Source organism: Nicotiana tomentosiformis, chromosome 9, assembly GCF_000390325.3.
Source record: "Nicotiana tomentosiformis chromosome 9, ASM39032v3, whole genome shotgun sequence".
In the NCBI taxonomy this organism is placed as follows: domain Eukaryota; kingdom Viridiplantae; phylum Streptophyta; class Magnoliopsida; order Solanales; family Solanaceae; genus Nicotiana; species Nicotiana tomentosiformis.
The window spans coordinates 102069604-102141692 of NC_090820.1; the positions used below are offsets into that span (position 1 = coordinate 102069604).

Here is a 72089-nt window from a genome sequence, read left to right on the forward strand (position 1 = left end):
TCAATGATTCAGGAAAGATCCATGTCCAGGAAAAATCCATCCCTCCATATCAATGCTTCGGGCAAGATCCATCGCTCAATATATATATATATATATCAACTGCGCTCATTGTGGGAGTGTAGACTCCAGAGGGGCTCCTTCATCCCAAGCGCTATAATAGCCAGATCCAGCATAAATAAATAAACATGCTGCGGCGTGCATCCCGATCCCATAAATATCACTCAAAATCTCCAGTCTCTCGGGCTCTCAATGACATAAAGAATCACCCCGGGATGATGATATGTATCAGTAAATGACAATAGAGATTGAGATATGATATGCAAGACAGATGTGACTCGGTACAAAATTATAAATTTAAACAAATAGTTTCACAGCAATACGACCCATGTGGGTCCCAAAATATATCGGCGTATAGCCTGAACATGATCTTTAATATGAGACTTGTGTCACGGAACCGTTTTTCTGAGGGTTCGGTGAGGGCAGCAAAGTTAGCTTGACTGCTACTTAGCTTCAGCCCTTAGATAATAAATAGCACAATCGTGCTAAGCAATGGCAATCACACGAAACAAGCAAGAAAACTATGAAAGAAAGACCAAGATTTGGGAGATAAGTGCCCTTTTCTGTTGTATTATCAAATATCTAATGCTTACAAAGAATGTGTATAAATCCTATTTATAGAAATTAAAATGGCTATACAAAGGGGGTGGTTGGCAGGGCTGTCCAGCAGCCTGGTGCATTCCAGCTTGGAAAGCTGCCTAGTGCATTCCAGCATGGAAAAGCTAGAAAGGCAGACTTAGAGGGATCCTGATATCAACCATGGCCCAGAATGTCAAAGATGCCTTTTCACTTTCGGCTGTTTGTCCCTTGGTCTGTTGACTTTCTGCCAAAGGTGCTTTTTGATGGCATCTTATGATTTTTGTATGTCCCCAAGTGTTTTCCCACTGATGGCTTTCCGAGATTTGGTCTCGGGCAAGCTACATCGTCGCTGGAATTACGAAAAATTAATAGGTGTGACGGCGGGGCGGTGCACTCTCCCCCACTTGAAATGGCGACGACCCCAGCGCCGCACAACTAAATATAATTGTGGACTTATTCCCTGAACTGCCACAAATCTTCGTACTTCTCCCATGATGCCTCCTCTAGCGAAGTTCCTTTCCAATGAACAAGGAACTGTGCGCTTGAATTGCCCCATCCTTTCCCACGGACCAACTGATGATCTATGATGACCTCCACTTGCTTGTCTGTTGCTGGTGGAGTAGTAGAAATTTGGCTTCGGTTGGACTGTGCCTGATCCTTGTCTTTCATGTCTTCGAAATATGGTTTCAATTGGCTAGCATAGAAGACAGGATAGATTTTCAGATGACGCGGCATGTCCAGTCGGTAAGAGATTATATCCACTTTGGCAATAATCTTGAATGGGCCCTTATATCGGCGAATCAGACTGTGATGTACGCCTCACAGGGATTTGAACTTCTGTGGATTCAATTTGACCACGACCTTGTCTCCACTCCTGTAATTGACTAGACGACACTTCCGGTCAGCAAATTTCTTCATTTTGCGGGCAGCCTTGTCAAGATACGACCTGGCTAGATCGGCTTGTTCCTCCCAAAATTTGGCCATGTGATAAGCATCCAGATTCTTCAATCCGACATTGACAGGAAATGATTGAGGAGTGTTGGGCTGTTGCCCAATTGCAAGCTCAAAGGGACTCTTCCCGGTCGCCTCGCTGCGTTGCAAATTGTAAGAGAATTGGGCTATATCCAGTAGCTTAGCCCAATCTCTTTGATTAGTGCTGACATAATGCCTCAGATAGCATTCGAGTAAGGCATTAATCCTTTCCGTCTATCCATTGGTTTGCGGATGGAAACTTGTTGAGAAGTGTAGTTCAGTTCCCAACAAGCTGAATAATTCCTTCCAGAATGCGCCGGTAAATCGAGGGTCTCGATCGCTTATTATGTGCTTAGGCACACCCCAATATTATACGATGTCCCTCAAGAATATACGTGTTGGCTCTTTAGATTTGCAACCAGTAGTGGTGGCCGAAAAGGTTACATATTTGGTGAATCTGTCGACGACCACCATAATGGTGCTGAATCTTTCTGAATTTGGCAGACACGTAATGAAGTCCATGGTTATGCTATCCCATGGCTTCTCCGCAACTGGAAGCGGCTCAAGTAACCCCCCCTGGGAGTTTGGATTCCACCTTGTCTTGTTGACAAACTAGACAAGTGCGCACGTATACCTCGATGTCGTCCCGCATCCGAGGCCAGTAATAAGAATACTCAATCAGGGCCAAAGGGCATTTTTTGCCCTGGATGACCTACCTAGGCAGTGTCATGACCTTCTTTCAGCAGAGTACGCCTGAGATTTGCCCATTTGGGCACATATACTCTTTTGCCAGTGGTGTACAAGAGACCATCTTCTTCCCAAAGTCTCTGAGTTTTGCCTTGACTGGCCAAGGCAAGAAGTTGTTTCGCCACGGGGTCATGTTGCATGCCCTCTTTGATGGTCTTGATGATGCCACTGTTTGCTGAGCTAACAATGGTTGCCAGTACTATCTTGCGACTCAAAGCATTGGCAACTACGTTAGCTTTCCCTTGTTTGTATTCCAAGGTGTAGTCGAATTCGGCCAAGAAATCTTGCCAACGGGCCTGCTTGGCAGATAGCTTCTTCTGGGTCTAGAAGTAGCTTGTTGCAACATTGTCAGTCTTGACAACAAAATGAGCCCCCAACAATTAGTGACGCCAAGTCCTTAGGCAATGGACTACGATCGTCATTTCCTTCTCCTGAATAGTGTAACGCCTCTCGGCGTCATTCAGCTTTCGACTCTCAAACACTATAGGATGGCCCTCTTGCATCAGTACGCCTCCTATAGCAAAGTCAGACGCATTAGTCTGGACCTCAAAAACTTTGGAGAAATCAGGCAGGGCCAATACGGGTTCCTTGGTGATTGCTGCCTTGAGTTTATCAAATGCCTCCTAGCAGATGTCACTCCATTCCCACTCCCTGTCTTTCTTCAGCAAGTCGGTGAGTGGGGATGCAATAACCGAGTAACCAAAGATAAATCTCCGATAATAGTTGGCTAAGCCTAGGAAGGATCGAAGTTCCCATACCTTCGTTGGAGCTTCCCAGTCCTGGATAGCTTCCACCTTGTCCCTATCCATCCGGATTTCCCCATGGCTGATTGTATGCCCAAGGAATTGTATTGGGCTGTGCGAAGCCGGATTTTTCACGTTTTACGCACAAATCATTTTCCCTTAGTACCTTGAATACCTTGCGAAGGTGTTCCGCATGGATGACAAAGAACTGATCCAAGAAATGATGGAACAATTTGTTCATCAAAGTGCAGAATGTTGTAGGAGCGTTGGTCAAACCGAATGGCATTACTAACCATTAAAAAGCCCCATAACGTGTAACACAAGTTGTTTTGGGCTCATCTCCGTCGGCAATCCACACTTGATAGTAGACTTTCCTGAAGTCCATCTTGGTAAATACCTTAGCCTGCCCCAAGCGGTCAAATAAATTAGCAATGAGAGGGATATGGTACTTGTTCTTCACAGTGACCTTGTTAAGGGCCCGATAATTAATACATAAGCGCATGGTACCCTCCTTCTTCTTCTAAAATAAGACAGGTGCTCCGTAAGGTGCCTTGGATGGACGTATGTGTCCAGCCTCTAACAACTCCTTGAGTTGCTTCCTCAATTCCTCTAATTTCGGGGGCGCCATGCGATAAGGCGACATGGCAGGTGGCTTCACCCCTGGAACAAGCTCGATCTGATGATCAGTTTCCCTTCGTGGTGGCAATTGTTTGGGAAGTTCTTCCGGCATCACGTCCTTATTATCTTCAAGGACCTGCTCAATGCAGGAAGGCATTGTTACTGCCTCAAGGGAATTCTCAACGATTCCCGTCAAGGTTGCAAGAAATGTTAGTTCCCCTTTCTTGAAACCTTTCACAAGTTGCATCGCAGATAGATGCATTCCATTTTGTGGTACCCGAACAAAGGGCATATTACACGAGCCTTCGGGATCGCTTATGTGAAGCTGGTTGATATGCTGCGCGATTAGTGCGTTGATCTCGAACCAAAAATCCAATCCCAGTAAGATGTCAAAGACGTCTATGGGGGCAACATTGAAGTCCGTCAATCCCTGCCAGCTTCCTAAAACAATGTGCACGTTAGGAGCAAAGCCATGAACAGTAGTGGTAAGGGCATTGACGGTCTTCATCAACATGTCACTGGATACAAAGACAAGTCCAAGCTCCCCGGCTCGTTCCTCCGTCACAAAATTATGTGTCGCAGCTGTGTCCACCATGATGCGCACGTCTTTGCCGTTTAACTTGGCATCGACAAACAATGATTCACGAGGCCTCACACGAGGTGGTTGGGCAGCAACATCGGCAAGGGTCATGTGGTTTATCAAGGGCATATGATTGAAAAAGCCTACAACCTTGTTCTTCCCTTGTCCTGCACTATCAACTGGTGCTCCACGCTCCTTGGGTTGCTTGCCGGTAGGCGCAACAGTTTGTCCTTGCTGCTGGTGGGCTGCAACAATTGCTCCTAGTTTGTTCAAGGTAGGGAAAAATCGAGCAACATGAGAAGGGTCTCCACAAAGATAGCATACATCCCGTTGAGCAGCCTTTTGTGCGCCTCCTTTCCTCTTCTCATCATAATTCTTGCGATAATTAGAAGAGTGATTGTGGTTGCCCCTGTTATCGTTGTTCCGGTTGGGAACAAATTTACCTTTGCCTCGGTGGGTGTCCGTCTTTGGAGCAGCAACATCTTGGCTCCGATTTTTATTTCCCTTAGACTCTCCAGTCCGAAAATCTGACAATGATTCGGCTATTATAATAGCGTCATCGACGTTGTCGATCTGTCGCCTTTGTAATTCTTTTTTGGCCCAATACAGCAAGCCATCCAAGAAATGGAATAATGGATCCTCACTGGTCAAGTTGGGGATCTGAATGGTGACTTTTGTGAAATCCCTCACGTATTCACGGATGAAGGATGTTTGCCTAAGCTCCCTCAACTGTCGGCGAGCCTCGTGCACAACGTTTCGAGGGTAAAACTGTCATTTTAGCTCCTCTTTGAACTGCTTCCATGTGTCAATGGAGCACGTTCCTTTATCCATATCTGACTTCTTCCTGCGCCACCAAAGTATGGCAATTTCTGCTAGGTACATGACTGCCGTTCAGATTTTGGCAGCATCGTTGGATATGCTCATATGTTCAAAATAAGCATCCAGTTGCCACAAGAAATTTTTCACGTTTTGAGCGCTTCTTTCACCCCGAAATTCTTTAGGTTTAGGAGCCTCAATACGTATTTCTCGGACAGTGATGGGACCTCGCCCGCTGGTTCCTGCTGTCTCCTCTAGACGCAGTTTTAAAGTTTCAACTTCTGCCTGTAAGGTAGACAAAGCCTCAGTGAGCTTGAGTTCAAGGTTGGTTAGCCCTTCGTCTTGCTCCTGAACGTTCCCTTTGACTTCGCCAAGTCCATCAAGGGCAACTAACTCAAGGAAACATATATTGTTTTCGGCAGCGGCAATATGACAGTGAAAGGCCGTCAGACCCTTTTCTACCATGTCAACCCTCTCATCGAGAGTTCTGGTTTCAGAAATTTCGGGTTCTACGTAGGGTAGCAACTCGCTATCAGGTGGAGATACGTCTCTGGCCCTACTTTTGTCCCGTTTTAGGCCCATACCTCTCTGTGGTTCTGGGTTCTCTTCAATGTGGGTTTCTTCTATGTTGCGATGTGAGTTCTTAGCCATGCAAGAACCTAGGCTCTGATACCAATTGTCACGGAACCGTTTTTTTGAGGGTTCGGTGAGGGCAGTGAAGTTAGCTTGACTGCTACTTAGCTTCAACCCTTAGACAATAAATAGCACAATCGTGCTAAGCAATGGCAATCACACGAAACAAGCAAGAAAGCTATGAAAGAAAGACCAAGATTTGAGAGGTAAGTGCCCTTTTATGTTGTATTATCAGCAGCCTGGTGCATTCCAGCTTGGAAAGCTGCTTGGTGCATTCCAACATGGAAAAGCTGGAAAGGCAGACTTAGAGGGATCCTGCTGTCAACCATGGCCCATAATGTCAAAGATGCCTTCCCACTTTCGGTTGTTTGTCCCTTGGTCTGCTAACTTTCTGCCAAAGGTGCTTTCTGATGGCATCTCATGATTTCTGTGTAGCCCCAAGTATTTTTCCACTGATGTCTGTTCGAGATTTGGGCTCGGGCAAGCCACGCCGTCGCTGGAATTGCGAAAAATTAATAGGTGTGACGGCGGGGCGGTGCACTCTCCCCCACTTGAAATGGCGACGACCCCGGCGCCGCACAACTGAAGATAATTATGGAATTATTCCCTGAACTGCCACAAATCTTTGTACTTCTCCCATGATACCTCCTTTGGCGAAGTTCCTTTCCAGTGAACAAGGAACTGTGCGCTTGAATTTCCCCATCATTTCCCACGGACCAACTGATAATCTATGATGGCCTCCACTTGCTTGTCTGTTGCTGGTGGAGTAGTAAAAATTTGGCTTCGACTGGACTGCGCCCGATCCTTGTCTTCCAAACGACCCCTTACTTTGATCATACTAGGTATATTGTTGTTGTTATTGTAACTATAATTACCTAGGTTTGTTATACAAACTAATCCACAAAAAGATCTTTTTTTTTCTTCGCTTATATGTGTAATCCTCTGACTTGGCTCCCTTATATTTTTTTTTTATAAATATGAGTTATATTTTATCTCTTCAACAAGTTTAATAATGATCAAGAATAAAATTATGAACGTTTATTTATTTTATTTATATTTTATTTTCAAAATCTACATAACATGTGGCACAAGAGATTCATGACACGTTACCCGTGACATCTCTTACTCCGAAATATGAGTAGTAAAATTAGCTCATAAAAACATGTGACACCTAACCAGCACAAGTTTAGATAAAAAAATAAGTGGGTTGGATACTTTTGATCGTAAAAATTGCATGGGGCACCCTATTTGGTCGCCCCCTTTTAACTTATACCCGTTTTATTTTTCCGTTTGCATCCGTACCCATTTTTTTTAAAAGCGTTCTAAAAAAATAATTTTGCCCTTCAGGACTATTGACAAAACTGTAGACTGCAGGACAATACTTCAACATGTTTTGGCATGAAGTTTTAGCAAATGAACTAAATAACTTAAGCATATTTAGTCTGAAATTTTAGCAAATGAACTAAATAACTTCAGCATGCATTAGCAAAAACTCATTAAAAAATTACATATTGCAAGACAAAAACTGAAGCATGTTTAGTCTGAAGTTTTCGCAAATGAACTAAATAACTTCAGCATGTTTAAACTGAAGTTTTAACAAATGAACTAAATAACTTCAGTATGTTTAGTCTGAAGTTTTTGCAAATGAATTAAATAACTTCAACATGTTTAGACTGAAGTTTTGGATAAAACTCATGACAAAACTGTTAACTGCAGGATAAATAACTTCAGCATGCATTAGCATGAAGTTTTAGTTTCAATGTAAAACAACTTCAGATGTTACTGTAATTGGCTGAAATTTTATACCATCTCGCATGCTAATGAATAACTCCTGGTACTGTAAAACAACGTCATCTCCAAACGTTAGCATGCTGCTATGTTTATCAGTGTTGGTTTTACAATATGCTAATGCGAATGAGGTCATCTCCAAAGTAGCATGCTAATGCTAATACTATCAGGGGTGTAATTGTCATATTATTACGGATTTTTTATCAACTGGCTACCAAATCAATATTTTTTTTAAATAAGGTACATGTTAAAAGGTGACACAAATATAGGGTACGACTGCAAATCCCCTTTTAATCGCTTGTTAAAATGTAGTTGTCTTTTGAAATATAATTGAGCAATAGCTGCTTTTTAATACGAAAAAAATTAAGAGCAAAATACGCCTAGTTGAAATATGAAAAAACTTTAGTACAATGTGCTGAACATCGAAACTTTACAAGTGAAATTCCAAATACAGTGTACTAGAGTTGAGTTTGGAATGTGCAGTTCAAACTCGAGGAATAATTCATAAAGTTTGAACTATATCCTTCTCGAACTCCAAGACATATCACGGAGTTGCACTTGTTTAAGTTCTAACTCTAGAATATTGTTCTCTAGTTTCACCTTTATAGGTTTGAGCTTTAGAACAATGTGTTGGAGTTTGAATTGTATTATTGTAATTTTTAAGACATTGACTTCTGTTGTTTGTTTTTCCTTTTGAGTTTAGTTTCAAAGATTGGTACATTCGTTTTCTCCCTTCCAATTTCTAATTTGCCTCTTTCGTATTCATAAAAAAATCAATTGATCCATCTCAAAATGATTCTTTCTTTCGTTGTTCTCATTGGCATGTGTACATTCTATTTTTATATCTTTCTCTATTCCAAAGAAAATGAATCATTAAAATCTCTAGTTTTCATTTTTTTGAATCAGTCAATCAATTTGTTTAAGTACTCAATAACATGAATATGCATCATACGTCTGCGCGACAACAGTTAAAAGAACATTGTCTGATCGTTCTAAGATCTTTAATACTACAATAAACTCAATATATACGTATGCGCGATAACAGTTAAAAATGTACTCATTTGATCCCATCATACCTACATGAAACTTTCTTCAAGCCACTTGCGAGCATCCATCTTATTTATAACAAAAAAAACTTTTATACTTCCAAATTCACTACGAGTTTTAAATGTTTACATATTTATTCGTAGTTATATTAAAATTCACCTGGTATAACAGCTATGATCACCAACCCAATATCAGTGTGGGATCATTCTCAGATCAATTTAGAAACATAGTAACTCTTGAGAAAATAAGTATAAGAATAATCAATATCTTCCATCTCATGTGAATATAATACAAAATTCATGATTTATTATATTTATTAAATAACAAAAAGATATGTAAAACTGTATACGGTCGGAATCGAGTTTGGCTACGACATGAAAGGACAGGCTCGGAACATGACAATGCAAGATTAAGATCGGCTACAAGTCACACCGGGCTAGAACCCGGGGTCAGAACACCCGCTTTCGAGAACATTGAGTCCGAGACCCCGGAGTGGACCCTAGCCCCGAACGAGCTCAGAGAAATATTGTTAGCATAATCAATGGAAGACCGAAATATCCGTAACGGGAAGATGTTGCGGCGGGAATCTCGGCGTGTATCACTAAGGAACATGCAATCAGCAAATCAAGGGATTTTTTTACCTTTTATAGAATTGTACCTAAAATAGGACTCCTCAATTATATAAAGGGTGGTCTCATAATTCATTAAACACATTATAACACGCATTCCAAAATAATATATTATTATTATTTTTCTTTAAGCTCTTGTTCTTCTGTATCCTGACACTGATTGAAGGGTGATTAACCTCCCAAGGCTAAGATCGTCCAATTCGTGTGGTTTGCATTTACTTCATCACTATTTATTTCAATTGCAATCTAATTTATTATTTTGTGTCAAGTTAGTCCACACATCCTTAAAACCACTTACAAATTCAATTGTTATCTGATTTTGAGGGTAAACAGTTTGGCGTCCACCGTAGGGCTAAGAATAAGAGTGATTATTTGATACAAGTCTCCATAACGCACACTACTTTACACTTGTTCTTTGAAGTGTCTCTAATTTCAGGTTAAAATTCAAGATGTCGAACTCCTAATCAGCACCCCTACATGTTGACAATGAGTCCGGTCATCATGATAAAAATAACAACATAGCGCCCGGTGGCGAGGTATCGCCCCTTGATCCCATCGGAATTTCGATCGCAGACCCAATCGACGCTAATTCACATGCGGCCATCGACATAAACCTACCTACCGACCCCGATAATAGCGTCCGTGGTGGAGACCGATCGACAGCTCAAAATACACAAAACATTTGAGGAGACGGGATCAGTTTACGGGTGATCTTCAAAATGTTGCAGGTTCAACAAGCGGCGATAGCTGAGTTACAGAACCAAAGCCGTATACCAAGCAGAGTTGAACCCGATCCACCTCGGGAAGTTACCCCTAGGGACGAACATGTCGCAAAAAGGTCAAATGAAAATGAATCAGGGGCTAACCCTGAGATCATAAAGCTGCTCGAAGAACTGACAAAACTGGTAGAATCGGGGGAGAAGAAAATCGAAGCTAATGACAAAAAGGTGGAAACCTACAATTCCAGGGTAAACCAAATCACTGGAGCACATCCGATATTGAAAGGCCTGGATTCAAGAAGTTCATGGAATAACCTTTTCCTCCGAACGCGGATCCAAAGCCGATCTCTAAGAAATTTTGCATGCCCGAGATTGCTAAGTATAATGGAATGACCGACCCAAATAAACATGTAACCTCTTACATGTAACACATGTGCCATCAAAGGGAACGACTTGGAGGATGATGAGATAGAGCCTGTCCTATTGAAGAATTTCGGAGAGACCCTGTCAAAATGAGCTATGATATGGTATCACAACTTAGCTCCTAATTCTATTGACTCATTTGCTATGTTTGCGGATTCTTTCGTGAAAGCACATGCCGGGGCCATCAAGGTCGAGACCAGGAAATCGGACCTTTTCAAAGTGAAACAGAAGTATAACGAGATTCTCAAAGAGTTCGTGTCCCAGTTTCAAATGGAACGAATGGACCTGCCACCGGTCGCTGATGATTGGGATATTCAAGCTTTCACCCAAGGGCTCAATGTTCGAAGCTCGGGGGCTTCACGGCAGTTGAAAAAACCCTAGTAGAATATCCAACCTTACTTGGGCCGATGTGCATAACCGATATCAATCAAAAATCATAGTCGAAGATGATCAACTCGGGGCCCCTTCGGGATCCGTTTATCCCATCAGAACCATTGACAGAGTCAATAGAGACACTGATCGTGAACCGAGATCAAACAGGGATCAATATCAGCCGTATAATAGAGACCGAAGAAGTTGTGGGCCCGGGAGGAACACTATGAGAAATGAAAGGAGAAGTGATCGAGGTCAGAGCAACCAGGACTCATGAGCAAAAACAGCTTCGACAGGCCCAATGGGCCTAAAGAAGCATTGAGGTTATTGGAATACAACTTTAACATCGATGTCGCCGCCATTGTATCAGCTATCGGACGCATCAAAGATACCAAATGGCCTCGACCTCTACAATCTGATCCAACCCAAAGGGATCCTAACCAGATGTAAAAATATCACGGCACTCACGACCACAGAACGGAGGACTGCCGACAGTTGAGAGAGGAAGTAGCCCGACTATTCAACAACGGGCATTTTTGAGAATTTCGGAGCGACCGAGCCAAGAATCATTTCAGGAATTAGGATTCTAACAAACAGACCGAACAAGAAGAACCTCAGCATATCATTAACATGATCATGGTGAGGTCGATGTCCCTTAGGGGCTGATGTTGAAGCGCACCAAAATGTCCATCACGAGGGAGAAACGAACTCGAGATTGCATACCGTAAGGAACCTTGTCTTTCAATGACGAGGACGCGGAAGGGATCGTGTAGCCACACAATGATGCACTAGTAATATCTGTACTCGAAAATAAAATTCGAGTTAAGCGTGTGTTAATTGATCTAGGTAGCTCGGACAACATCATCCGATCGAGGGTCGTGGAGCAGCTCCGTCTACGAGATCAAATCGTGCCTGCAGTCCGAGTTCTAAACGAATTCAACATGGCATGTGAAACCACTAAGGGTAAGATAACATTACCGGTGAACACCAACATGACCATCTAGGAAGCTAAGTTTTATGTGATCGAAGGAGACATGAGGTGCAACGCTTTGGTCGGGAGGCCATGGATCCACAACATGAGAGCAGTGTTGTAACGACCCGGCCAATTATTTTAAAAGTTGTAGCCCTGTTTCCCTAATTACTGCTCATTTTATACTTTATAACTGATATATAATTTGCCGGAGTAATTGGTTTAGGTCCAGAGAGATTTTAGAATGAATTGGAACACTTAGTTCCAAAGTTTAAAACTTAAGTTGAAAAGGTTGGTTGGATGTCGACCTATGTGTAAATGACCCCGGAATAGAATTTTGATGATTCCAATAGCTCCGTATAGTGATTTTGGACTTAAGAGCGTGTCTGAAATTTTATTTGGAATTTCGTAGTTAAATTAGGCTTGAAATGGCTAAAATAAGAAATTTAAGTTTGGAAGTTTGACCGGGGAGTTGACTTTTTGATATCCGGATCGGAATCCAGTTCTAAAATTTTTTATAGCTCCGTTATATCATTTATGACTTGTGTGCAAAATTTGAGGCCAATCGGACTTGATTTGATAGGTTTCGGCATCGAATATAGAAGTTGAAAATTCTTAAGTTTCATTAAGCTTGAATTGGGGTGTAAATTGCAATTTTAGCGTTGTTTGATGTGATTTGAGGTTTCAAATAAGTTGGTATGATGTTTTAGGACTTATTGGTGTATTTGGTTGAGGTCCCGAGGGCCTCGGGTGAGTTTCAGATGGTTAACGGATCAAAAGTTTGACTTAAAGGGATGCTGCAATTTTCTTTTGCTCGAAATGCAGAAATCGAGACCATGATCGAAGCCCGAAAATCGAGCCCAGGATCGAAGCCCAAAAATCGAGCCCTGGGTCGAAGGCCAAGGCTGAGGGCCAGGATCGAAGCCAGGGTCGAGGCTCAGAATCGAGGGCCAGGATCGAAGGCTCATGATCGAGGGCCATGATCGAGGCTCAGGATCGAGGGCCATGATCGAAGGCTCAAGATCGAGGGCCATGATCGAAGTCCATAATCGAGGGCCATGATCGAGGGCCATGGTAGAGGCAGGACCGAGGGCTACCTAGACAGAATTATAAAATGGGGGACTTCATCCATTTGCCATTTTTGACGAATTGGAGCTTGATGAGAGGCGATTTTTGATAGATTTTTAAGGAAAAATATTTGGGTAAGTGATTCTAACTAGGATTTGGTCAATATACACAAATATATCATTGTTTTCACCATTTAATTAGTGTATTGAGATGGAAATTTGGGAAAATTTTAGAAATCTCATAGAAACGATTTTTTGAGATTTCTGTGCCGATTCGGAGTCAGATTTGAGTGAAACTGGTATGGTTGGACTCGTAATTGAATGGGTTATCGGATTTTGCGAGTTTCTCCGGATTTCGAGACGTGGGCCTCACATGCAATTTTTGAGTTAATTTCGGATTTTTATTGAAAAATGTAGCATTTTCTTATGAAATTAATTCCTATAATTTATGTTGACTGTATCAAATTATTATGACTAGATTCGAGTCGATCGGAGTCGGAAAATTGAGGAAAAGGTATACTACTTGATTAAATGGGAGCAAATCGAGGTAAGTGACTTGTCTAACCTTGTGTGAGGGAAATTTTTCCTAGGATTGGTATTGATGTGATAATTGTAATGTGATGAAAGTCGTGTACACGAGGTGACGAATGTGTACACGGGCCAAATGTGAAGGATTATATTTTTAAATTGTGTAGACCACTGTTGCATATTAATTAAATTATTTTATCTTGTTATATTCTTCATCATTAATCTGATTTATATACTTTAAATTTGCTTGACCTTCTCCTGCTAATTGTTTTTACCTGTTTAGTTGAAATCTGATTTCTTTTATTCTGTGCATTATTTGAAGGTGGAATTTTTTTAATTTAAATATTATTAATATGAAGTATTTGATATTTTAAATTTGGAACTGAGGCAACTTATTAAAAAAATTTAAAATATTATTTTTGCTAAGTTATTTATTCCCGAATATTTTGTGAGATTTTGTACTCATTGTGATTGAGTCGTGAGCTCTCTGTTGCGGAAAATATTGTAGATGTTGTTTATTTTGGCAAATTGAATTATTTGGGCACTTGAGATGCAAATTGTGATATTGATACGCATGCGGTGGTATAAGGTCTGGGTGTTGAAACGCATGCGGTGAGATAAGGGTGGCTTGATACGCGTGGCTAGTAGGGGAACTACTAGAAGTCATGAGGTGTAATAAGGATGGCTAAAACGCGAGATGCTATTTCGGAAAAATATTTTTCTTTAAAATTAAATGTGAAGGCTCCCGCGGTGATATAAGAAAATGAGATATTGTGAATTTATTTACGATTTGGGACTACGAGGCGGTACCTCGGGAGTGCCCTTGTTGATATTGATTTATGACCGCAGTTGCCTTTAATTATTGTTGTGATTTTCTTAAAATTGAAAAGAATTATGTTTTGTTTCCACGCGTTATTATTTGCCCTTATTTTGTGTAAATAAATGGTGACATACTACTTGATTTATTTTCATTGTCGTTTCATTTTTATTATATTGTTAAACATTTCACCTTGTCTTTTATTATTCTAGTAGGGCCTGACCTGAACTCGTCACTACTCTACCGAGGTTAGGCTTGGCACTTACTGGGTACCACTGTGGTGTACTCATACTACGCTTCTGCACATCTTTTTGTATAGATCCAGGTACATCCAACCAGTCCAGACATCAGTGAGCTACCTGTGTACGGAGACTTCGAGGTATATCTGTCAGCGTCCGCAGACTCCGGAATCCCCTTATATCATTATTATGTCATTTTCTTATTTTTCCTTAGACTATGATATATAGATACATTGAGGATAAATTCTTAGAAGCTTGTGACTTATTTCTACCGGGTTTTGAGAGTTATAATTATGTGAATTTGAAGATTATTTATTTTAGATTTCTATTGTTATTCCGCATTTATAGGCCTACCTAGTCTTAGAGACTAGGTGCCATCACGACATCCTACGGAGGGAATTTGGGATCGTGATAAATGCCCTCGACACTGCACCAGGTGCTAAAATTCCCAACACCCAGCAGAGTCAAAACAATTTATGGGGAATAACCGGCCGCCAAGGAAATGTTCGCGATAAATGAAGTAATCCCAGTATCCACAATCTAAACATCAGAGGATCCGAACCAGATGGTCAAAAACTGGGCCAAATAGCAATCACTGATACCAGCCTCGACAAAATCGGAGGAATGAGGGACAGACGAGGACGATGACTACGGGGTCCCCAGATCTTTCAAAGCCCCTGATGACTCCGACGCTACAAAATCAACGGTCGAGGAACTGGAACAAGTCGTATTGAGTGAACACTTGCCCGAGCGAAAGGTATACCTGGGCACGGGGTTAAGCCCCGAGCTCAGGAAAAAACTCATTCAATTTCTTATAGCTAATGGACATTGTTTCGCTTGCTCCCACCTTGATATGACAGGGATCCCGCCGGAGATAACCAATCACAAACTAAGCATGGACCCGAAGTTCCATCCGGTCAAGCAGAAGAGGAGATCCCAGTCCGAGGTCAAACATGCTTTCATCAAGGACGGGGTATCTAAACTCCTTAAAATAGGGTCCATTTGGGAGATTAAATTCCCGGATTGGTTAGCAAATGTAGTAGTAGTTCCCTAAAATGGGGAACAAATTAAGAATGTGTGTAGACTATAAGAAATTGAATAAGGCATGTCCCAATGACTCTTTCCCTTTGCCCAACATCGATCGCATGATCGACGCCATGGCCGGCCACGAGATCCTTAGTTTTCTTAATGCCTACTCCGGGTACAACCAAATACGGATGAACTCGAGTGATCAGGAAAAAACCTCATTCATCACTAAATACGGCACATACTGCTATAACGTGATGCCATTCGGGTTTAAAAACGCCGGTTCCACTTACCAACGCCTAGTAAACCGGATGTTTGAGGAACAAATAGGAAAATCAATTGAGGTTTACATTGACAATATGCTGGTTAAGTCTCTGCGAGCAGATGACCATTTAAAACATTTGCAGGAAACCTTCAGCATGTTGAAGAAATACAATATGAAGCTGAACCCGGAGAAATGTGCGTTTGGAGTTGGGTCAGGTAAATTCCTCGGATTCATGGTATCCAACCGGGAATAGAGATCAACCTCGACAATATCAAAGCCATCGAGATATCACGGTTGTGGACAACGTGAAGGCCGTGCAAAGATTAAACGGGTGCATAGCCGCCTTGGGGCGATTCATCTCGAGGTCCTCCGACAAAAGCCACCGGTTCTTCACACTATTGAATAAGAAGAATAACTTCTCATGGACCCCGTAGTGCCAATGGGCCTTGGAGGAACTCAAGCGGTATCTATCGAGCCCACCACTGCTTCACACACCGAAGACAAACGAACAACTATACTTGTAATTGGCAGTATCAGAGATAGCGGTAAATGGAGTCCTGGTTCGGGAAGAGCAAGGTACGCAATTTCTAATTTACTATGTTAACAGGACCCTAGGTGTGACCGAAACTAGGTACCCTCACCTAGAAAAATGGGGGCTCGCTTTGCTAAGCACCTTTAGAAAGCTAAAACCATACTTCCAGTGTCACCCTATATGTGTCGTGACTACTTACTAGTTGAGGAATGTTAACTCTCAGGCTGGTTAGCCAAATGGGTTGTGGAAATTAGCGGGTACGTTATTGAATATCGACCCCGAACCGCCATTAAATCTCAAATTTTGGCAGACTTTACGGCCGACTTTACACCGGCCCTAATATCCGAGGTTGAAAGAGAGTTATTAATCAACTCAGGGACCTCCCCGGGGATCTGGACCCTCTTTACGGACGACGCCTCGAACGCAAAAGGGTCCGGACTTGGCATCGTATTGAAGCCACCAACATGCAATATAGTTAGACAATCTATTAGGACTGTGAAATTGACTAACAACGAGGCCGAATATGAAGCCATGATTGTCTCGAACTAGACAAAATCTTGGGGGCAAAGGTGATCGAAGCCAAGTACGACTCCCTCCTCATGGTGAACCAAGTTAATGGGATGTTCGAGGTCAGAGAAGAATAAATGCAAAGGTACATGGATAAGTTGCAGGTAACATTACATCGATTCAAAGAATGGAATTTGCAACACATACCTCAAGATCAAAATAGTGAGGCAGATGCCCTTGCTAACTTAGGATCATCGGTCGAGGACGACGACTTTAACTCGGGGGCAGTCATACAAGTTATGAGGTCGGTAGTGGAAGAAGGCCATGCCGAGATTAACTCAACGAGCCTAACTTGGGACTGGAGAAATAAATATATAGAATATCTGAAGACCAGAAAACTGCCCTCAGATATAAAAGAGTCGAGGGCCTTGCGCACAAAGTCAACCCGGTTTAGCCTGTCCGAAAACGAAACACTATTCAGAAGAACATTCGATGTCCTACTCGTGATATGTCTAGGACTAGGGGATACCGAGTACGTTTTGAGGGAAATCCACGAAGGCACCTGTGAAAATCATTCAGGCGCCGAATCATTGGTTCGAAAAGTGATCAGAGCCGGCTACTATAGGATCGATATGGAGAAAGACGCGAAGGAGTTTGTACGAAAATGTGATGAATGTCAAAGACACGCTCCGATGATTCATCAGCCCGGGGAGCTGCTGCATTCGGTTTTGTCACCATGGTGGTTCATCAAGTGGGGAATGGATATCGTTGACCGCCTTCCATGGGCACCCAGTAAGGCTCAATCTATATTGTTTATGATTGTTTATTTTTCTAAGTGGGTGAAAGCCCAGGCATGCGAAAAGATCAGGGAGAAAGAAGTCATCAGTTTTATTTGGGACCACATCATATGCCGGTTTGGAATGTCGGCTTCATCGGCAGCAAAGTAAGCAAATTTCTCGAAGATCATAAGATCAAAAGGATCTATCAACACCCTACCACTCTAGTGGGAATGGATAAGCAGAATCTACCAACAAAACCGTACTCCAAAACCTTAAAAAAAAGGTTGACCGACACCAAAGAAAAATGGAAGGAAATCCTACCCGAAGTCCTATGGGCATACCGTACGACCTCGGAGTCCAGTACAGGAGCCACCCTGTTCTCACTGGTTTACGGTGCCGAAACTCTAATACCGGTCAAAGCCGGAGTACCGAGTCTCGGGTTCCGATATACAACCAAGGAATCAAATGACGAGGCTATGAACACGAGCCTAGATCTATTAGACGAAAGGCACAAAGCATCCCTTGTCCAGTTGGCCGCCCAAAAATAGCGGATCGAGAGATATTACAATCGAAGGGCCAACCTTCGGCATTTCAATATCGCGGACTTGGTGCTAAGGAAGGTCCTAAATACCCGGAACCTGAACGAAGGGAAGTTGGGACCAAACTGGGAAGGCCCTTATCAAATTATCGAGATCAACGATAAAGGATCGTACAAACTCGGAACAATGAATGGTGAGCAACTATTGAACAACTGGAACATAGTTCACTTGAAGCGATATTACTGCTAAGGTAAGACCTCATTTATTTCCTTACATTTATTTGCACTCCGAACTAACACTTGTAGAAAATCATCAAAGAATGACACAATCTTTAGGCCTAAAAGCCCGCATTGTACTCTTTCTCCCTTGAACCGGTTTTGTCCCAAATGGGTTTTCCGACAAGGTTTTTAACGAGGCAACAATAAATCGTGCTAACTTAGAATTGAAGGCTGGTTATGAACTGGTATCAAAGATCACAACATCAGTATTCGAGACCTCTCTACGATCAGCCCAGAACACTAAGGGCATTTTCCTCGGATAACGGCTTTAGCAAGGAAAGAAATTTTATGATTGAATGGTGTAGTGTCGATCGATAGGATTTACTGTAAGAGCCAAACGGTCAAATAAACCATACCCGCATAGAATGCTCGAGCCCTGGCACAAAATTTGTGCACATGTGTAACTATTACGCATAAGAATAAAAAGAAGTTTCTACCTTGCGGATAAAGATCTTGTCCCTTAAGAATTTCTCTTTTTTCTTTCCTCTTAAGGAATTTCCTACATTCGATCCCCTAAAGGTATCGAGCCCAAGGGCCACCTTTATCCGTGTTCAAACGACCACTCCCAATCAGGGACTGCCGTCCAAAAACAAACTCGGACGGCTCGGGCTATCGGCCATCCCCATTCGGGGACTGTTATCTTAGGCAAGCCTGGATAACTCGAGGTGACAAGCCCACCGGGAAACATCGTTATGGCCATATTAAAATGGCTCGGAGACATCCGTGACCCGTAATAAAAAACAAGGCCTTAAATTTTTTTCTAAACCGGTTCTAAAGGCTACCCTCAGCAAACTATAATCTAAAAAGTTATAAGTACCTTGGGAAAAACTTCTGGTCATACTGAACCCCCACGATGCCTTAGACAAAATAATGTCAAAAGTAAGGCCTGTTCGAACCTCCGAACATGGCCGAACTAGTTCGTGCTAAGGCATTTCAATCTTTGCAAATATAAATAATAAATCAAAGTACACAGCAAAACTCAGAGATTTTCGAAGGGAAAAACAAGCCTTATATTATATATACAGTCTTTAAAAAGGTCAAATGGTCTTGACAAAAAGTACAAAAGTACACAAGTACAAAAATACAAAAAAAATGTACAAGGCACTTAAACGGCCTGGTCTTTGCCGGAGCCCGCCTCGTCGCCAGGGCCTTCAGAGTTTCTTTCACCCTCGGATCCGCTCGAACCCTCGGAGTCCTCCTCGGGATAATCCAATCTATTGGCCTCAACTTTGAGCCCCTTAGCACTCTCGATTTAGGCCATCAAGTCGAAACCCCGAGCGTGACTCTCCTAGAGGGCCTCCCTTCGGGATTGCTGCTTTGCATGCTTGACAATATCTCTCATTCGGACCTGGTCCGCTTCGGCATCGGCCTTATATTGGACCACCATTTCGTCGGCATCGGCTTTAACAATAATGACCACTGACTTGGTCGTTTCCATCTCCTTAGCAAGATTTCTTCGATCAGAAACGACTGCACTTAACTGAGACTGGAGCTTTTCAACCCTTTTGGCCTGCACCTCGGCCTTTTCTTTTGTCGCTCGAAGCTGGACTCAGCTGAAGTCAAACTACGCCCGAGCAGTCTCCTTTTCCGAAGCCAATCGGTCCATCTTGCCCCTAAATTCGTCGGTCTCACCCTTGACATTGTCCTTCTCAGTTCGCAGTTGATCGATCCGATTGATTTTTTGTTAGACCTGCGGATTCTGACTGTTAGTCACCGAGCCCAACTCATCGTCACTAACCTCAAATATTTTTACCTGCTTGACCAAATCGGCATGCTCCTTTCGAGCCATCTCCAGCTCGGCTTAAAGGCTCTTAGTCTCCCCCTCACGCTGCTCGCTGAGAAGTTTGTAAGAATCTCTATTCTCAGTGAGCCCTCGGACCTCGGCCTCAAGCTGGTTTAGCTCGTCCCGATATCAAAAAAAGGTCTCATGATAAAGCATCGAGGCCTCCAGACACAAAGAAAAATGTTAAGATTATCTACAAATTAGTCTAAGTATGAATTGAAATCATCAAAAGATATTTGAAATTACCTGGTTTAGCGCATGTTGTGCTTCATTAAACAAGCAGGGTGTGTCTACCTCATTTATCTTAGCTTGTTCCTCCTCGGTCACCAAGCGTCAAAGATAGATGGCCACCCCTACGGGAACGGAAAGATCCGGGCATCCTCCGAAACAGAGATGACGATCGACCGCTCCCGGTCGGGATCCACACTCGGAGATGGAAACCGGTTGACCAGCTTCGGGCTTGAAGAAGGCCCACTTGTTCCCGAAGACGGACTTTTCTTCGGCACCTCCAAGTCACCCAACCTGGTGACGTCCTCCGTGACGGTAGAATCCACGCCATAAAAAAAAGACAGAAGGGGTCGTCCGCTCCGGGGACCTCCTCGTTAGGACGTTCTTTCACTGTCTGAGCCTCGTTGAACATGGACTCAGTGAACGAGGGAGACTTGGTGATGTCGATCACACAATGTGCTTCCTTTAGGGCATCACCCACATCCCGAGAAGTTTTGGTCATGGCCTCCTCGTCTGCCTCCCTAACTTGAGGCGGATCAGCCTCATCTCTCTCCGGTTCAGATGCCCCCTGCCCTTCGAGTCATGACAACAATCGGGCCACCGGATTGAAGTCTTCTTCTTCTTCTTGTTCTTCGGATTCATCCCCCAGCCGATAGAGAGAATCCGAAGATGGTGCTCAAGCGCTGGTTCTTTCTTTGGATTTACGCACCAGCCTTCTCCTTGGCTTCTTCTTCTTCTCCGAACTCGGAGAACTCGAAGCCCTTTTTCTTTTCTTCTCTTCACCCTGTCTCGGAACATGGGACTCGGTGGGGGAAATCATAGATACCGGATGGGGTCCTCATTTTGACATCCTTGGATAAACCTGCAAAAGGAAATAAAATGAGTGAGGGCTTAATGATGCAAAAGGGAAACCAAATATTACTCATGAAAGAGATCTCACCGTGCAAACGGGCCTCCCATCAGCTCTTTGAAAGCTCGCACCACGAACGCTCGGAATAAGGCCTTTGTAATACGATGCCCTCGACCCACTCCTTGAGTCGAGGAACTATATTCGGGACACGAGCAACAACTGCACCACCACAGAACATCAATAAGAAGGAGGGGAGAGAATGATAAATTGAATTTTGGAAGCAAAATTATATTTACGCGTCATGTTCCACTTCTTAGAGAACGACATGTGCTCGGCCGAGATCAAGTCTGAGATCTTCGCTCGGACGAAACGGCCTACCTCGATCCATATCTTTATCGATACTCGAGAACGTGGCTTTACTAGCCCAACGGGCGAGCTTGATCAGTCCCCGGTAGAGTCGGGGACTATATAAACGCATGAGGTGGTCGATTGTGAAAGGGCACCCTTCGATCTTACTTACAAAGAAATAGAGGAGGATTACGATCCTCCAGAAATAAGGGTGAATTTGACCGAGGGTTACTTAGTATTGTTTTCAAAAGTCGATGATAATCGGGTCCAAGGGGACCAGCGTGAAGGGATAAGTATAAACACTTAAAAACCCCTCGACGTGGGTGGTGATGGCTTCATCAGGTTCGGGAACCACCACATGTTTGTCAACCCAGTTACAATCCTTTTTGACTTTGGAGAGAATATCCTCGGTGATCGAGCAGATGTACCTCGAGACCTCCTCGCACCGTCTTGGTACGGAGGAGGGCTTTTTGACCTTAAAATCAGCATTGACCTGGCATCCCCCCCCTGGAGGAATATTTTTAGAGGAGGTTCCGGTGTTGGTTCCTCGACAACAGTACGCGAAACGGTCTCTTCGGTAGCCGATCGCGAGGTCGAAGGAGTTTCTTTTTGGTGAACAGTTTTTGAAGTCTTCACCATTTTTGAAAATGAAGGAAATAGAGGGGAAAAAGGGAGTTAAAAGAGTACACTTGATGGTTTGGGATGAAGACGGAACATAAGTTCTTGTAAAAAGATGTCAAATATAAGTGCCTGAAAATATTAAGATTGCTAAGGTACGAGGGCAGAAGCTTTGAATGTAAAGTTTGAATGAAAAAATGAGGGGGTATTTATAGTTTTTCAACAACGATTCGCATCCAGGAGTGACCAACCAGCAATTGACAAATATTTAATGCCATTAAGACTTGAGTGACGAGACGTTTCAATTGTTTTGTCGTTTCTATCGTGTGGTGTCGAAGAAAGAATCGTAAAGTCATGTCGTTTCTCGTCGTCTACTCTCCGAAAATTGAGGGTACTATTTGTATACGTTCGAAATCGAGTTCGCCTACGATATGAAAGGACAAGCTCGGAACATGACAATGCAAGACTGAAGATCGGGCCCAAGTCACATTGGGCTAGAACCCGGGGTCAAAACACCTTACTTCAAGAACATTGAGTCCGAGACCCCGGAGTCGACCTTAACCCCGAATGAGCTCGGAAAAATATTGTTAGCATAATCAACGGAAGACCGAAATATCCGTAACCGGGCAGATGTTGCGGCGGAAATCTCGATGCGTATCAGTAAGGAACCGGTAATCAATAAATCAAGGAATTTTTTTACCTTTTATAGAATTGTACCCAAAGTAGGACTCCTATACTATATAAAGGGTGGTCTGATAATTCATTCAACACATTGTAACACGCATTCCAAAGCAATATATCATTATTATTTTTCTTTAAACTCTTATTCTTCTGTATCCTGATACCGATCGAAGCGTATCTGGCTCGAGGGTGATTAACCTCCCAAGGCTAAGATCGTCCAATTCGTGTGGTTTGCATTTACTTCATCACTATTTATTTCAATTGCAATCTAATTTATTATTTTGTGTCAAGTTAGTCCACGTATCCTTAAAATCACTTACAAATTCAATTGTTATCCGATTTTGAGGATAAACAAAAAATTTAGAAAGTATTTTTCTATAAAATATATTTATACTAATAATTAGAACAAAGCGGGTAAAACACATAAATTATTTTAACAAGAGACGTATGACAAACCTTTACGTGTAACTTTGTTTTGAACACAGAGGATTTTGTTAGGAGATTTGACCTCACATTTAAAACATTCGATGTTAGCAGTGTAGTTGATTATGATACATCTGCTAAATGCCAACATATGCTTATTTAAAAGTTGATTCTAACATTAGTAGTATTGTATATATTGCAGCGGACAAGTTTCTAATATGTTTTTAAATAAATTGGATTAAATGTTTATATTGATCAATAACAAGAAAATTAATAAAGGATGACTATTATTGCACTATATTACTACTTCTTAATAAGAGGGAATACATGCACCTTCTTCTGACAAGTGTTAACTCTCCATCTACATGTCATGCTAATTGATGTCGGCTTATCCATGTTCCTTTTTACAAAAGGAGTATTGCTGACTGCTAATTATAGTTTTTCTTTTTCTTCCTTCTAAAAGTTAAATATAGTTTATTATATTAACAGTATAATTTTGTTTTGCCGAATTACTACATTGATCTTATTTAATTCTTGTAGTTATTTCTATGCCTAACTTTAGTTTTAATTTTAATTACATAACATTAAAAAAAAACTTATTGTTGGCATTTGGACCTAAAAGTTAAATATAGTGTAATATGTTAGCAGTATAATTTATTTATACGTTGTTTTGCCGCATTACTACATCGATAATCTTATTTAGTTTTGTAGCTATTTCTATGCCAACTTTAGATTTTAATTTTAATTACATAACATAAAAAACGTAACTTACTGCTAGCATTTGGATAATATTTGATTAAAGTTGAAAAATTAGATCAATTGAAGTTAAAAAAATATATATTTGAAAGTTAAAGTTATGTTTGGATATGAATTTTACTTGTAAAGAAGAAGTTACATTATGAGTGAAATTTTTTATTTTAGTAGAAATACTCCTCAAAAAAGGTTTAACATAATGCTTCGCTACTATCTCCATCGTATCCACCGAGCTAAACATTGCTTGTTCAAACTTTATGTTTTCTCTGAGATATTAATATTTTTATTATTTTCTGTAGTAAAAGTATTAAACAATTGTACTTATTGTTGGCATTTGGACAAAATTTATATCACAATATTAGATAAATATATAGTTTAAAATTTAATTTGCCTGCAATTTAAAATGATTACATAGTTTGACCTTTTTCTTCGCACGTGTAATTGCTTAGTTAATATAAAATTAAGCGTAATTAAAATTAAGGAAGGAGCTTATAATTCAAACAGGAGTTCATCTCCATTGAGGGAAAATCATTTTTGTTCAATTTGAATAGTGATATTTCAACTCATGTGATCTAAGGGAATAGTTTTAAAGAGACGAACATTTTATATATAAGTAACAACTCAAAGATTAAATAACAACCAAATCAACCATGTATGAAAATGTATTCCAAATATTTTAAAATAAAATTTTTGGTAATGAAAAATAGAAAGGGGTATAGCTTGTTAGTTTTGCTTGTGAAGACCTATGAAGAGATTTAAACATTGAAGTGCTTGATTTCGTTAATGCCATTGCCATTGTCAAATACTTAGGGTCTTTGATTGAATATATAGAGGCAAAGTCGTAAACCACTATTAATAACATAAGCGTGTTCGAATTATAGATTGAAGTAGACATATGTATAAAGAAAAAGGTGCTTCACAAATGAAAATCCAATGTAATTACCTTTTCAAAAATATCTGGAAAAAAAAATGATAACAAAGGGCATTTTAATGATATTGAATTTCTCTACCAATAAAAAAATTATTTTTCGATCAAACACTTTGAGAATCAACATAAAGTTTACACTTTTAAAAATGAATTTCTAATCATAAAAAGCCACAAAAGGTAAAAAAATAACTAGAAGAATCTCATGATCAAATGTTGAAAAGAAGAATTCTCAACGAATTTATAAAGGACTCAAAACAAAAGTGGTAAAATAAAAAGGATAATTTTGTAGTAATTCTTGGGTTGTCGCCCCAATCTAGCTATTTTTTTTTATTTGAACTATGCATTTTCCTTTGAACAATTATATCTTTTATTTGAATTATTATATAAAAATTGAAGCTTTCTATGATGTTAAAATTTGTATTGTAAGAATATGTAAGTTTGACATAAATTAGTCATGCTATTTAACGTAACCTGATCATGAAATAAGTTCCTTTTACATTTTATTTTCTAGATAATAGTTTGGGACTATATATATATATATATATATATATATATATATATATATATACTGTTTAGCCGATGTTATTGGGCCCGTGCGCAGTACGGAGTATCCTACTAGTTTGTTCTTAGAAGGAAAGACGAATGGTAAAAAGGAAATAAAACAAATGGTTTACTTTTCTTGTGTTGATCATTTAAGATTTACACACATATTCAACACAAATGAATGATATGTAATGGTATCTTTATCTTAACTTTTACTCAATTACCAAAAAAGAAAGTAATTAATTACTACTATGTCTTAGCTAGAGGCATCTTTTGTCTTTTTCAAGGAAAAGGTGACTATTTTTGCTGTTGAATTTAATAATTATTTTTGTTCTCCAAAATATTGTTCAATACAAATAAAATATGTTTCAATTAATGATATGATTTATTTTCTATTTCGAAAGGGATTCCTTTGTTTCTCAAAATTCCAATTCAAATTCATTAAGTTTAAACTTTGATATAATGTTTTCTTTATTAAACTAATTTTTGACTAGTACTTTACTAATTCTTCCCATTATCACTAATATAACAAATAAAATAAATATTTTAAACTTTATATGCAATGAGACATTATCATATAAATAAAATTTAAAAAGTAATATTATAAGTTGAAATCTTAAAACTTCCTTCAATTAGAGAACCGACATTGAATACCACATATCGTTTTATACAACTTTCAAAAATTTAAATCAATTAAATTACTCAAAAATTTTAAACTTTGTTATGATATTTTCAGTATCAGACTTTTCAATCATCACCGTACTAATTTCTTCAAACTGTCACTAATATACTTCCTTGGTACTTTTTCATTTGTTGCCTTAGCCAAAAAAACAAAAAAAGTGGTCTAAAATATTTACCACTTTATTAAATTAAGAAAACATTAACTACTTTTTTCTTCTTCAATTCAATTTTTGCTTTTTTCTTGTCAATGTTTCTTTTTCCGTGACTTCTCTACTACTATATTTTTTTTTTCAAAACTGTTGAGATTATGCTATATCCGAGGGTGTATCGGAAACAACTTCTCTACCTACACAAGGTAAAGATAAGGTTTACGTACACACTAACTTTCTCAAACCCCACTTACGAAATTACACTAGGTATAGTTATTAGTCACTCATTTAAGGAAGATTACTAGTAAGACTATGGTCATTATTTACTCATTTAAAGTAGAGATAAGAGTAATCTAGTAAGATAAATTTTATGATTAATAAATGTGTCAAAAATCTTAAACGACATATAAAAATGACCGTTAAATATTTAGCATAATTAATATTCAAAGTGAATATTTTAAAATGTACTGTCAAATACCGTCGCATAAATATAGATCGAAAGAATATTTCTAGTTAGAATCTAACTATTTCCGAAATGGACATGTGAAAAAAAAAAGATGAAGACAACTGAAGTTGAACTGACAAAACGCGGGCCTTACGCTTAACAAAACCTTCCCTATTCAGTATTCACATTTGGATTCCTCCTATATCTAAAGTCCAAACCAAATTAGGAAATTGTTTTTTTTTTAAATCATTATTTTAATTATTTTATTATTATAATTATAAAAAGAAAGTCATAAAACACCACCTCATCCCCAATTTAACACAAATTCCCCCAAAAACATCACGAGAAAAAACACGTACTCATTAATTAAATAAAAAGGGCAAAAAAAGTGGCCAAATCAGAAGTCGCGTATTTTGAAACCTCTACGAACCTTCTTTGCCAGAAGAAAAATCCAATCGTAGATTTATCTTCTCTCACACACACACACACACAGAGAGTTAGTGTGGTGAAAATTTTGTGATCCTTTTGGGTTGATGAAACGACAGCGTATTGGAATCTTAGAGGACTCGTGAATTTCTAGGCTTTTTTTTTGTTGTTGCTGGATTAGGGTTTTTTTATTTTTATTTGAATGATTGATTGATTGGATTTGGTGAGAATTTTAGATTTTAGTGATATTTTTGCGATGATGATGGCGGACCAGTCATCGCAATATTCGTTACCATCGGATGATTTGTCGGTCGAATTTGGGATGAATTTTGATGAGCTAAGCATGGATATTGACGATATATGGCGAATTATTGACGAGGACCCCGATCCTTCTCTGCCGGTAAATTTTCAATGAATTTTTTGTATGCATTGACAGTCTAAAAAATCTTTACACAATCAAGTCTTGGTAATCTGGTAAAGATGGTAATCAATTGGCTAGTACAGGTTAAATTTCACCGATAGTATGAAAAAATCTTTATGCTGTCAGTATATATAAGTTAATTTTTTTTTTGTAAATCAGGGTTTTACTGTGAATTGAGCATGATCGCTTAGTAATAATTTTCTTAGTGGGTAATTCTCGATTCAGTAGGAACTGGACATGCACCTCTTAATTTTTTTTTTGGTGTTTGTGTGTGTATATATGAATAAGATTATTGTATAGGGGTTCAAAATTTGGGTTTGATTTGGATTTAAATTTAAGTTATATACACTTACAGTCTAATGAATGTTACTTGCCATTTATGTTAGACTAATGAGCAATGCTTATTGACCAAAGTTGCCTGCAATTATTTTTAAGTGACCTAATTGTGTAAATAATTTTTACGCTGTCAGCGCGTGGAACTTAAACTCTCTAGATTTTGCTTTGAAAGAAAATTTTGTAAGAATTAAATGAATAATTGAGTGTTTCCTTTTAGTAGTTTAATGTTTAAGCTTTTAGATGAGATGATTGTACAATTTAGATATTTTCCATTTAAGTTGGATACATTTGTTGATCTTTATTTTTACGTTCTCTATTACGCCTGACATTCCTTTTTATTCCTTTTTTGTCTGCTCCGAAAAGAATAACATCTTTCTCTATTTGGAAACTATCTTAAGATTTGCGTCTCCATTTATGCTTAATGACATGACTTGTTTGGTCTCACTTGATATAAAAGCTCATTCATTTACTAAGAGAGAGAAAGTGTAAAGGCATGTGGAACTCACAACTGACTCATTTAATTATTGGTAGTACGGGCTAAATTGGTACTTTGCATATATTTAGTTTATGTGTCAAAAGTCTTCCCTTTATTTATCTAACTCAGTGCTTAGTCAAGCACCTTCACATAAAATGGAACAGAGTGAGTACGTCATAATGTTGTCAGTTCCAATCATTTTTTTCATATGGGAGAGTTTAGCTAAACTGTTCGACCTTGCCGTGTCGCATTAGGTTGCTGGATAGAGGTCTAGTAAAATTGGCTTTACTTCCCGTGAAATAGAAAATATATTATATAACCCCAATAGATTATCATTGAACTGAAAGAATATTTATATGTTTGTAATGGAATATCATATACCTGCCTCACATTATAAGATAATTTTAGAATAAATAAAAAATTCAACATCTCGAATAAAGAATAATCTCATGAAAAGATTTTCAAATAAAAGAATTTAGCACTTTTTGATGTGAACAGCGAAATGTCAGTTTTTATCTTGCAAATTTCAGCTAGTGTCATCTTGAAAAAAAATCTAATTGCACCTTATTTTCATTATATCTTGCTGCGTAGGATCATGACTCATGAGCTTGCGAGTTGTTGTAATTAACTAGATTCTGTAGTTACTGGAGATGCATGGCTATGGAGGTGACCCTTGTTCTTTTTGTTGTGTCGTTCAAGGTAGCATGGTGGTAACATGAAAACTGTAAATGTCAAAACACTTATGACTATGCTAGTTGAAGGCCCATAACTATCAAATATTTCAAGACCACTTGTATTATAAGACTGCATATTTTCACACTTCTGTGATGCCTGATTGAATAGCTTCTTTTACTAATGGGCCTTTTAGCGACGCTCTGTAAAAAGAGAAAGGAAGAGAGAGACTCTTATTGAATTGAGTATTGACAATATACAAGAGGGACTTCTTCTACGGGAGTCTTGGTCTCTCTCTCTCTCTCTGGTTGGGATAAAATAGGGGTAGTAATCGTTTGTTACATACAAAAATTTAAGTAGTTTTTTAATTTTATTATTATTATTATTATTGTTATTTTTATTTTCGATAATATTGGCATGAGATGAGTTTATATGGAGTAACATGGTCAGTGAGGATTCATACAGTCAACCCCAACTTGTTTGAGAATGAGGCCTAGTTGTTGTAAGTATATAATATTATAGAAGGGCCTATGTTATACCTTGAAGTATTCTTCTACTCAATCAATAAGTTTAGACATGTGAAAACCAGTTAACATGTAACTTCACTGAATCGAAACACTTTTAATATGTACTACAAGGTTGATAGTCATAGCAATGACCTGTATAATCAATATAACATTTCCCTATGTAACCACGGATAGCATGTGCTGACTCTGAGTCATAATTATAGATGCTTCTAATAAGGTACCTACCTCACGTTTTTTGCCAGTGGTCCTTAATTGACCTTTAGGATGAGATTACTTGCTCTTTGGGAAAACTGGGTCTATTGTGTGATTATTGCAAGAAATTAGTAATAGAAGACGTATCAATGAAATACAGAACCTTTTTAGTTGATAGATTCAGACGCGGTATCTGTTTTCCCATTTTCAAGTCGAGACTTATAACTGTTGAGTCTGATTGGGATTGGGATTGGGATGGCTTATTGTGGATTTAACTAGGTTGGGTGAACTAAGAGCTGCTGAAGTAATTTGGTTAGCTGAATCTTGAAATATTAAGGATACTAACGTGTGATTTCTTTGAATACTAGGTAAAACCTTGCTGAATTTCTTTAACACATTATGACTGTTTGAAAAAATACTCGTAAGCTGTTAGATGCTGAGAAATTTAATACCAATGGTTGGTAATAATATGGTGAGAAGCATTAAGGATGTCTTGTGCCTTTTTCAGTATCTGTGGATGGGGTTCTTTTGAAGTATCTGTGGTACTTAAATAGACACATCACATTTGCAAATTTTCATAAATAAAGGACATGTTGGTAGAAATAATTTATAGATGTGTTTGACTAAATTGAACAAATAGAAATACTAGATACACCTGAAGTCAGTGAATGTTTAGTAATACATAATAGAGATGTGTGGTACTATATTTTAGGAATGGGCTTGTCAAAATGAATAAATTTACTCATGGGATTACTATTATTTTTAGACATTACACCTTGTAAATTCGAATGGCTTGTTGATTAAGTACTGAGCAATCGGTTACATTATTGTGTCCAAGACCAAGAGGTGTTGGACGTAGACCCGTAAACTGTTTAAATTGTCCATTGGATGTAGATGGTTAAAATTGATGTGAGGTCAGTTATTCCGTTGTTACTAAGTTGCAGCCGAAAGAGTTGACAAAAAGCTTAATGAATGAAATTGAGCCATCAGCTTCACGAAGTAAAAACACAATATAGGTTAAGTAAAGAATATACTGCGAAGTGCTTTGCTTTCAATCTTTGGTCTGGAGATACATATTGTAGATCTGTCATTGGATCACGCGAACAGTTTGGTCTTACAATGCTTACCCAGTTTGTCAATGATTTTAATATTCGGGTATCCTTTTGCAGAGTATGCCAGAGGTTTTTATGCCAAATGACATGGGACAAGGTTAGTTGGTTGCCAACTTGGATACTTATGGAATTTGATGTTGTTACTAACTTGGTGTGAGATTATGGTGCTTATTACTCATCTTGATATTGATATTTGATTCTTGATGTTTATGCTATTTTAAGTAGGTTATTCAGATTTGGAGAGAGCTTCATCTTCAGGGGGTCAATTTCTTGGACACATTGGAGTCTCCCCTTCTTCCAACTCAGAAGCTTCAGATTCTAGGACAGGTGTTTCAGATGGTTCATCTGATTCTGCAGGGAATTCAAATGTTGATGGTGGGAAGCTTGAGTTTCAATTAGGGATAGACTCTCCGGTACACAGTTTCTGTAGAAACCTGACTGAACGGAAGCCTGGTCAGGACAATGACCGGTCCACTCATAAGGATAATTTCTCTCGGTGTACTTCATCTAATGTCCAACAAGAAAGTAAGGAACCTCAACCTTCAGATGTCCACTAGTTGTGACACATGTAGCTTTGCTGTTAATACTGATCATATCAATGATTGATAGAATTTGGACCAGCTATACGATATGTGAAACTCATTAATACAACTGGTTCTCCAGAGCGAAAATCTTGCGCTGAATGTTTCTTGATCTTCTTTTTAGTCGGCATTTCTGTTATTCTCATCTTTGCTCTGAGGTTCTTTTCTGTTGTAAGTTTTATATTTATTCATTTTTGTTTCTAATCGCTTCGAAAAACGTCATTGACATTTTAGGGTTGCTGCTAAGCCAATCAACTACAGAGAACAAGTTGAGAACCTCAGAAACATTAGCTGCAGAAGAAACACCAAGCATTGAAGTAGCTGCATCTTCAAATGATGAGCCCTACGCTGGGTTTAGTTTATGTCAGAGTTCTGATACTTTGCCCGAAAGTTGGGACAAGTTTCCACAAACTTCCCATGCAGATTCTTTCTCGAAGCCGGCTGCACTAAATAACCTTGATTTTGAAATGCTGTCTCACAATGATAAGATGCTAAATATAATGGACGAACAATTGGACCATACAACTGGGATTGCAGACTCGGATACAATGGCATATGAGAATTGGACAAGAGCAGGTGAAGGAGTTCAGCAGGCTCCTGAGTGTTATATGACCGCAAATTTTGGTGTTGGGGAGCTCAGTGCCTATCGTAGTGGTGGTATCCAAACATCATTAAATAATGGCATCTTGTCCTCCAGATTAAGAGACAGTAATAAGGTGCAAAAGGTGTTTCCTCAGCCTTTGCCTTTCAGTGGGTCAAGTTTCCTTATTCAAAACCACCAGTTACACAGAAGGAATGACAAAAATGAACTGATAGGTGGTGCTGATATACCTACAGTTTCTGGGCTCTCAAATTCATTTTTTCCTGCTCCTGCAACTGCCTTTTCAAGTAACAATTTTTTGGTTTATCCAAAGGTTGAAAATGATATACTTCAGTATGATAGGTCTTCTCATCACCTTGATAATTTCAAAGAAGCTTCTTTAGAAAAAACCATTTTGGTTCCTCATGATCACCATGCTGATGTGAAGGGTAGAGAACTGCCTGTCTCATTGTCATCAACTTCAATGAAGCAGCAGTTCAGCTGTGCAATGTTAGGGCAAAAACACAGTTCTTTAAAAGTTCCTGGTTCTCGTCTATCTACAACCACTCATCGAGGAGCTCAGCGAAGCTTGTTGCCTCAAAGAAGCCATAGTGAGGATGATGATGATCTGTGCATTCTCGAGGATATAAGTGCACCTGCAAAGGCAAATCCATGTGCTAATGGCAAGTCTCTTGTTGCTCTACAGCGTACTACAATTACTAACTCTTTTATTCCAGCTGAAGTGGGACAAATGAGGCCGAAGTCAAATGATGAGCTTGTTATTTATCGAGCTGCCTTGCAGGTGAGGACTTATAGCTGTCGCTATTTCAATACACACCTGTTGCAATAACTGTGCTCTGAAATGTTGTCATGCTATTTTCGCTGTTTTAAAATTAATATTTATCTTTAACTGTTTCTCTGGTAATTATTCGCACCCACTTGAATGGTTTTTTTTCTTGTGTATCTTTATTGATAATAGTTTGTTAGTTAAAAAGATGGGAGTTGAAATCCTTTAAGCATGTGCAATTCAAGGGATTAGTTGGATTCTTTACTTTTATGCTGTCCAATTTATTGTTTGCTGTGTATGTGGATGATCAATACAGAAAATTCCTTCCTGACTTTTGAAAGCTGTCTGTGTTTAAAGTTGTTGTTTGATGGAACACGATGACACTACGTGGGTGCCTTTTGCGCCCGTGAGAAAATATGCCTTGTTTTCACTTAAAGAAATAAATTCTGATTGGACTAAGGCTGTGGTACCTGTTGCAGGATCTCTCTCAGCCGAAATCAGAAGAAAATCCACCCGATGGTCTTTTGGCTGTTCCTCTATTGAGACACCAGGTTCAGCACTGTTTGATGGTTTATGTTTATAGGAATTATAAGTTTCGATTTTCTAAGTGCAGCATGTACCTGAATTTATTCTTCAAGATGTGGAGATCATTAATATCGTACTGAGGGCGTCTACTTGAATTTTTGGTGCAATTGCCCGGGAATTGAGAGAATTAAATTTTACTAAAATTGTTTCGTTATCGCCAAAAGAAAGCTGCTGCTGACAAAATACATCAATGATATGTGAATTTTCTGAATTATTCTATTGGTTGAACATATTGTGTTGTCTGAAATTCTGTAGCTTATCTGAAGATATGGTTAAAAATAGTTGCATTATAACTGATACTAAGCCAATAACTCCTTTCGCTGAAAACATCCTTGTGGAACTTTGTATATGCTTGTGTATTTTACTGCCCTAGATTATTGTTCGGGTGTTTCATTTTTCTTGATCTGCTTCTCTATCTGTTTTTCTTTTTTCATTTATTCATATTATAGTTTATAGCAGGCTGTTTAGGTTCTCTATGCCTCTTCCTCCTCCTGAAGAAGAATTAACCAGGGAAAAACAAGAGATAAAATGTATTATATATTGAATTGGTGTGAGGAATTATCTGAATTATATCCGTTCAATTTACACGCAGCGCATTGCTTTATCATGGATGGTCAAGAAGGAAAAAACTGGTGTACCCTGTTGTGGTGGGATTCTTGCTGACGATCAGGTAACTTTTTGACACTTTAAACTTCTCAATGTTTTGTCTGTCTACATGAGTAAAGTTGCCTTCGAATTGGTCGTCCTTTTAGTAATCTTTTTTCTTTGGGTTGTTGTAGGGACTTGGAAAAACTGTATCAACAATTGCACTTATACTCAAAGAAAGGTCTCCATCTTCGAGAGTTTCTACAGCCATGGCCAGACAAACTAAAACGGAGACATTGAATTTGGACGATGATGATATTTCATGTGAGCTTGACAAGTCAAAGCTAGGTGCCTATTCTTATCAAGTCAATGATAATTCTAGCATAGGCGGTAAAACTTCTATGCATACAAAAGGGAGGCCTGCTGCGGGCACCCTTATCGTTTGTCCTACCAGTGTCCTTCGTCAGTGGTCTGAGGAGTTGCACAATAAGGTAACAAGCAAAGCAAATCTTTCTGTCCTAGTATACCATGGTAGCAATAGAACAAAGGACCCTATTGAACTAGCAAAGTACGATGTGGTGGTCACTACATATTCAATAGTAAGCATGGAGGTCCCTAAGCAGCCTCTTGTGGAAGATGATGATGAGACAGGAAAAGGAACTCATGAATCACCTTCTAGTAAAAAGAGAAAATCTCCTTCGAGCTCAAAGAAAAGTTCATCAAAGGCAAAAAAAGAAGTGGAGAAGGAATTGCTTGAAGCCACTGCGCGCCCTCTTGCAAGGGTGGGATGGTATAGGATTGTGCTGGATGAGGCTCAAAGCATCAAGAATTACAGAACCCAAGTAGCTAGGGCTTGTTGGGGTCTTCGTGCTAAACGTAGATGGTGTTTGTCAGGGACACCTATCCAAAACGCAGTTGATGACCTTTACAGTTACTTCAGGTTTCTCAAATATGACCCATATGCAGTGTATAAACAATTCTGCTCCACAATAAAGTTTCCAATCCAGAAACATCCAACAACTGGGTACAGAAAGCTGCAAGCAGTGCTTAAGACTGTTATGCTTCGTCGCACTAAAGGTGAATATAATAACTTCAGCATGTACTTTTCCTCTATAAGCTGTATACCATTTTAGACAGGCTTGCTCCTTATATGATATAATATGATTCACTTGTGGTTGCATCTTTTTTTGATGCCAAACCATTCATGTCTATTTCTATTTCAATACTGATAAAAGGGTAGAGGATCTGCGAGCACTCTTCTAGCTCTTCATTGCCCCAACCTTTCTTTTTATACTTCCCGCATCAGTATATTACATGATTTCAAGTAAAGTACTATATGATGCCCAAATTATGTTCTAAGTTACAACTTATCTGGAAAAAAGCACTTATGTGCTATAAGTTACAATTTCCTCCTCATCCTTCACTTTATTCTTAGTTTATCCTCAATTTATCACTTCTCTTTTCAGATGGTCTTTAGTGTCCCTCCAGTAAGGAAATTGGAGCTAAAATCTGACATCATGTGAGAGACACGTGATGTTCACTTGGGTAATTTTGCTTGAAATTTTTATTTTAAAATGAATATTTTTTTAAGGAAATAGAAGTAACCAGGAGAAAGAAAAAAAGAAAAGAGGAGAAAAACTTGATCTTTCTGACTGAGAAACGAAAGAGAAAAAAAAAGGAAAACGAAAGAAAAGTAAAAAGTAGAACATATGATTGCCACAAATCCAGGTCCTTTTCTCCCCGCAAGGCTCCTCCATGGCTTCAACCACCTCTATAGTCAATCCTGACTCCAACATCTACAGCAAGTCCTGCCCACTGTTTAGTCAACACCACCCCCTTGTGCCCCAACCTGGAACTCCCCTACCTGAGTTGAGCAATAAATATGCAACCTCCTCCACCACCCTAACTTCAAAATCAAGAAACTTGCATCCGTCTTAACACCCGCACAAATTCTTAATCGAGAAAGCCCAAAGTGGTAGCAGGCAAGCAAAAAATGTAGAGGATATAGGAATTCCGGGAATATCAGACCCACCATCACAGGTGCTGGGGGCCACTTGTAGATATTTGTTGAGTGGCTGCTGCTGTGGGGATTCAGGCAGGAGAGTAGGGGTAGGTGCGGGGGACACATGAAGAGGGAGAGGGTGGATAGGAAACAAAAAGCTTGAAGGGGGGGGGGGGATGGGTTGTGGATGCTGAGATTTTCAAAACCATCCAGCTAAATGGGATGGGCGAAAAACAGGTGGGTTTGGTGGGACATAGAAGAAAGCAATTTTTTTTTCTTTCTCTTTCCTTTTCACTTCTTTTAGTTAACTGTTAAGGTATAGTGTTTTTTCAAAGTTACACTTGTAAATCATCATGTTTTACTAAGATTTAGCACCAATTTGGCTTCTGGCTAGGATCATCTAAAATTAAAAATGTTATATTGATGATGCTATGGGGACAAAGTGATAGGTAATGACGAAATTGTAGCTTCCAGCATAAGTTAGGAACATGTAAGTGATTTACTCCAAATTTCCTTTTATTCTGTGCATTGTGCAGATGCTAGTAGGGATTTTTTGTCCATATTAAATTTTAGAGATGTGTCCTGACAGAGTTTGTACAGTAAGTACTTTCTTGGTGCGTTACCATTTGTTTGCAGCTATGTTGCTCGGACTCTCAAAAGCGCTGCCGCACCCGTGTCGGATCTTCCAAGAATGCACTAAATTTGGAGGATCCGACACGCACCCAACAACATTTTTGAAGAGTCCGAGTAACATAGGTTTGCGGTATAGGTTAGTCCTATATTCCCTGTTTGCTCTCCTATGTGTTGCAGATTCATTCTTGGAATTATGTTTATTTTTTTAAAATAATTTCAAAGTTTCTCTTTTTGTTCTTCGGAAAGAAAAGGATCATATGGTCTATTTGGTTCATCTGAGCCCAATTATTGTTCTTATCTTTAACATGTTACTCATAAATGTTCAGACATGCAGCTTTGTTCGACTCGTTTTGGCTGTGTGCGCTTAGATTTTCAAATGAAGTGCTAAAAGTCATTTGCTAGTTGGGAACATGTATCTGTGAGGTGCTCGTTGTAATGAATATGACAAACTCAACTTGGTTTTCTGGTGGTCATTGTCCACTTTTACTGTTGTACTGTTTGCATGTCTGACTAAGCGCATAACTCTTAAATTTCTATATTGAGGATTAACGCTGTCATTATCTGATCAGGTACATTTCTTGATGGAGAACCCATTATCAACCTTCCACCGAAACGAATTATACTGAGAAAAGTTGATTTTACTGACGAGGAACGAGATTTCTACTGCAGACTTGAATCTGAATCACGTGCTCAGTTTGCTGTATGTTTAGACGATATTTTATACCCAGTCTTCAAGAACTTTGGCTTTTGAATTCTTCTCCTCTTAACATATCAATTTATGAACAATTCAGGAATATGCTGCTGCCGGGACAGTCAAACAAAATTATGTCAACATATTGCTGATGCTTTTACGCCTGAGACAAGCTTGTGATCACCCTCTTCTTGTTGGAGGGTCCAACTCTGGTTCTGTTTGGAGATCATCTATTGAGGAGGCCAAGAAATTACCGCGAGAGAAACTAGCTGATCTTTTGAATTGTTTGGAAGGTTCTTTAGCAATTTGTGGCATTTGCAGTGTATGTTATCACTTGACTCTTCTTTAATATATGTTTATGTCAATCTTATCACCTCTAGCTTTTTGCTCTCTGATCAACTGTTATCCGCCTCAGCTTTTCCCTGAAAAGAAACAACCCCATTGAACTTAAATGTTTTTACCAACTCTCTATTTTTTGATGATACATCCTCGTCTAATTTGAAGGAAGAGTGAACCAAAAGTATTGGGGTTTTAAGCTACTACTTTCAGGTTCTATATTAGCTAAGGATAAATTTGTGAATGCTACATGCACAAGCACTCATGCTCTGCTAAATGCATGCATGGTTCAGTTTAACATTGAAGCTGATCCACAACTAGAAAGGAGGATTTTTACAACTTAACTTCCATGTAGAAACCTCTCAGCTATTAGGACACTCAAACCGATTAGGCTTTGTTGCATATAAGTAGAGAAGAGTAGAAGGGCTGGTATTTAAGTTGAGAAGGGTAGAGAGGCATTCACGAGTTTCGAACTGTGCGCCTCTGCGACTCGGGGATTTTTCGTTTTTTTCCATGCAATTTGCAAACATCAACACCAAAAGTATCATTATTATATGTAATGAGTTTTTATCCTTATGATTGTAGCATTTTTTAATATCTTTGTTCCCTGTTTCTGGGTCGTCTATTAAGAATCTGCAATTTTTGAAGTTAATGGTGAGATACAACCAATAGTGGTGCTTGCCTTTGTTACGCTAATATAACTTATTGCCATTTCTAGTTACAAACTTGATCTTGCTTTGATAATGCTCAAGTGATTTGCTCTGTTCAAGGCAAAATAGAAATAACATTTGGAAAATAGTGCTTACAATTTGGTTGATTACGTACTACAGGTTATCAGAGAAATGTTGCAACAACAATTGCTTTTAATATGTGATACCAGTTTTAAATTAATTTCAGCCTAATAAAGTTTTCTAGTTGTCTGCAACTTTTACTATTTTGATCTGTCTCTTACTACATTACTCTTTATTTCTCTTGTCTTGGATTTCTCTGTTATGGATCTCCTTGTTTCTTCCTTACCTCCTTATGCATTTTGGTAACAATCTTGTAGGACCCCCCTGAAGATGCTGTTGTAACAGTGTGTGGACATGTCTTTTGTAATCAGTGTATTTGTGAACATCTAAGCGGCGATGACACTAAGTGTCCTGTATCAGCTTGCAAAACTCAGCTGAGCGTTTCTTCAGTTTTCTCTAAAGCAATGTTAAGTGATTCTCTATCTGATCAGCCCAGTCTGCAAAAGAACCCTGACTGTGCTGGCTCTGAAGTGGCTGAAAGTTCAATTTGTAGCCCATATGACTCGTCCAAGATTAAAGCTGCTCTTCAGATGCTGCAATCTCTGTCTAAACCGAAGGCTTGCACTCTGAGGGACTGCATTTCAAGATCAGATGATGAAGGAACTTCTCCGTCAGAAAATAAATGTGATAATCATGCAGGAGAATCTAGGATGAATTCAAGTTCCAAAGATACAACTACAATCGTTGGAGAGAAAGCAATTGTCTTTTCTCAGTGGACAGGGATGTTGGATTTGCTTGAAACTTGTCTGAAGAGTTCCTCAATTCAGTACCGTAGACTTGACGGAACAATGTCTGTTCTTGCTAGAGATAAGGCTGTGAAAGATTTTAACACACTTCCCGAGGTTTTAACATTTCCTTCTTCTTGGTGTTGAATATTTTTCTATCTTTTTAAAATCCCAGGACTAAATATTGAAGCTTTACGCAGGTATCAGTCATGATTATGTCTCTGAAAGCTGCAAGCCTTGGACTGAACATGGTTGCAGCTTGTCATGTTCTTCTCTTGGACCTTTGGTGGAACCCTACCACTGAAGATCAAGCAATCGACAGGGCGCATCGGATTGGACAGACCCGTCCTGTTACAGTTTTGCGGTTGACTGTAAAAGATACAGTTGAAGATCGTATTTTGGCTCTTCAGGTATTACTTTATTTGTTATTTTTTGAACTTTTTGTTCGTACTTCCTCGTAAATTTGCAACACGCCTAAAGTGTTCCTATCAATATAATGATAAACATGGATAGTCATGATCTTCCTCTGAACGACTTGGATGTGGTTTCATTATTTGTCGTAATTCAAACATAGTCCAGTTTGCGGCTTTCTTTCTGCATCTTTGCTGGTTTCTCACTTCCTCTACATTTGAGAATTCTAATTTGTGGTAACACCGGTTTTCACAGCAAAAGAAAAGAGAAATGGTTGCTTCTGCATTCGGAGAGGATGAGACTGGTAGCCGACAGACTCGTCTCACTGTGGAGGACTTGGAGTACCTTTTCAAGATTTAATCGGCATCTCATTTTTGCAGTAAGCTGACGTTTTAATGCAGCTTGGGCTATCTTAATTTTTTTATTTGGAAACTGGTTTAGCAGCATACACAATTGAGGCATTGGTTCTTAGGTCCATAGTATTGACAGGAAAGATGACCTTACTAAACAATGATTTTGAGAATACCTTCAAAGATTCATATGATCCATTTTTTATAGCTATTGGTTACCTTGTGCAGGGGTTGGATTTTAGTGGGTTACACCCAAATGAGGATGAGACTTTAGATGAGTCGGTAGATTCTTTGCTTAGAATATGTAAATGATAGTTCCTGTGGCTTCTGCCATGTTTCTTTTTTCTAGGATTGGATTTAGGAATACAATATATTAGTAGTAGTTTAAGTTGTAGACAGTATGTTTCGTTCTAGCTTTTTGGGTTGTAAATTTTCACCTTCAAATTTAATTTAATACAGAAACATGCCGTCATGGCAATTCTTTTTCATTTGAAGTTTCTATAAATTGCTTGTGTGTTATTGTGGCTTATACCTTGGATGTAAAGTTCTAGGATCCTGTCAATGTATTCTATTAAACACTGTGGTTCCTCCTTTTGCTGAGAAAAATAGCAATCAAGTGAAGGTTTGGCTCCAGGGGACACAACAAAAATGGTTTGTACATTAAGACGTCGCTTGATTCATATGCTTGTTATGCGAAGATTATAATATGGCATAGATTGCAGTCTAACCAGCTTTCTAACTTTAGGGGACCGGAATCAGTCTTTTGATGAATTGTTTATGCATTAATATTAATGGATAAATTGTGGTACATCTCCACCCACCCTCAAAAAAAGGAAAAAGAAGAAAAAGAAAAAGAGCAAAACGAATTTATGTATTTAGAAGATGATTTGATTTTACTTCTTTTTTTGTTTGATCTGCGTGTATGATGGTTTTTTACTTTGGGCACAAAATTTTCCCTTTTGAGAATTCAATGCGTGACCAGGTCTAATGGAGGATGGTGAAGATCTAAGTATGAGTTACCAACACAGTACGAAGTACGATCGCTTAAACAATCCAATCTCTACTTTATATACCTCTTTTAACTATGGATCAACCACAAAATACAAGAAAGTAATTGACATTTGTAGGTTAAGATTACGTACAATACTCTTGTGGTCCGGCCCTTCTCCGAACCTCGCACATAGCAATAGCTTAGTGTATCGGACTTTTTTTTTTTTTTTTGATAACCGTGGTGTCCGGGCCAGCTTGCGCGCACCTCGACTAATTCCACGGGATACCTGCCACCTCCCACCAACAACAGGTACCAGGTAACTCTATCCACCAAGGCTTGAATAGATGGGAAGAAATCACCTAATATTTGCCTCCGCTGGAATTTGCCCTTTCTTTAATTGACATTTAATGTTGAGTCAAAAGAAACGTTATACTCTAACTTGGAAATCTTTAGACATTTAGATATTTATAAGAAATGCTTTCAAGGACGATAAAACTATGGGTAGTAATTGCGATGGGCAATTTGGAAATTGGTTTTGTAGGAGTGTTTTATACCTTAAGGGCGAAACAGGGTAACAAACACGGTCCCATGGTCTAGTGGTCAGGACATTGGACTCTGAATCCAGTAACCCGAGTTCAAATCTCGGTGGGACCTTTACTTTTTGCAAAATTTGTACAGTAACTTTTTTGTCAAGTGCACAAAATTAAGTAACAAAATTAAGGCACATAAAGGGAATTACCCTCTTCTCCTCATCCCAAAAAGAAAAACAGAAACTCAATACTTTCTGATTTGCAACTCTATGAAGTTGTAGTGTAAGTGTAGTATTTGATCTCGAGCACAGATATGGATTAGATTTATTGACATGGTCTTATGCATAATGCTATAATGGCCACATTTCCAAAATAACCTAATACTCAAGATTTCAAAGCCACTAAAGTCAAACGCGGTTGATTGAAAGTAAACATAACTCTTTTTGCTTCAAAATGATCAGAAGCATTAAGCATAAACATGTTAGTTTTATGGTGTTTGGGCTTCTCCTAAATACCTGCTATATACCACCAGCACGAGTAGCGGATAATTCTGTCGAAAAGGAACAAGATAATTCTGCCAAAGAAGGAACCAGCCCAACATCTTTAAGAAAGCTTTGCTTGATAGGCGCTGCCTACTCACTCGAACAATGCTCAGAACACAAAAGTGTACAGTTCCACCCTCTTCTCCAATGCCGTGTCACAACCAACGCCCCGAAAAGCACGGACGAGCCAAATGTAAGGAAACTTGCACGTATGATTCTGGCTGGAGATCCCGGTATAAATGTATTAATATGTATAGGTTCCCATAATTCGAGACAGATAGAAAAAGATCACTGAGCATAGACAACGTGCTTTTCCACAATCATGCAGCAGTATGATTCATTCAAGTACTAATAATCCAATCTAAATCAATCTTAGAGAAATATTTCTAAAGTTTGCATTTATTTACCACAAATGTCACACACTAATGAACTAGAAATAAGATTAATATGAATTAGATACGAATAACATTAAAGTACAGATTTCTCAGCACCGATCATTCAACCAAGCCAATATGTCACTACGAACAATCTCAACATTTTCATCAGTCTCTCCAAACAACAAAGAATGCATCATACCCTCATAAATCTTCAATGTCTTGTCTTTGCTTTTAGCCAATTGATACAATTCCCTACTCACTTCTGGATCAGTTACAACATCAGCACTCCCATGTAAAATCAGGAATGGTAAATTCACATCACATAATTTGCTGCTAACATAATCTGTCACACGTAAAAGTTCAAGTACAGTACCTAATCTTGGTTTTCCAAAATACCTATTAGGATTCATCCCACCAATAATTTTCTTTTCTGGGACTTTTACAGATTTGTCCAATAAATCAGCTGTTGGTACAATAGCCAAAGTAGGTGCAAATCTTGCAAGAATAGTCAAGAATTGCGGAATTGGCCATCTTGGTCTAACTTTATCTGAAATTTTACACATGGGGGCTATCAAAATTGCACCATTAAACATACTAGGACTTTTTAAGTGAATCAAAAGGCAAATTGCACCACCCATTGACTCACCATATAAGAATTTAGGCAAATCTTGAAATTCAGGATTTTGGGTTAGGACAAATTTGAAAAAAGACAAACAATCATCAATAACAAAGTTAACATTAGGTACATAAGCTTTAAGACCTTGTGATTGGCCATGACCTTCAAGATCAAGGGCAAAACAGGCAAAACCATTTTTGGCTAAGTGAATTGGGGTTGCTTGAAATGTCCAACTGATATCATTTCCATAGCCATGTACCATAAAAATGATGCCACGTGGAGGGGTTTTTGCAGAGGGTAGCCATGATCTTGTGAATAGGGTTAGGTTTCTTTGTGAAGTGAAAAAAGATTTGGTAGATTTGATACCTTGGAGATTATAGTAATCTTGTTCTGTTGGCGTATTTCCCCAGTAATAGAGTTGGGTTTGAGGAGATTTGTTGTTTTGCTTTTCCTCCATTATAGGCAGATAGGGTTCTTGATCTTCCCTTTATGTGGAGGAAATCTCTGCTTGGTTTGTGAAAATACACAAAAAGGATGGGCCAATTTTTTTGTTCTCTTTCTTTTTCTTTTTCTCTTTAAATAAAGTCCTTGTTCTTTAATATATTCTTTTTCAAACAAGTAGTTGCGCTTCAAAGACAAGAGTGAGTTGCTCTAGTGATGAGCACCCTCCACTTCCAACCAAGAGGTTGTGAGTTCGAGTCACCCCAAGAGTAAGGTGGGGAGTTCTTGGAGGGAGGGAGCCAAGGGTCTATCGGAAACAGCCTCTCTGCCCTAGGGTAGGGGTAAGGTCTGCGTACAAACTACCCTCCCCAAACCTCACTAGTGAGATTATACTGGGTTGTTGTTGTTGTTGTAGTTGCACTTCAAAGGCAAATGCACGCAAAGAATAGGATGCCAGCGTTTCCGTCTCTAAGTGCAAAAATTACATTTTAATTTTTTGCATGCATTTAAGACCTAAGTTCAAATAATTTTTGTATGCACTTAAGATGTTTTTGTTAAAATGTTTAATTGATTTTTTTTTTCTCTATTTATTTTTTGAATTTTAACAATCTAACATACCATTCACCGTTCAAATCTATTCGAAATAAACTCAAATTTGAAAATTAAATTTCAAATATAATAAATAGCAAACTCCAGTCATTAATTTATAAAAAACAAAGGCTGAAGTGATTATTTGTGGCTTTGATTAAAGGCTCAAGTTTTTGACATTCAAAATTAGAAGTGAAAATAGCATGAGCTAGTCAGTTTTCCGACTAGTAATTGAAAAATAGCCAGCGTTTGCAAAATTATTGAAAAATATCAATTATTTTGCTGCAAACATGGAAAGTTCCAGCATAATATACTGGAGATTGATGCACCTGTGTATAAACTTCCGGCATATTATGCTGGAACTTCAGCACACGGAAAGTTCCAGCATAATATATTAGAGATTGGTGCACCCGTGTATGAACTTTCAGCATATTATGAGGGAACTCCAGCATACGGAAAGTTCCAGCATAATATACTGGAGATTGGAGCACCTGTGTATGAACTTCCAGCATATTATGCTGGACCAGTATATTATGCTAGACGTTCACATGTAAAAAATTCGAACTCCAGTATATTATGCCGGGATATTTTTTGAATTTTGAATAGTGTATTCGTTCAAGTTTATCTTTATGTCACGACCCCAAATTCCCTCCGTAGGATGTCGTGATTACACCTAATCTCTAAGATTAAGTAAGCCTATCAATTATGCGAAATACCCAGTAGCTTGCAATTTAAAATATTTACAACTCCTAAAACCCAGTAGAAATAAGTTATAAGCTTCTAAAAGAAATACTAAGTGTCTCTATACATCAGAGTCTAAAGAGAATAAGGAGAACAACATAGTAAGAATAGAGAGTGACTCCTAGGTGTGCGGACGCTGGCAGATACACCTTGAAGTCTCCGCGTACGGCTAGCTCACTGATACCTCGTCTGATAGGAAGTACCTAGATCTGCACAAGAGGATGTGCAGAAGCGTAGTATGAGTACACCACAACGGTACCTAGTAAGTGCCAATCCTAACCTTGTTAGAGTAGTGACGAGGTCAGGTTAGGCCCTACTGAAAATAATAAAAAGACAGGGTGAAAGGTTTAACCATATAATAATAATGACAATGGAAGTGAATCAAGTAAGGGGTATGTCACAATTTAACTGCACAAAATAATGGCAAATAATATATCACAGAAGAAAAACAGGAATTTACATATTTAGGGGGAAAAAAACCATCAAGACAAGTACACCAATAGAAAAAATATATCAACAAGGGAACTTTCGAGGGACCGCCTCGTAGTCCCAAATCATAAATAAATTCACAATAACTCTTTTCCTTATATCAGCGTGGGAGCCTTCACATTTAATTTTAAAGAAATCATTTTCTCCGAAATAGCATCCCGCATTTTAGCCACCCTTATCACACCGCATGACTTCTAGTAGTTCCCCTACTAGCCACGCGTATCAAGCCCACCTTATTTCACTGCATGCGTTTCAACACCTAGACCTTATACCACCGCATGCGTATCAATATCACAATATATCATAATTCACACCTCAAGTGCCCAAATATGTCATCTTGCCAAATAAATCAACAACAACATTATTTTCCACAATAAGGAGCTCCGGCTCAATCACAATGTATACAAAAATCTCAATAAAATGTTCGAGAGTGAATAATTCAACAAAAATAATATCTCACAAATTTAACAATTTGCCTCAATACCAAGTTTTAAATGTCAAATACTTCATATTAATAATAATTAAATTAAGAAATTCAACCTTCAAATAATGAGCACAAAATAAAAGAAATGAAGCTTTAACTAAACATGTAAAGCAATTAGCAAGAAAAGGCAAGGTAATTTAAAAATATAAAAAATGGACCAATGATGATAAATATAACAGGATAAAATAATTTAATTAATATGTAACATATATATGCACAATTGTAAACTAGAATTTTCCATATTTAGCTCGTGCACATACTCGCCACCTCGCGTACACGGCTGTAACGACCTGACCGGTCGTTTGCTTTCTAGAATCTCGTTTCCCTAAATAAGACTTTCCGTACATGCTTTTACTGTTTTATGACTTGCGAGAATGGTTAGTTCGGGATTTGGAAGGGCTCGGGATGAAATCGGAACACTTGGTTCCTTAAGGTTGGCTTAAAAGGCCAAGTTTGACTTCGGTCAATATTTTGAGTAAACAACCTCAGAATCGGGATTTGACGGTTCCAATAGGTTCGTATGATGATTTTGAACTTGGACGTATGTCCGAATCGGGTTTTGGATGACCCGGGAGCGTTTCAGCGCATAATAGTGAAAGTTAGTTCTTGAAGGATTTAAAAGTCCTTTAAATTTGGTTTGGAGCTGGTTTTGGTGATATCGAGGTCCAAATGGAATTCCGAGACTGGGAATAGTTTCGTAATGTCATTTAAGACTTGCACGTAAAATTTGGTGTCATTCCGAGTAGTTTAAGTATGTTTCGGCGTATTGGAAGTGAGTTGAAGAACTTGAAGTTCTTTGATTCAATTGGTTTTGGGATGCGATTCTTAGTTTTAATGTTGTTTCGGGCGTTCAGAGAGTTCGAGCGAGTCCATTTTATGATTTCAAACTTGTTGGTATGTTCGGGCGGAACTCCGGGGGCCCCGAGTGTTAATTGGACGAGGCTCGGACCCAGATGAGAATTTGGAGCAGCAGCTGATGCACCAGATCTGTCAAAACTGCACCTGCGCTTGGTCAGCCGCATGTGCGAGCTCGTAGGTGCGGGCTAAGCCTCACAGAAGAGGCCAAAGGAGGGCAGCCCAGGTTCCGCAGATGCGGCCCATCCTCCGTAGAAGCGGGTACCCGTCTGCAGTAGCGGTCCTAGCCGGCCTAGTGAATTCCGCAAAAGCGGACCCTTGTCCGCAGAAGCGAGGGCGCAGGTGCGGCCCTATGACCGCAGGTGCGGAAACCGCTGGAGGCAGTGAGCCTCATTTATTACGGGGTAGGACCATTTTTATCATATTTTCTTCCACTCTTGGGCGATTTGAGAGCTTCTTAGGAGGGGATTTCGACTTAGCTTTGCGAGGTAAGTAATGTTTTCTAAATATGAGTTTAGTACATATATTATGGGTAGGTTTCCACATGAAAATTGGTAGAAATCATGGGTTGAGATGAAAAATCTAGGGTTTAATAAAAATGAGATTTTACCACAAAAATGATTATGAAACTTAGTGAAAATCATATATTATGTTCCTAAGGTTATAGGTAACAACTCTCTTCAAATATTTCTGGAATCGGGGCGTGTGGGTCCGAGGGTGAATTTTAGGAATCTTGCAATTTTGGTTGAGTAATCATTTTAATAGTGGAGATATGAACTTTTGAGCAATAGATTGATCAATTTATATTATGTTTGGCTAGTTCTGAGTTGTTTGGCATTAAATTTGGAGGTTTGAGCGCATTCTTGAATTGGGAAGTAAGCTTTGAGACGAGGTAAGTCTCTTTTCTAACCTTGTAAGAGGGAACTTACCCCACAGGTGAATTTAATTAATATGTGTTGTTATTTGTGGGGGAGTACGTAAGCACGAAGTGACAAGAGTCCGTACGTAACTACTATTCCTGTTTATGTCCCGGTAGTTTTAGGTTTACACCATACTTGTGGACACCGTTATTTGATCATAATTGTTAACTGTATCAAATGGAACTGAGTTGAGAATTTTTAAGGATTAAAAAGCTCCAAGTCGAATTGTCTTTATTTTGAAAAGAATTAAGGAAGAGTTATGATTTATTGATAAATTTTTATTTGACCGCGTCACATGTATGATTCGCGAACGAGGTAATAGATGTATCTATGGTTCGCGCCGTTCGACCCTCGGCAATGCACAATTTACATTTATGTTGGATCGGGCCGAACGTCCTTGATGGTATTCCTATGTGATAATAAAAACTGGATGTTCCTTTCATAATCGGTATAAATTCATTGTTTGTGTGATCATATATATTAAAGCAAGGAATTGATTCAAGCTCTTAAATATTTCTTAAGACTAGTTCAGTTATTTCTTGTTCTGAGTCTTATTGCTGTATATCATGCTTAATTAGAATTTCATATTATCATGTTATTGGCCCTAGTAAGTTTCAGAGTCGACCACTGTCACTACTTCTTCGAGGTTAGGCTAGATACTTACTGGGTACATATTATTTATGTACTCACGCTACACTTCTGTACTTAATTGTACAGGATCTGGGCAGGTGCATCTGGTTACCAGTATGGTTCGTAGATTTGATCCCCATCTCGAGACTTCACGGTGAGCTGTCTTCCGAGCCGTTCTGCAACAGCCGGAGTCTCCCTTTTGTTTTATTTTATTTCTGTCTATTTCATTTGAGACAGTAGGCTAGTGTTCTTTTGTATATTCTACTAGATTGCCCACATACTTGTGATACCAGGTCTTGGCACACACACTAGTAGACTTATGATTTTGGTTTTGTTTACATGATTATGATTTGTACTCGTTTGCTTCAGTTTAATTATGTCACATCGACAAATTTCTAAATCTCTTTAATAAATGAGGAAATATTATCCACTTAGTATTTTATTTAAACGGGAAACCATTAGTTTGATCAGTGTTGGCTTGCCTAACAATAGTGTTGGGCGCCATCACGGCCTAAGATGGAATTGGGTCATGACAACATGGTATCAGAGCATTAGGTTCACGTAAGTCTCACAAGTTATGGGCATACCTAGTAGTGTCTTGTGGAACGGTGCAGAGACGTCCGTACTTATCTTCGAGAGGCTATAGGGTGTTAGGAAATTACTCTTTATTCATCTCCTATCGTTCAATTGGTGGTATACTAAAACCCTTTCTCTCATTCTTTCACAGATGGTGAGGACGCGTACGTCGGACATTCCAGACCTGGAAGGAGCTGCTCCCCCCGTTACTAGAGGCCGAGGCAGAGGTTGGGGGAGGGCACCGACCCGAGGTAGGGGACGAGGGCGTCCTAGAGCTGCCCCGGTAGCACCACCAGCAGATCCAGTGGAGGATACCATCATTGAGGAGCAGGGAGAGGTGCCTGCCATAGAGCCAACCTCGGTAGATTTCATGTCAGCACCGGGTTTTCAAGTGGTCATGGGCCGTATGCTGCAGTTCATGGACACTATGACTCAGGCTAGTTTATTTCTAGCAGACCCATCCATATCTCAGGTGGGAGGGGAAGAGCAGACCCCTACTGCCTAGGCTCCGAGGCATACAACTGCAGTATATCAGACTCCGGGTACACTACCCATGGGCGGAGCCCAGCCAGTTACAGCGGTTGCACCTGAGCCTAGACCAGTTGCGGACGGTGATCTGCAGAAGCTATTGGACAGATGGACTAGGCTACACCCTCCTATCTTCGGGGGCGAGCGACATGAGGATCCCCGTGACTTCATTGATCGGTGCAGGGACAAACTGCACAACATGAGGATATTGGAGTCCCATGGGGTGGATTTCACAACTTTCCAGCTGGAGGGCATGTCCCGTAGATAGTGGCAGTCTTATCTTCTTAGCAGACTAGAGGGTTCTCCTCCCATGAATTGGGACCAATTTACACAGCTTTTCTTGGACATGTATATTCCACCTTTTTAGAGGGAAGAGTTGCGAGGTCAGTTCGAGCAGCTCAAGCAGGTTCATATGTCAGTGACCGATTATGAGGCGAGATTCTATGAGTTGTCTTTCCACGCACTTATGATACTTCCTACCGACGTAGAGAGAGTGCAGATATTTATTGGGGGGTTGTACACCGGTATTCGGGCTAGCATGTCCCGATAGGTTGAGATGGGTACTAATTATCAGCTAGTAGTGGAGATTGCTCGGAGGATTGAGGGATACCGCCAGAGGGGTAGAGAGCAGATGCAGCAAGACAAGAGGACCCCTTTATCTGGAGAGTTTAGAGGTGCCCGGCTAGGAGCATAGGTCAGTTTAGGAGGGGTCAGCCTAGCAGGCCCACATATCCAGCACCACCACCTCCTCGGGGTGCTCCAGCGTGACCCTATTTTAGTGCCATGCCAGAGAGTTCTTATCGCCCACCAACTCATCAGGGTTCTTCCAGTGCCTATTTCAGTGCCATGCCGGAGAGTTTATACCGCCCACCAGCCATCCGGGGTTGTTCTAGTAGGTATTCAGGCCATCAGGGTCAGACTTCGGGGCAGCAGTCTATGGTACCGAGAGGTTGTTACGAGTGTGGAGATCCGGGTCACATGAAGAGAACTGTCCCAGAATACGGGGCAAGGCAGTATAGCAGGGTCATCAGCCCATGATTGTAGCACCAGCCGTCTGACCGCCCAGAGATGGGGGACATGCGGGTAGGGGCCGTCCTAGAGGTGGAGGCCAAGCAGGGGGAGGTAATCCAGTTATTGTTCAGCCAGGTGGAGTCCAGCCAGCCGGCACTCCAGCTAGATTCTATGCTTTTCCGGCCAGACCAGGTGCATTGGCCTTAGATGCCGTGATCACATATATTATTTCTGTCTGCGGTAGAGATGCTTTGGTATTGTTTGATCCAGGGTCTACCTATTCATATGTATCATCTCTGTTTGCTCATTTCCTTGATATTCCTCGTGAGTCCTTAGGTACTTTTGTTTATGTGTCCACTCATATGGGCAATTCTGTGGTTGTGGATAAGATCTATCGGTCCTGTGTAGTCGCATTCTGTAGTTACGAGACTAGAGCGGACCTTCTGTTACTTGATATGATCGACTTTGAGGTCATCCTGGGCATGGACTGGTTATCCCCATATCACGCCATCCTTGATTGCTATGCCAAGACTATTACCTTAGCAATGCCAGAGTTGCCCAGAGTTATCTATTTTTTGAAGGCTCAACATATGGTCGAGAAGGGTTGTTTGGCTTATCTGTCTTATGTTCAGGATACCACCGCAGAGTCTCCGACGATTGATTCAGTGCCAGTAGTCCGGGAGTTCGCCGATGTGTTTCCTTCTAACCTTCCAGGCATGCCACCAGATCATGATATTGATTTCTGTATTGACTTGGCTCCAGGCACTCAGCCTATATCCATCCCACCGTATCGTATGGCTCCAAAAAAATTAAAGGAGTTGAAGGAACATCTTGAGGAGTTGCTAGCGAAGGGGTTCATCAGGCCGAGTGTATCACCTTGGAGTGCACCAGTATTATTTGTGATGAATAAGGATGGGACTATACGGATGTGCATTGATTACCGTCAGTTGAACAAAGTTACCATTAAGAACAAGTACTCGTTGCCGCGTATTGATGATTTGTTTGACCAGTTGCAGGGTGCTAGGGTGTTTTCTAAGATCGACTTGAGATCGGGATACCATCGGTTGAAGATTCGGGACTCAGATGTTCCGAAGACTGTCTTCCGTACTAGTTATGGCCATTATGAGTTTCTAGTGATGTCCTTCGGCCTGACTAATGCCCCAATAACATTTATGGATTTGATGAACAAGGTGTTCAGGCCTTATATCGATTCCTTTGTTATCGTCTTTATTGATGACATCTTGATTTACTCACGTAGCATGGAGGAGCATGGGCAACATTTGAGAGTGGTGCTTCAGAACTTGAGGGAACAGAAGCTATGTGCTAAGTTCTCCAAATGTAAGTTTTGGTTAAATTCTGTGGCATTCTTGGGGCATGTGGTATCAGGCGAGGGTATTGAGGTGGATCCCAAGAAGATTGAGGCAGTTCAGAGTTGGCCTCGTCCTACTTCGGCGTCTGAGATCAGGAGTTTCTTGGGGCTAGCGAGTTATTATCGCCGATTTTTGGAGGGCTTCTCATCCATTGCAGCACTTTTTACTAGATTGACCCAGAAGGGTGATCCGTTTCGTTGGACCGATGATTGTGAGGCGAGCTTTCAAAAGCTCAAGACAACTTTGACTACAACACCAGTTCTAGTGTTACCTTCTGGTTCGGGGATGTATATGGTGTATTGAGACGCTTCACACGTTGGCTTGGGTTATGTATTGATGCAGGAGGGGCGAGTTATTACATATGCTTCACGTCAGCTGAAGCCCTATGAGAAGAATTATCCTATGCACGATTTGGAGTTGGCCGTGATTGTTCATGCTCTTAAGATCTAGAGGCATTATCTATATGGGGTGCCTTGTGAGGTTTACACTGATCACCACAGTTTGCAATACTTGTTCAAGCAAAGGGATCTCAATTTGAGGCAGCGCAAATGGCTTGAGTTACTGAAGGACTAAGACATCACTATTCTTTATCATCTGGGCAAGGCGAATATAGTCGTGGGTGCCTTGAGCAGGAAGGCAAAGAGCATGGGTATCTTGGCATTCATTTCAGCAGAGGAGAGGCCACTAGCTTTGGACATTCAGTTCTTGGCCAACAGACTTGTGAGGTTAGATATTTCAGAGCCCAGCCGAGTTCTTGCATGTGTTGTTGCCCAGTCTTCACTATTGTAGCAGATCAAGGCTCGACAATTTGATGATTCGCACTTGGAAGTTCTCATGGAGACGGTACTACAGGGTATTGTCAAAGAGGTTTCTATTGGCGAGGGTGGTGTCCTGTGACTCCAGGGTCATCTATGTGTTCCTAATGTCGATGGCTTTAGGGAGAGGATCCTAGAGGAGGCACACAGTTCTCGATATTCCATTCATCCAGGTGTAACGAAGATGTATCGGGAACTGAGACAATATTATTGGTGGCGACGGATGAAGAAAGACATAGTTGAGTATGTATCTAGGTGCCTAAATTGCCAGTAGGTTAAGTATGAACACCAGAGGCCAGGTAGCTTACTCCAGCAGATGACTATACCAGAGTGGAAATGGGAACTCACTACTATGGACTTCGTAGTTGGGTTGCCGCGGACTTTGCAAAAGTTCGATGCAGTTTGGGTAATTGCTGACAGGTTGACCAAGTCAGCATACTTCATTCCAGTTGCAACTACTTATACTTCAGAGAGGTCGGTCCAGATTTATATTTGGGAGATAGTTCGATTGTACGGTGTGCCTGTTTCCATCATATCAGACAAAGACCCTCAGTTTACTTCGCATTTCTGAAGAGCCGTACAGAGTGAGTTGGGGACCCGTGTAGAGCTCAGCACTGCGTTTCCTCCATAGACCGGCAGGCATTCAGAGCGGACATTCCAGATCTTGGAGGACATGCTCAGAGCATGTGTGATTGGCTTTGGGGGACAGTGGGATCAGTTCTTGCCTTTGGTCGAGTTTGCTTACAATAACACTTATCAGGCCAGCATCGAGATGGCTCCATTTGAGGCTTTATATGGTCGGCGATGTCGTTCTCCTATCAGGTGGTTTGAGCATGGCAAGGCTAAGTTATATGGTACTGATTTGGTGAAGGATGCCTTGAAAAGGTAAAGTTGATTCAGGAGCGACTTCGCACAACACAGTCTAGACAGAAGAGTTATGTGGATCAGAAGGCGCATGGTGTATCATTTATGGTAGGCGAGAATGTTCTCTTGAAAGTCTCGCCGATGAAGGGCCTTATGAGATTCGGGAAGAAGCGCAAGTTGAGCCCAAGGTTTATAGGCCCATTTGAGGTGTTGGGGCGGGTTGGAGAGGTTACATATGAGCTTGATTTACCTCCCAGCCTATCAAGGGTTCATCCGGTTTTTCACGTGTCTATGCTCCGGAGGTATCACGCCGACTTGTCACAAGTGTTTAATTTTTAGCAGTATTCAACTAGATGAGAGCTTGGGTTATGAGGAGGAGCCAGTTGCCATTATTTCTAGACAGGATCGCCAGATGAGATCCAAGAGGATTTTCACAGTAAAGGTCCAGTGGAAGGGCCAACCAGTCGAGGAGGTGACCTGGGAGTCTAAGGAGGACATGCGGAGCAGATATCCACACTTATTCAGCACTTCAGATATGATTCTAAATCCGTTCGAGAACGAACGTTTGTTTAAGAGGTGGAGAATGTAACGACCAGACAAGTCATTTTACCTTCTAGAACAACGTTCCCCTAAATAAGACTTCCCGTACATGCTTTTACTCTTTTATGACTTGCGGGAATGGTTAGTTCGGGATTTGGAAGGGTTCGGGATGAAATTAGAACACTTGGTTCCTTAAGGTTGGCTTAAAAGGTCAAGTTTGACTTCGGTCAACATTTTGAGTAAACGACCTCAGAATCGGGATTTGACGGTTCCAATAGGTTCGTATGATGATTTTGGACTTGGGCGTATGTCCGGATCGAGTTTTGGGTGACCCGGGAGCATTTCAGCGCCTAATAGTGAAAGTTGGTTCTTGAAGGTTTTAAAAGTCCTTTAAATTTGGTTTCGAGCGGGTTTTGGTGATATCGAGGTCCAAACGGAATTTCGAGACCAGGAATAGTTTCGTAATGTCATTTAAGACTTGCACGTAAAATTTGGTGTCATTCCGAGTAGTTTAAGTACGTTTCGGCACATTGGAAGTGAGGTGAAGAACTTGAAGTTCTTAAGTTTGATTCAATTGGTTTTGGGATGCGATTCTTAGTTTTAATGTTGTTTCGGGCGTTTGGAGAGTTCGAGCGAGTCCGTTTTATGATTCCAAACTTGTTGGTATGTTCGGGCAGAATTATATTATGTTTGGCTATTTCCGAGTCGTTTGGCATCAAATTTGGAGGTTTGAGCGCATTCTTGAATTGGGAAGTAAGCTTTGAGGCGAGGTAAGTATCTTTTCTAACTTTGTAAGAGGGAACTTACCCTACAGGTGAACTTAATTAATATGTGTTGTTATTTGTGGGGGAGTACGTACGCACGAAGTGACGAAAGTTCGTACGTAGCTACTGTTCCTGTTTATATCCAGGTAGTTTTAGGTTTACACAATTCTTGTGGACACCGTTATTTGATCATAATTGTTAACTGTATCAAATGGAACTGAGTTGAGGATTTTTAAGGATTTAAAAGCACCAAGTCGAATTGTCTTTATTTTGAAAAGACTCAAGGAAGAGTTATGATTTATTGATAAATTTTTATTTGACAGCGTTGCATGTATGATTCGCGAGCGTGGTAATAGATTCATCTATGGTTCGCGCCGTTCGACCCTCGGCAGTGCACAATTTACATTTATGTTGGATCGGGCCGAACGTCCTCGGTGGTATTCGTGTGTGATAATAAAAACTGGAAGTTACTCTCATAATCGGTATAAATTCATTGTTTGTGTGATCATATGTTTTAAAGGAAGGAAGTGATTCAAGCTCTTAAATATTTCTGAAGACTTGTTCAATTATTTCTTGTTCTAAGTCTTATTGTTGTATATCATGCTTAATTAGAATTTCATATTATCATGTTATTGGCCCTAGTAAGTGTCGGAGTCGACCCCTCGTCACTACTTCTTCGAGGTTAAGCTAGATACTTACTGGGCACATATTATTTATGTACTCACGATACACTTCTGCACTTAATTGTACAGGATCTAAGGTAGGTGCATCTGGTTACCAGTCTGGTGCATAGATTTGATCCCTATCTCGAGACTTCACGGTGAGCTGTCTTCCGAGCCGTTCTGCAGCAGCCAGAGTCTCCCTTATGTTTTATTTTGTTTCTGTCTATTTCATTTCAGACAGTAGGCTAGTGTTCTTTTGTATATTCTACTAGATTGCCCACATACTTGTGACACCAGGTCTTGGAACACACACTAGTAGACTTATGATTTTGGTTTTGTTTATATGATTACGATTTGTACTCGTTTGCTACCGTTTAATTATGTCACATCGGCAAATTTCTAAATTTCTTTAACAAATGAGGAAATGTTATCCACTTAGTATTTTATTTAAACGGGAAACCATTAGTTTGATTAGTGTTGGCTTGCCTAACAATGGTGTTGGGCGCCATCACGGTCTAAAATGGAATTAGGTGGTGACAACAACTTTCAACACATAACAATTTTCATAACAATACCAATCCTAATAGGAATTTTTCCCACACAAGGTTACCAATCTAGTCACATTTAATTCGATTCAGTAAATATAAATTGTTGGAATTAATTCCATATGATAATACTAATTTTCCAACAAAATCCGAAATTTAACTCAAAAGTCGCCAGCGGGGCCCACGTCTCGGAACCCGACAAAAGTTATAAATATGAATGCCCATTCAACCACGAGTCCAACCATACTAACTTTACCAAATTCCGACATCAACTCAACCCTCAAATTTTCAAATTTAACTAAGAGAGTTTTCAACATTTTCCAACTTAAATCACCAATTAAATATTGGAATAATACATAATTACCCCATTGTGGTTGTCCCACTTTGCTAGATGCACCCTTAATATTTGCGGGGGTCCTGTTGATACCCAATTTTTCCCTCATATATTTTTCAAACAATATATATACTTTTAAAATATCATTTTGTATTATTATTTATTTTACAAGATTTACACAATCACTTCTTATTAGTTTTCGTAATTTTAGAGCTTTTAAATTAATTTTCTAGCATTAATTTACATAAACAATTCAATAATTACCCTTTTAATTTATTTGTGATGACTTAATCACTTCAAATTATTATTTTCATCCCTAATATATTTTTGAAATATTTTCACTTCATTTTTATATAATTACAATTATATTTTTAGGCTATTCGCATAAATTTGCAATAATAGCATATATTTTGCATTCTTATTGCAATTGACCTTTCATTTAGGGTCAAAATAATATTTTACATTTTTATAGTCTTCTATTATTGTTTAAAGTATTAATTTTCATAAGTAGAATTTTCATATATTTATTTAACTATTTTATTAAATTAGTTTCCTTTTAATTTCTATTTAAAAGAGGTGGCCCAATTTTTTTAACTAATTTTCATACCAAAAGGCCCAATACCCTAACCCAATAACCCCTAGGCCAACACCAGCAACCCATCACCCATACCCATTTAATTAATCCGCCCCAATCTCTCTTTAAAATCTTGGCTGTTGATCTCTAAATTAACAACTCACAATCAACCTACTCTTTTAAATTACCCAACCCCAAACCCTAATGCCATTTCCCTCTAACCCGCCGCCCTGAAACCTTCCCCCTTCTCTGAAGAACCCTAATTGCCGCCTTTCTAAAACTCTCCGAATCCATCTCCAACATGGATTCTTTCCACGATATGCTTACCTTATTTGTATTATCTCGTTACCATTCACCCATTCATGGTGTTACTTAGTACTTGCCCGATTTTGGCAAGTACTACCTCTCCGAATCAAGTGTAATCATCCTCAACCTACAAGATTCAGACGAAAATCCGTCTGTTTACACTCTCAACAAGATCATGTCGGTTCGATTCACCGAGATTCTTGGCTAATTTATTGACCATTTGCCAACTGGGGTTTGTTCGATTTGTTTTTACCTATTTCTACTCAGAATAGGCTATGCATGTGACTTTCCTTGTTCCTGCTTAAATTTGACTGATTTTCTTTCCCTATTTGTGTTTAATTGATTGTTTTCCATATTTGTTCTTCTAATTTCTGTCACTATATAAACCCCTCCCAAGTCCCCTTTAAGACACACTTTGAAATCGATTTTATTCACTAAAAATTGGGGTTTTGCTACTCTCTTGATGTGTATTCTGTATTGACCGGTTTAAAGCCAAGTTCATTAACACATTGTTACTTAACCTGTTCTTGGTGCGAGCATTGCCCTGAGTTCATCGAAGCTCTTGGGAACTTTGACGCATTGGGATTTTGGGATTTTTGTGGAAGTTCATTCTTTACTGTTCTTCGCTTAACTGGTGAGTTACTAGATTTGCATATGTTCTATGATTTGCATATGTTTTCACTCCTGAAGTTCGTCAGTTTAATATGTTTTTTTGGGCTATTTTGTGTGCAATTCTGTTTGCTTTCTTCAATTTTTTAGGCCTCTTTAACTTTTAGCTTCAAGAATGCCTAAACCCGGTTCTATTAAGTAGATATTTTCCAAATCTGACTAGTCCATATGTTAAGAATTACTAATGTTTGGGACCTTTACACTTGTTAGCATATCTTGGTGTTTAATTTCGCCTTAGGCCATTAATCTTGTTATTCGAATATGCTTTGCCTACATAAGTTTTTCTCTCTTTCGTTAGCTAGTCGATTTTGTTCAAAACTTGAGTATGTACACTCACTATATGGCACAAATCTGTTTCCTATCCTATTCTGAATTGCTGTGATGATATCCTGCCTATATAGCATATTTGATCCTGTTAGTATGCCCTTTAGCATGTTTAACCCCCCTTGATTCCACCAGTAGTTGTAATGTGCTTTTCTAATGTCTAAATGATGTCCTATTGCCAAATTAGCATGACTATTTCATAATATCATGACCTATACTTAGCATAATTTGGACCTCTTCCTTTATTATGAATTTGTGTATGCTACTGTCACCAATCCTGCAAACCTGTTCTGCTAATGTATGACCACTTATGCACTAGGTGTTGAACTTGTTCTTCTGAATCTTTGCTAAATCTGTTCTAAAGCCCCCTAAAGCCTGTTTGATAATTTTCTCTATGTGCTCAACTTGACTATGTTTGTATCCCCTCAGCTTTGTGTTTCAACCTTGGTTTACTATCCTTCACTTGTCATCTATGCTCTCTCTTGAGTTCTCATTCTTAGCCGGCTGAAAGCCAAGGCTACCTAGGTTCTATTATTGATCACCCTAGTGTGAGCACTGCTCGAGGTCCAATTGAGACCCTTTTGAACTCTGACACACCAGGGCTTGGTCCTTAGTTATTCCCTAAATCTCAAACTACTCCTATTCATCCTATTCCATCATGTTATTTGCTGTGTACCTGAATTGGCTGATTTAAATGGTGCTATGGTTGAATAAATTGACTTTGGGCTCCTTTATGGATTATGGGGTTGTGTGTTAGATATGGCCCATATTAGAGGTCTGGTACATTGTGTGAGAGTTGTTGAACGCCCAGACAATGCTAGGTATTTCATGTTGAGCCTATTGTGGGCCTATTGTCACTGTTGTGTAACATTTGTATTTTTACTCATTATTGGGCCTGTAATAACTTTTGTATAAACAATTGGGGTGTTAGTAAAAGGGGAAATGGGTAGAATTTAATATAATTACATGCAAAATGGGTAGATAACATGCCTATAGGACTTGGTAATTTATTTGCTATATGTGTTGTTTGATTACATGTACACTGTAGAAATCACAACATTAGAAGAAGCACACACACACACACACACACACACACACACACACACACACACACACACACACACACATACACACTGTCTGCTCGCAAACCCCAAATGCTGCAATTATATTTATTGTTATGTGTTATTAGAGGACCTGCCTATAGGAATTAGTTTCTCATCGATGTTTCTGTCAATCCTTATCGCTTACTAGAAATCATGCCTATAAGATTGCAATTATTCTACTTGTCGCTGCTCGCATAGAAATTATGCCTATACGATTAAGATATGACGATAAAATAAGGTTTAAAGTGCCGTGCGTTAGAGATCCTGCCTATAGAAAATAATTGCTTGTTAATTGGTTAATACTAGACTACTCAAATATTGTTTCTTGAGCGTCACTGTTAGGAAAACCTGGATAATTCTGGGACTTTTCCTAGCAGATTTTGTTATACTCAGCTGTGTAGATCACCTAGGCATAACACATATAGGATTGGTAACTTAAAACCTTCAATAATCAGCTTGTAATACCTGAATAATTCTGTCTATAAGCAATGTCCTGCATCAAAAATTGCCCGCATACTTTGACTCAAAAATCGCCTAGAAAGCATGTCTATAGGTTTAAGATTCTGCATTCTGCAGCTTCCTAATTGACATCTGTGTTTGCGTACATTTGCTGCTTAAGTGTGGAGGTTAATATGAGCCCTCAATTGCTTTTATGTGAAGTCTTTATATGTTTTGTTTTTCGCCTAGTTTTGCATTTTTGAGCAGCCTAGATAAGGTATAGAACCATCCAAATAGAGGTCCAAAACCTCCTGCACCATAAGTATAGGACGGGTAGTGCACGCGTAGGGCACGACTTAGAATTGAATTAGAGTGCTCTTAGGTAAGCAACTTTAACATAGTAATCAGGTAGCAGGAGATGATAGTCTGTGCTCACTGGATAATATGAGTAACACCCTATCTCAAGGGAGTTACAAAATATTATTTATGTTGCACGGGGTGATCCTTTAGGCTAAAAAACTTAGGATTCCCCTTTCCTTTCTTTTCTATCAGAATGAAAAAATAGATGCACCTCCCTATTCAAGATCTCTTTATAATAAAATTCTTAGATTTTGTACTCTCTTTGCTTACTTGATCACATAGACTAATCCATATAATTCAAGTTCAGTCGGGACCCACAGTTGTGGACCTCGTGGTGTGCCTAACACCTTTTCTTTGTGGTAACTTGAGCCCTTACCCGATCTTTGATGGCATTGACTAGTTAAACCGGAGTCATTTGTAGATAGTTTCCCTAACGCACCTTAAAAATCGTTAGGTGGTGACTCTCCTCTTTTAATACCTCCTTAAAAGAGTTCTCACATGTCAAAATCTAATTTCGCGAGAAAAAGGGGCGCAACAGCATGACGACTCTGCTGGGGATATACTAAGGCTCTTACTGTAACGAATTTTCTTGTGTGGATTATTGGATTGCTTGTTCGACTTCTTTCATGCACCTCCCTTTCCCCATGCCTTTATTTGCTCAAAATTGCTACATCATGCACATCCCTTCCCCGTTCACCTTTATTTGTTTAAATCTATTATGACATGCACATCCCTTTCCCGTTCACCTTTATTTGCTATGACCACTCTTCATTTCATCTTGTCTAAGACTGCCATGTCATGCCTCTCCCATCCCTATTTCCATATCTGCTTTATTACATTCTTGCATATATTCCACGAACTAAACTGACTCCTTCCTTTTGTCTTTCCTTTCTATATTTCCTATGTTTACCTTACTATTGTATTTACTGCTTTTACATATTTATCATGCAAATACTTGACAACATGTTATTATCTCTGCATAAAGCATGCTCCACATCATACTCCACGCATTCCAATTATCAATATAGCGGCGCTTGATGAGTGTCTACGCTCTTCCAAAATTACCCTTTTTTAAATTGGAAAGGCTTATTTGCGGTAGACTAGTCGATCAGCGGTGCGATCGACGGTCCCGTGCCTTTCCCTCTCAAGTTGTCCACTTGGGAGTACCAGTCTAGGCCATTCTAGAAACCTTACTCCAATATCATATGTACATGCATCATATTAAACCTAGTACGGGTTAGAACGTTGTTAATGTAATAGCCCGCTAAGATAAGCTTTGTCCAAAGTCCGACGGGATTTCTACAATCCCAATGGATACTACCAGGTTATGTGCATTACTTGGAAAAAATGTGCCAATATGTTGATCATTATTGTGTAAGTGGTCGAATCTGGAGGGCGAAAGGGCTAACTTTATTTGTTTGCAGAAAATAAAGCACGGAGTCCCCAGGTTCGTTATGGTCCAAAACATCCCACCTTTGCTACCTGACTGGTTGAACGATCTTTACGGCTTTCTAGCTTAGCTTTAGATTTTAATTGTAATAAGGCTAAATGTATTAGTAATTTTTATTATTGTCGATTTAGTAAAGGTTTGACTCATTTTTTTGCATTAATGAAATGACGCAAATATTCGCATCAATTTTCTCCAAGTCTATGTGTCGCTTAGGCCTAACTTGGGCACAATGAGGTCCCCAATTTAGGACGTGAATTATTGACTGACTTTGCGAAACATGTTTTAATATCGCAAATACTCTTTTAATATTCCTTAATAACTTGGTTAATTTGTGCTTTTTCTTTCCTTTTGATTATTCCCATTCCCAAAGGTGGGTTCGTGTATACTGGTGTCGTCAGAACTGGACTGCTGCACCGTCCCTATCCCGTCGAGTTTCTGGGTAGCCTGGCAATTAGCATCATTTATTTTTGAAAATAATTTATGAGCATCTAAGATATTTTCAGTATTTTGTTTTAAGCATATTATGTTTTGAAATAATTGCTAGAATCATCGAACTGCATTTGTTTGACGTTTTAAATCTTTATCAATGGATTGCTGTTTTTTGTATTTATTATTATCCTTTATATTTTCTCTCTCTACAGTGTTATTATTACTTATCCCGATGAACCTACGACCGTGACATGTAATGAGACAACACAACATAAGGATAGTGATTCAGAGGATCTGGAAGAGGATATAATACCCGAGAAAATTGTCAGAGAAGTGGAAAATTTTGAAAACAAGCCTAAGTCCAATTTGGATGAGACTAAAACAGTTAATTTGGGAGACTTCGAAACAGTCAAGGAAACGCGTGTAAGCATTCATCTATTGCCGTCAGAGAAGGAAGAATACATCCAGTTTTTGAAAGAGTATGAGGATATTTTTGCATGGTCCTACGATGATATGACCGGTTTGAGCACGTCCATAGTGGCTCATAAACTACCTACCGATGTGTCCACTGGTAAAGCAGAAACTCAGAAAGTTCAAGCCAGATATGAGTTTAAAAATAAAAGAGGAAGTCACCAAGCAAATCAAAGACAAGGTTCTCAGAGTGGTTGAATATCCGACCTGGTTGGCTAACATTGTGCCGGTTCCAAAGAAAGATGGGAAGGTCAGAGTGTGTCGACTATTGGGATTTAAACAGAGCAAGTTCCAAAGATGATTTCCCTTTGCCCAATATACACATACTAATTGACAACTGTGCCAAGCATGAACTTCAATCCTTTGTGGATTTCTTTGCAGGATATCATCAAATCTGGATGGAAGAAGAGGATGTCAAAAAAGCATACTTTATTACACCACGGGGAGTATATTGTTACAAAATGATGCCGTTTGGCCCAAAGAATGCTGGAGCCACTTATATAAGGGTCGTGACAACCATTTTCCATGACATGATACACAAGGAGATAGAGGTGTACGCGGATAACGTCATCATCAAATCTAAAAAAGGTACAAATCACATAGCGGATTTGAGGAAAGTTTTTGATCGACTTCGAAGGTACAACCTGAAACTGAACCCCGCAAAGTGTGCCTTCGGAGTCCCTGCTGGAAAACTTCTAGGGTTCATCATCAGCCGTCGAGGAATTGAGCTAGACCCGTCAAATGTCAAGGCTATCCAAGATTTGCCATCTCCGAAGAACAAGAAAGATGTGATGGGTTTCTTAGGGCGTCTTAATTACATCAGCCGTTTCATAGCACAATCAACTGTGATCTGTGAACCGATTTTCAAAATATTAAGGAAAGACACTGCAACAAGTTGGACTGAAGAGTGCCAGAAAGCCTTTGAAAAGATTAAAGAATATTTATCCAAACCACCTGTTCTGGTCCCACCGGAACCTGGGAGACCCCTTCCATTCTATTTATCTGTACTAGATGGGACTTTCGGATGTGTCTTGGGACAACACGATGAGACGGGAAGAAAAGAGCAGGCCATATACTATATGAGTAAGAAGTTCACACCCTACGAAGTACGATATTCTTTGCTGGAACGCACTTGCTGCGCTTTGACATGGATAGCTCAAAAGTTGAGGCACTACTTTTGTGCCTATACCACATATCTCATATCAAGGATGGATCCACTAAAATACATCTTCCAGAAACCCGTGCGTACGGGGAAGTTAGCAAAATGGCAGATACTATTGAGTGAGTTCGACATCATCTATGTAACTCAGAAGGCGGTCAAAGGGCAAGCATTGGTGGATCATCTGGTAGAAAATTCTGCAGATGGAGAATACGAACCACTGAAAGCGTATTTTCCCGATGAAGAGGTATCATTCGTAGGAGAAGATATCACCGAAGGCTATGATGGTTGGAGAATGTTCTTCGATGGAGCTAAGAATTTCAAAAGAGTGGTTATTGGAGCAGTTTTAGTGTCAGAAATGGGTCAACACTATCCAGTATCTGCAAAACTCAGGTTTCCATGTACTAACAATACGGCAGAATACGAGGCCAGCATCTTAGGACTCAGGTTAGCCAATGAACGTTCAGGAATTGTTAGTAATTGGAGATTCAGACCTTTTGGTACATCAGGTTCTAGGAGAATGGGATACAAAGAATACCAAGATATTACCATATTTGTACTATGTACAAGAGTTGTTGAAGAGATTCACAAGAATAGAGTTCAAACATGTTCCGAGAATCCAAAATGAGTTCGCAGATGCATTGACCACTTTATCTTCCATTATACAACACCCAAACAAGAATTTCATCGATCCTATCCCAATAGGGATTCATAATCAGCAAGCTTATTGTGCTCATGTTGAAGAAGAAATGGATGGAAATCCATGGTTCCACGACATCAAAGAATATTTGGCAAAAAGAGAGTACCCGAAGCACGCAAATCATAATCAGAAACGCACACTCTGAAGATTATCCAACCACTTCTTCTAAAGCGGAGGAATTCTGTATAGAAGGACTCCAGATCTGGGATTATTACGGTGTGTCGACGCCAAGGAAGCATCCAAATTGCTCGAAGAGATACATCCCGGAACTTGCAGACCGCACATGAATGGTTTTGTCTTACCTAAGAAGATATTAAGAGTAGGATATTTTTGGATGACTATGGAAACAGACTGCATCAGGTATGTCCAAAAGTGTTATCAATTCCAAGTACATGCTGATATGATACGAGCGTCACCCAATGAACTCAATGCAACAAGTTCACCTTGGCCTTTCTCCGTTTGGGGGATGGATGTCATCGGTCCAATCGAACCCAAAGCTGCAAATGGGCACATGTTCATTCTAGTGGCCATAGACTATTTCACAAAATGGGTTGAAGTCGCATCTTACAAGGCTGTAACTAAGAAGGTCGTCGAAGATTTCGTTAGGGATCGTATTGTTTGGCAGTTCGGGGTGCAGGAATCTATCATCACCGACAACGCCACCAACCTTAACAGTGATTTGATGAGATCCATGTGTGAAACCTTCAAGATCAAGCATAAGAATTCCACAGCATATATGCTACAGATGAATGGAGCTGTGGAAGCTGCCAATAAGAACATCAAGAAGATATTAAGGAAGATGGTAGATAATCACAAATAATGGCACGAGAATCTACCATTTGCCATACTTAGATATCGTACCATGGTTCACACATCAACCGAGGTAACTGCTTATTTGCAGGTCTATGGTACTGAAGCCGTTATTCCCGCCGAAGTAGAAATTCCTTCTTTGAGAATCATACAAGAGGCTGAACTTAGTGATGCAGAATGGATATGAAGTCGCTATGAACAACTGTCTCTCATTTATGGGAAAAGAATGAATGAGGTATGTCACGATCAACTTTACCAGAACAGAATGTCTAGAGCTTTCAACAAAAGGGACAGGCCTAGACAATTCACACCGGGGCAGTTGGTGCTAAAGCGGATCTTCCCGCATCAAGATGAAGCCAAATGGAAATTTTCACCCAATTGGCAAGGGGCCTACATGGTTCACAGAGTACTAACAGGAGGAACACTCATACTTGCAGAAATGGAGAGAAATTTGGCCAAAACCTATCAACTCAGACGCAGTCAAGAGATACCGTGTTTAGATTGTTTACATTTCTTCATCTGATGTAACTGAACTATGCTTGACCTAATTCCTATTTAAGAGGGGATACGTAGGCAGCCCTGTGGGTTCGGTCACATCTTAATAACATCTTCATTTTTTCCATGGTCAGAAACTGGGGCAGAATTTTGATGAGGACCCTCAAAATTCTAAAGCTAGTCCAGCCAACTTCGTCATACGCAGAACAGTCAAAGGATTGTTTTTAAACTGGGGCAGAATTTTGAGGAGGACCCTCAAAATTCTAAAGCAAGGAGGTCGCAATGTCTCTAAAAAATGACACAGTCATTGGCTCATCTAGATTACTTAATATTGCATACTACCATATTTCAAATAACTATACTCATTAAATGCACGCATATTTTTCAAAAAACCTTTATTTTTATAACAGCCAGATGCTGCCCAGGGTAACTCAAACAGGATCTCAAGACAGGAGCAAAAGTAAAGCAAGAAGGTAAAAGCACAGACCAACCTTCCCCCACAAAACTCACAAACTTTCTTTGGATGCAGGCACAGTAAGACAACAATATTTGCAGACACATAAGGTCAATACCTTCAAGACAACAAATTATCTATCACAAGCATCCCCAGCTAAGAAATACTCTACTTTCTCACTATCACTCATCGTTTTCTTGCATGAGACTAAGCACTGCCTTTCTTTGCATGAGACTAAGCAGTGTCTCCTATTTGCATGAGGCTAACCATTGCCTCCCTAATTGCATAAGGCTAAGCATTGTCTCCTATTTGCATGAGGCTAAGCATTGCCTCCTTAACTGCATAAGGCTAATCATCGCCTTTTCTGCATGAGACTAAGCAGTGTCTCCTATTTGCATGAGGCTAAAAATTGCCTCCCTAATTACATAAGGCTAAGCATTGCCTTTTCCGCATGGGCTAAGAATTGTCTCCTATTTTCATGAGGCTAAGCATTGCCTCCCTAATTGCATAAGGCTAGACATTGCCTTTTTCGCATGAGACTAAGCATTGTCTCCTATTTGCATGAAGCTAAGCATTGCCTCCTTAACTGCATAAGGCTAAGCACTGCCTTTATTTGCATGAGACTAAGCATCGTCTCCTATTTGCATGAGGCTAAGCACTGCCTCCTTAACTGCATAAGGCTAAGCACTGCCTTTCTTTACATGAGACTAAGCATTGTCTCCTATTTGCATGAGGCTAAGCCCTGCCTCCCTATTTGCATGAGGCTAAGACCTGCCTCCTTAATTGTATAAGGCTAAGCACTGCCTTTCCTGCATGAAGCTAAGCACTACTTCCCTTACTTGCATGAGACTAAGCATTGTCTCTTCTTCCTGCATGAGGCTAAGCATTGCCTCCCTAATTCCACAAGGCTAAGCACTGCCTTTTCCTCGTGATTAAATGCTATCTCCATTACGCCATCTAAGACCTAGAATTATCCTCTACTCACCCAGGGCTAAGCATTGCCCTCATCTTACCCATGACCAAGCCTTGTCTTGTCTCATCTTCGCATACGGCCAAACATCATATTTTGCATTTCATGGGCTGAAATATCGCCATTTGTTGAAAGGCGTCATGGTTTGAAGGCATCATACTCATAGCCGTAAGACACCATTCCATGGCCCGGGGATCTCTCAAAGGTTCACATCATTATTCAAAGGCGTCATGGTTCGAAGGAACCATTCTCATGGAAAGAGGGGCAGCTGTTGATACCCAATTTTGCCCTCATATATTTTTCAAACAATATATGTACTTTCAAAATATCATTTTGCATTATTATTTAATTTACAAGATTTACACAAGCACTTCTTATAATTTTCCATAATTTTAGAGCTTTTAAATTAATTTTCTCGCATTAATTTACATAAAAAATTCAGTAATTACCCTTTAAAATTATTTGTGATGAAATTAATCATTTCAAATTATTATTTGCATCCCTAATACATTTTTGAAACATTTTCACTTCATTTTATATAATTACAATTGTATTTTTAGGCTATTCGCATAAATTTACAATAATAGCCTATATTTTGCATTCTTATTGCAATTGACATTTCATTTAGGGTCAAAATAATATTTTACATTTTTATAGTCTTCTATTATTGTTTAAAGTATTAATTTGCATAAGTAGCATTTTCATATTTTTTTTAGCTATTGTATTAAATTAATTTCAATTTAAAAGAGCTGGCCCAATTTTTTAACTAATTTTCGGACCAAAAGGCCCAATACCCTAACTCAATAACCCCTAGCCCAACACCAGTAACCCACCACCCATACCCATTTAATTAACCCGCCCCAATCCCTCTTTAAAATCCTGGCCGTTGATCTTTAAGATCAACGACCTACAATCAACCTATCCTTTTAAATTATCCAACCCCAAACCCTAATCCCATTTCCCTCTAATCCGCCGCCCTAAAAACCTCCCCGTTCTCTGAAGAACCCTAATCGCCGCCTTTCTAAAACTCTCCGAATCCATCTCAAACATGGATTCTTTCCACGATCTGCTTACCTTATTTGTATTCTCTCGTTACCATTCACCCGTTTGTGGTGTTACTTAGTACTTGCCCGATTTTGGCAAGTACTACCTCTCCAAATCAAGTGTAATCATCCTCAACCTATAAGATTCAGACGAAAATTCGTCTGTATACACTCTCAACAGGATCATGTGGGTTCGATTCACCAAGATTCTTGGCTAATTTTTTGACCATTTGCCAACTAGGGTTTGTCTGATTTTTTTTACCAATTTCTACTCGGAATAGGCTATGCATGTGCCTTTCCTTGTTCCTGCTAAAATTTGACTGATTTTCTTTCCCTATTTATGTTTAATTGATTGTTTTCTATATTTGTTCTTCCAATTTCTGTCACTATATAAACCCCTCCCAAGTCCCCTTTAAGAAAGACTTTGAAATCGATTTTTTTCACTAAAAATTAGGGTTTTGCTACTCTCTTGCTGTATATTCTGTATTGGCTGGTTGAAAGCCAAGGCCATTAACACCTTGTTACTTAACCTGGTCTTGGTGCGAGCATTGCCGTGAGTTCATCGAAGCTCTTGGGAACTTTAACGCATTGGGATTCTGGGTTTTCTGTGGAAGTTCATTCTTTACTGTTCTTCGCTTAACTGGTGAGTTACTAGACTTTGTAATTTCATTCCTATGTATCTATGATTTGCATATATTTTCACTCCTGAAGTTCGTCAGTTTAATATGTTTTTCTGGGCTGTTTTGTGTGCAATTCTGTTTGCTTTCTTCAAATTTTTAGGTCTCTTTAACTTTTAGCTTCAAGCATGCCTAAACCTGGTTCTATTAAGAATATATTTTCCAAATCTGACTAGTCCATGTGATAAATATTACTACTGTTTGGGACCTTTATATTTGTTAGCATATCTTGGTGTTTAATTTTGCCTTAGGCCATCAATCTTATTATTCGAATATGCTTTGCCTGCATAATTTGTGCTCTCTTTCGTTTGCTAGTCGATTGTGTTTAAAACCTGAGTATGTACACTCACTATATGGCACAAATCTGTTTCCTATCCTATTCTGAATTGCTGTGGTGATATCCTGCCTATATAGCATGTTTGATCTTGTTAGTATGCCCTTTAGCATGTTTAACCCCCCCTGATTCACCAGTAGTTGTAATGTGCTTTTCTCATGTCTAAATGCTGTCCTATTGCCAAAATTATGAATTTGTGTATGCTACTGTCACCAATCCTGCAAACCCGTTTTGCTAATGTATGACCACTTATGCACTAGGTATTGAACTTGTTCTTCTGAATCTTTGCTAAATCTATTCTAAAGCCCCCTAACGCCTGTTTGATAATTTGCTCTATGTGCTCAACTTGACTATGTTTGTATCCCCTCAGCTTTGTCTCTCAACCTTGGTTTACTATCCTTCACTTGTCATCTATGCTCTCTCTTGAGTTCTCATTCTTAGCCGGCTGAAAGCCAAGGCTACCTAGGTTCTATTATTGATCACCCTAGTGTGAGAACTGTTCAGGGTCCAATTGAGACCCTTTTGAACTCTGACACACTAGGGCTTAGTCCTTAGTCATTCCCTAAATCTCAAACTACTTCTATTCATCCTATTCCATCCTGTTATTTGTTGTGTACCTGAATTGGCTGATTTAAATGGTGCAACACTTGGTACTATGGTTGAATAAATTGACTTTGGGCTCCTTTATGGATTATGGGGTTGTGTGTTGGATATGGCCCATATTAGAGGTCTGGTACATTGTGTGAGAGTTGTTGAACGCCCAGACAATGCTAGGTATTTCATGTTGAGCCTATTGTGGGCCTATTGTCACTGTTGTGTAACATTTGTATTTTAACTCATTATTGGGCCTGTAATAACTTTTGCATAAACAATTGGGGTGTTAGTAAAAGGGAAAATGGGTAGAATTTAATATTTACATGCAAAATGGATATATAACATGTCTATAGGACTTGGTAATTTATTTGCTATATGTGTCATTCGATTACATATACACTGTAGAAATCACAACATTAGAAGAAGCACGCACGCGCACACACACACACACACACACACACACACACACACACACACACACACACACACACTGTCTGCTCGCAAACCCTAAATGCTGAAATTATATTTATTGTTATGTGTTATTAGAGAATCTGCCTATAGGAATTAGTTTCTCATCGATGGTTCTGTCAATCCTCATCGCCTACTAGAAATCATGCCTATAGGATTGCAATTATTCTACTTGGCACTGCTCACCTAGAAATTATGCCTATAGGTTTAAGATATGGCGATAAAATAAGCTTTAAAATGTTGTGAGTTAGAGATCCTGCATATAGGAAATAATTGCTCGTTAATTGGTTAATACTAGACTACTCAAAAACTGTTTCTTGAGCGTCACTGTTAGGAAAACTTGGATAATTCTGGGACTTTTTCCAGCAGATTTTGTTATACTCAACTGTGTAGATCACCTAGGCATAACACATATAGGATTGGTAACTTAAAACCTTCAATAATTAGCTTGTAATACCTGAATAATTCTGTCTATAAGCAATGTCCTCCATCTGCAATTGCCCGCATACTTTGACTAAAATATCGCCTAGAAAGCATGTCTATAGGTTTAAGATTCTGGATTCTGCAGCTTCCTAATTGACATCTGTGTTTGCGTGCATTCGCTGCTTAAGTGTGGAGGTCAATGTGAGCCCTCAATTGCTTTTATGTGAAGTCTTTATATGTTTTGTTTGTCGCCTAGTTTTGTATTTTTGAGCAGCCTAGATAAGGTCTAGAACCATCCAAAAAGAGGTCCAAAACCTCCTGGACCATAGGTATGGGACGGGTAGTGCACGCGTAGGGCACAACTTAGAATTGAATTAGAGTGCTCTTAGGTAAACAACTTTAACATAGTAATCGGGTAGCAGGAGATGATAGGCTGTGCCCGCTAGATAGTATGAGTAACACCCTATCTCAAGGGAGTTACGAAATATTATTTATGTTGCATGGGGTGATCTTTTAGGCTAAAAAACTTAGGAACCCCCCTTTCCTTTTTTTCTATTAGAATGAAAAAATAGCTATACCTCCGTATTCAAGATCTCTTTGTAATAAAATTCTTAGATTTTGTACTCTCTTTGCTTACTTGATCACATAGACTAATCCATATAATTTAAGTTCGGCCGGGACCCACAGTTGTGGACCTCGAGGAGTGCCTAATACCTTCTCTTTGAGGTAACTTGAGCCCTTACCCGATCTTTGATGGCGTTGACCAGTTAAACCAGACTCATTTGATGATAGGTGCCCTCACACACCTTAAAAATCGTTAGGTGGCGACTCTCCTCTATTAATACCTTCTTAAAAGAGTTGTCACATGTCGAAACCCGATTTCTCAAGAAAAAGGGGCGCGATAGGTCCTATGTGTCACGACCCCAAATTCCTCCGTAGGATGCCGTGATGGCACCTAATCTCTAAGACTAGGTAAGCCTATCAGTGCGGAATAACTGAATATAAATTGAAATTTAATCCTCAACAGTCGAATAAATAAGAACTACAAATTTAACAATTTCAACTCCCAAAACCTGGTAGGAATAAGTCACAAGCTTCTAAGAATTTATTCTCAATGTCTCTATACATCAGAGTCTAAAGGAAATAAGGAAGACAACATAATAAGATAGAAGGGGACTCCGGAGTCTACGGACGCTGGCAGATATACCTCGAAGTCTCCTCGTATGGCTAATTCACTGATGTCTGGTATGATAAGATGTACCTGGATCTGCACAAAAAGATGTGCAGAAGCATAGTATGAGTACACTACAGCGGTACCCAGTAAGTGCCAAACCTAACCTCAGTAGAGTAGTAACGAGGTCAGGTCAGGCCCTATTGGAATAATAAAAGACAGGGAGAAAAGTTTAATAATATAATAACAATAATGACAATGGGGATAAATCAAGTAAGTAGTATGTCAAAATTCAACTACACAGAATAAGGGCAATTAACACCTCGCGGAAAGGAAACAGAAATTTACAACTTTAAATAAAACACCAAAAATAACCAAAGGCAATGCATCCATAAAGAAATATCAACAAGGGCACTCCCGAGTTACTGCCTCGTAGTCCCAAATTATAAATAAATTCACAATATCTCATTTCGTTATATCACCGCGGGAGCCTTCATAATTAATTTTAAAGAAAATATTTTTTTCCGAAATAGCAT

The 72089-nt window shown here is 39.5% G+C and overlaps 2 protein-coding genes and 1 non-coding gene across 4 annotated transcripts; 2 read left to right on the forward strand and 1 right to left on the reverse strand.

Annotated features, from left to right (window-relative positions):
* The first annotated feature begins 27033 nt into the window (after positions 1-27033).
* Positions 27034-40406, forward strand: LOC104104068 (helicase-like transcription factor CHR28). Of its 2 annotated transcripts, none has more exons than XM_009612056.4 (12): positions 27034-27526; positions 30919-30958; positions 31084-31386; positions 31677-32824; positions 33289-33360; positions 33987-34064; positions 34174-35056; positions 37184-37314; positions 37406-37627; positions 38690-39274; positions 39358-39567; positions 39824-40406. In XM_009612056.4, the coding sequence occupies exons 1-12, from the start codon at positions 27383-27385 to the stop codon at positions 39926-39928; spliced, it is 3921 nt and encodes a 1306-aa protein (XP_009610351.1). In that variant the 5' UTR covers positions 27034-27382; the 3' UTR covers positions 39929-40406. The 2 variants fall into 2 exon arrangements, with proteins under 2 accessions (XP_009610351.1, XP_009610352.1); XM_009612057.4 differs by having other exon boundaries at positions 31087-31386.
* Positions 40407-41491: 1085 nt separating this feature from the next.
* TRNAQ-CUG (transfer RNA glutamine (anticodon CUG)) lies at positions 41492-41563 on the forward strand. Its single transcript has one exon. It is a non-coding gene; the product is annotated as a tRNA-Gln (tRNA).
* Positions 41564-42291: 728 nt separating this feature from the next.
* On the reverse strand, positions 42292-43545 carry LOC104104069 (caffeoylshikimate esterase). The gene has a single exon (XM_009612058.4). The coding sequence runs from the start codon at positions 43429-43431 to the stop codon at positions 42466-42468; it is 966 nt and encodes a 321-aa protein (XP_009610353.1). The 5' UTR covers positions 43432-43545; the 3' UTR covers positions 42292-42465.
* Positions 43546-72089: the final 28544 nt, after the last annotated feature.

Bases quoted from the DNA above. Each gene is read 5' to 3' on its own strand.
- LOC104104068 (XM_009612056.4), top strand. From the start codon at position 27,383: ATGATGATGGCGGACCAGTCATCGCAATATTCGTTACCATCGGATGAT. The intron at 39,275-39,357 runs GTTTTAACATTT...AGCTTTACGCAG, and splicing joins ATTTTAACACACTTCCCGAG to GTATCAGTCATGATTATGTC. The intron at 39,568-39,823 runs GTATTACTTTAT...CGGTTTTCACAG, and splicing joins ATCGTATTTTGGCTCTTCAG to CAAAAGAAAAGAGAAATGGT.
- LOC104104069 (XM_009612058.4), bottom strand. From the start codon at position 43,431: ATGGAGGAAAAGCAAAACAACAAATCTCCTCAAACCCAACTCTATTAC.